Source organism: Anguilla rostrata, chromosome 4, assembly GCF_018555375.3.
Source record: "Anguilla rostrata isolate EN2019 chromosome 4, ASM1855537v3, whole genome shotgun sequence".
Classification (NCBI taxonomy): Eukaryota; Metazoa; Chordata; class Actinopteri; order Anguilliformes; family Anguillidae; genus Anguilla; species Anguilla rostrata.
In genome coordinates, this window is record NC_057936.1 from 54,356,569 (window position 1) to 54,428,657 (window position 72,089).

Below are 72,089 nucleotides of genomic sequence, written 5' to 3' on the forward strand. Positions count from 1 at the left end.
TTAAGATTTGAATATACCACTTGGTACACGTAAGCAGCATGTAAGCAGTAGGTGCGATTGATACCATGCTACCATAGATCAGAAGACATGGGAACAGTTATGAGGGTGTTTGGAAATTTGAGATGGATCCTCCCGCAGGACCATTCATCTGGTTCAAAGACTGTTCTATTCATGTGACAGGGTGCTTTCAATAAAGGTGTGTTGGCATCCTCATGGATTCAGATTGAAATAGTTTAATTAAAACATGAGGGCAGAGAGAAAGTGTTTTTATTTTTGATATTGTTAGTAGAGTTTTCTCTACCGACATCTTGACACTGCTTCACCTCATTAGAAATTCCCCTTGATCCTAGGTTAAAATGAAGCTTGTGTATTAACTATTTAATAAAATGAGATTTAATGCTTTTGAATCTTATGAAAGCAATATACAAATAATGCTCATAGATTTTGTTTTATTTTTCCGAGTGCAAAAACTGTCAGCGAGAGCATTGGACTATGCCCGGAGGGATGACAGAGACGGTGACGCTCATTGCAGCACAAAGAGCTGTGAAATTAGACTGGAGCAGAGTCCCACTTCACTTTATTGCTATGCAATGGAAATGAAAGCTCCTAACATAGCCTCTGTGCTGAGCAATCAAAGTAGGAATTTGCGAAAGGTAAAGTCCAGGTGATTAAATAAAGCTCAGATCATTATTGTGTGTGTGTGTGTGTGTGCGTGCGTGTGTGTGCGCAAGCTGAGTGTGTGTGTGTGTGCGAGCATGCATGTGTGAGAGTGTATGTGTGCATGTGCATATGTGTGTGTGTGCAATCACGCTCTAAGGCTTGCACGAACATTCATAGTCAAATAGCAGGTGCTAATGTCCACTCAGTGGGCCTTATTCACAAAACTGTTCTTAAATTATTCTTACTTTTGTTCTTAAAAATGTTCCTACGAAAAACCAATGTGGGATTCATGACACATGTGCAGACCTTTGTTTTCGTGCATATCCCAGGTGCAGGAGATGATGCATGCTAGCTGTTTGTAAATTTTATGCTCAATCCTGTTCATGTGAATAGCATATTTATTTTTTCATGAACAATGTTTTATTGTTTCTAATATATACTAACCCCCTCCCGATTCCCGGAACTGGAAGAGATGGTTTACAAAAGTCAGCTGTCCATTGCTTACAACCTGACAACTTCATCTGCAGCTATATTCCAGGCTGTGATTGTGTTACATTGAGCTCTATGGATTGTCGCCATAGATTTCTCAAGCAGAACAATATCATAGAAATAACCCAGCCATAGAGCATTGTAAGAGTTCTGAGGCTCCATCCAGCCCTTCAGTATAGTCTTAGCTGCAGTGAGACTACCAAGCAAGACTTTTCTGGATTTTCTGGTTAAGTGCAGTTCAGAGTCATCTGCCAAAAGCATTACCTCGGGAGAGAGTGGGACATCAACCCCCAGCATTTTACTTAGAGTGGAAACAACATATTTCTAAAACAATTTTAGGACATTCCCAAAATAGATGTAGGTAGGTCCCAATCTCCCCAAGAATGCAGGTAGGGTCCTGAACTAGCCCCATTTGTAATCTCTTGAGTGGAGTTGCATAAACTCGATGCACCAGTTTGTAATGAATTAATCGGTGTGCTAAATTTTTTGAAGATAAAAAAATATTTTGCCAAATAGTATCCCACTGTGGGAAAGCACCCATATTCCTCAATTCTCTATCCCATATTGTGTGATTGGAAAAGCTTTTTAATTGTATTCCGGTATTTTATTGTATGCAAATGCTATAAAACCTCTATTTAGTGGGTGTTCAGGTAGAGCAGATTGCAATTTAATTTCAGTAGCATGAAGAGCTGAACGAAGCCTCGGATACATAAAGAAGGAGGACCTTGGTAACAGATTCAGCAGATTCAATGCCCTTTAGAGTATATACATTGCAAAATGACCATGTAGTGTACACGAAGGTGTGTGAGCCTGTGAGGAGCGATGTATTTCGCCATGTGAATAGCATTTATAAAAAATATGAATGCCTAAATGTTTGTGGAACATACAGTTTATGATCAAATGTGATCGCACACATGCTTTGTGAATGATTCGTAATGACTGAATTGTACTTAAGTTTGGGTGAATGAGCAATTGTACACTAAACTCACATATGGCATGCATGAGACAACAAATTAGCCTGCTAGTTATTCACCTGGAAGCTTTTCCACCCTTTTAACAACATTTATTTAAAATTTATATTGAAGGCCAAATAAGTGTTTTTAATTTAAATATTCAAATGCATAAATGTAATCAAAATGTTAATTTGACCATGAATTGCCTGCTTTGAGGTGCTTCTCTGAAGTCTGATTGCTTGAACAGTCTGCACATTTTGCCATATTTACTGAAGTAACAGGCATTAAAATTGATTCTAACAACCAAGTAAATGTCACATATTTTGGCCTGGATTAAATAAACATTTAGCCTGAACTTTGATTTACAATTGTTGTAAATGCACAAGCTCATGCTTTTTTTCCAAAATGTCTTTTCAGAAAATAAAAAAAATAAAAAAAAAACATTAAAAACACATTTGTAAGTCAAAGGACAAATGTTAACTAAGCCTCAACGACTGTGTTATTGGGATGGGGAGGGAGGTGGCTAAACTGTGTTGGTAACAGTTTTTGTTATGTGTAAACTTTTTAGAAAATGCACAGATGTACGATGCATTTTCTTTCAGATTGATAGAAAGATGAATAACATTAATAATTAATAAATGTCATGAGCAGAATAATGGTAACAAACTTCTGTCACTTAACTTTTATGCATGTGGGGTCAGCGTTGCATATCTATCACTATTCTCCATGTGCTGGAAACAGACACTTCTTTCACACTTCATAAATCTTCCATCAAATAATGGGATTTCTCAGTCGCCTTTTTAGGATTTCCATTTGCGTTAGAACGAGATAAGAAATACACAGTAATTCTAAAAGTAAAAAATCTGTTTTTGTCTTTTAAGGAAGGAATGTTGCATTTGCATTAAAGGTAGTTCAGGGACACCTATACAAGATGCTTCTCTCATATTTTACATTGTTTGTTCAATCTTTATTTTATGAAGGCATGTCCTAGCTTCATGACAGCAGAATCTTTTAACTAAAATAAATATTCATATTCCTGGGGGTATCTTGTAAATATTGAGGTTTTAGCCATAGTAATGTTTTTTTTTTAAAGAATCAATAACAGATCTTTACTTGGTTTTACTTGGTATAAATAGATATAAGGACAAAAATGGGCATAATCTTCTTTTTCTATTTTGTAATGAATGTGAAACTATTACATAAAATATAGGACAAAAGTCACAAGTAATATCAAAGCATTCCTCATACATATTCATAATGGTTTTCAAGTCCCTGAGTATGTCACTCCTAGCAGATTTCTGATCTGAGCACATCAAATTTCTTACCAAAGCTTATCTGAAACTCAGTTTGATAGGGGAGAGTAAACACCAAGAGGAGACTTCAGCTTTAATCTGTGTTTTCTTCCAATTCCCTTATGACCAAAAGTAATTTAAAACTATATATCTGTTGTTACATGTTATTTCAAAATACCTGGACAATATGCGGTGTCTTTTGCAATGAAAAGCATATCTACAATCAATTGAGCTAGGAAAAAAAGACATGTGACATACATGGAAATATTCTTCCATAAATATCTCATGTCAGAGGAGAACTTCATATTGTTTAGAAGAAAATGTTCTTGTTCTTAAAGAAGCACATCTTTCACAAGTAATATTTCTAAGTACATTTTCAATAAAATATTAGGTTTTATAGATTTGGTAGGTACCATTTTAGCAATTGAATGATGTGAAGCCTCGGCAGCTGGTTCGGGCAGACGACTCGAGAAGCGCTGTCCACTCTCATGATAGCTAGCGCCTAATGGGAGGGGTACTTATCACCAACCTTAGCTGTTCATACCATTGCTCATTCTGCATGCAACTGCTGCTGATTTGCTATCCCTGCTGCTGCTGCTGCTGCTACCCCTGCCCTGCTTACTCCTGTATTTATGCCTTTGAGAAGTTTTTCGCACTCCCACCAACACCCCAGCTTCCAATTGTGGGCTCTGCTTCTCATCCCCATGGGGGGTTTGTAGTGGTCACTCCCTATTATCATTTTGGCTGCCTTGCAAACAGGGAGTGATAAGAGACAGAGCCTTGACATTCAAATTGTGAGTTATCAGTTTATATTGATTAAAGATAGTATGCACATGAAAATACAAGGAATAAAGCAGTCAACTCAATCTGTTTGGAGAGGACATTGCTCATCACTGGGCTATTCATTTTTTTTTTTTTTTTTTTAGTAAGTAGAATATACAAAAATTAAGTAGAATTTACGTAAGCAAACACAAAGAATACATCAGTGGAGTGTCCGAATAGTTGTCAAATGAGGCAGAGTCCAAAGCTTGAAAAAGAAAATGTTGTTGAAAAGAAAATGAAAGTGCTTGCAATCTCTAACTACTGTCATACAGATCAACTGTCTACTCTAGGAAAAGTATTGAAAACACCCACTCTGCAGGAACACAGTAAAACAAGGCCGCCAAACCTCCGCATCCACATGTTAGGCACTGCTTGACCACTAATGCTCACAGTGATTCACTTTGTAGATAAACTGTGATTTTTTGCTGAATACACAGGAACAGGAACACCAACTGCCATATTTCCCCTGTGCACAGGATTCCATAGTGGTATTTATCAATCATGTTGTGTTTCTACTATATTAGTGGGTGAAAAGGCCTCATGTTTATAGCATGCTACAGTGATATAAGTTTGTAAGGTAGCGCATAGTTTCACTGCCAACCTGACTGTTATAATTAAAAAAATATTTTCATTGTATTTGGGCGCATAACAAAAAATAAACTTCAGATACATTTAACACACCCACAGTCTATGCAACTATCTCTTATTAGACTGCACTGAAGAAGCTCTCACACTATTGCTGCTGATTCAAAGTTGGTATATAAGTAAAATTCAAAAGCAGTACATCTGCAGTGTGATTCAGTACTATATCATTTCATTACTTGTCAATTGACAATGTAAACATGAAATTATGAACATAAAGTTATTTATTAAAGCGACCATGTACTGTAATACAACATAAGTGTAATGCAACACAGTTTATTTATGCTACGCACAAGGGATTCAGTGCACAATAAGCAAGATAGCGCTCTGTAAATTTTAATATTATTTAAACATATGAGATAACAACTACATAATTACCTACATAATCCTTATTGTTATCTTCCCTTTTTCTCGATCAGTAATTTCATTTAATATAATGAATATGAAATATGAATATGGAATGACATACATTATTAATTTAATAATATGAAACAAATAAAACTGAAAAACACTAGTTAAATAGATAAAATAGAATAATATAATGCAAATATTATTTTAATTTTAAAATATACATGTGTTGAATTGTGTATATATTAATTAGAATAAGTATTGGTTCATTGTTGGTTAGAATCAGCCCTGGTTCTAGACTGCTCTAATTGGTTGGGCAGTTACAGAGGTCGGGGAGGGAACTTTTGTCAAAAAAGGTCAAGCATATGTTGGGCATGTCAGATATATTCTTATTATTATTTAGTCTCAGCTTTACTGGCATTAACAGTCATATTGAGAGACTGCACCAAAAGACTCCAAATGCAAATGCCAAATTATCTTTAAAATGCAGCCTTAATGATGGTTGTGCAGCTCTTCATCATTTTGTATATTTGATGATGGCAGGCCAACAAGAAAATCAAAACATTCAACATAATTATGGTTATTCCATTCCAGTTAGAAACTGAGCAGTGAGAAATGTGGCATCAACAGGGAAATGAGCCACTAAGCAAAACAATTGTGAATTTTACATTGATTGCAATACACAAAATATATTTGCTGGCAGTTCAAGTTTAATTCTGTTTAGAATCAGTTCTGTTTACAAACAATTCTTGAAAACATATCCAATAAAAGGACATTATCACACTCTGTCATTTTAAAATGAAGCTTGCTTGTTTATAGGCTTCCCAGCCACACTAGGCCATTATCATTCAATATGCAGCTCTCATGCAACAAAGCTGAATACACCAAGACACAAGAGTTTAGCTTAGCTGCTTGTATCTAAAATACTAGCTTAGCCAACTAAATGCATTCTCATGTTTAATTTAATTTCATCAGTAATTGTTCATTGTTCCATTTGTTCAGATAAGTACTTGCTATGCCAAAGAAGAAATTTTGAGAAAAAGGGAAGGATGAAGTGAACTGAATTTGTTATGACTGAAGAAATAACTTTTTTCAAAATATTGGACTTTGTATTTCTTCAACTACTTTCTCCATTTTGCTTTTTGCTTGTTTTGCACATTTTAGTGCTTTTCTCAACCTATATATCAAAACCAATATAAATTAGAAATAAAAATTGAATTGAAAGTGAAATTGATACATTTGTTTCCTTTATTTTAAGAGTATAATTTTGCAACATAATGTTTAATAACTTTATGAAATGAAGGTAGTAAGAAAATATGACCTTTCTAGTGTTAAGTTCACTTTAGCTAACTAACTGGGGATGCTGTAACTGTGTACCTGAGGAACATTAATTAATTAAAGGTAATTTTTGGTGGGTCTTCCTTTCTTATAATTGTTCATTAATAGACTGTGTTTAAAAAATGAAATGTCACTTAGAGTCTGTTCATGGCATAGCCCATTTCTCAGCTTATTCCAACAATCCGTATGTATAGAGCACGCTGCTCTTCTTTTAGAGATGGAATTGAAATCATCATATTTTCCGGTTCATTGTGCAGATCAACTCAGAAAGCACAGAAGGTTCCTTAAAGGTTCACATCAGCCATCGAAACGGACAGAAAGTCCAGAAGAAACAGCACTCCTGAATCTCCAAGCATCATCCTTAATTAGAGAATATGTGGAGTCTGATTGGCAAAACTGTTAAAGCATATATATATATATATAATATATATATTATATATATATATATATATTAGGTTTTTATTAAGGTTTAATTGCAAGCTTCCCTCATGCCAATCACTAAGTCATTTATGGAGCATAAAGAGGAGGAACTGAATTCACTTTTCAGATGGAGAGAGAGAGAGAGTCTATGCTGCCCTCCATTACTAATGGGATAGGGCCACTTTCCATTGACGGTAGGGGTTAAGAACACTGCATCATTTATGATCAGTGCTTTTTTGTGGAAGTAAAAACAGCCTTTGGCAATGTCACAGTTTGGGAAGACAGCATTTTCTACTGCTTTGTTATTCAATGTGGCAACCAATAACCTGTTTTCAACAATAAAGATGGAAAAAGTGCTGCAACCACTTTTCCTCCAGAGTTAACTGGAAAGTAAAAACTACAGTGTAATGTCATACCTACTAGACTCATTGTTTCCCTTTTGTTCAAAATCACTTTTCCTCTGAGAACATAACACTTGTTGATTTAATTTCACCGCCCCCACCCCACCCCCTTTATGCAGTGTATAACTATTCTGGCACAGAATGGAAGTCAGATTTTAATTTGATTATTTGGTACTGTGTATGAGCTCTGTTAAATATAATGTAAGTGCTTATAAATAGTTTGATTCTAAATTATACATTTCAAAGCAAGGAGCATCCCGTCATCTGAAGCATTTCTTGTTGCCATCTAGAGGATTCAAAAGTGAAAGATTTCGCCTTCCTTTTCTCCCTCATTATGAATGGCTAATTTTGCTTATAGCTTTTCCACTGTGCCACCCAACCAGTACAAGGAGCACCAGATGCATATCTGCAATGCATTCCTCTGTGAGACGGAGACTGTTTTAGATCCTACAGGTCATACAGTCCTATAGAAGCATGGAAACATATTACTATTGGCAAAGAATAAATCTTTGTAAACAGTAAGAGTAGCAGTATCCCAAAGAACCTTGAATGAAATCCCAATCAATCTGTTTTGCACTGTGGACCCCTGGTCATTCTCAATGACACAAGTGAAGCTTGAATAAGTAACAGCTACAAGAATATATTAGAATGTTGGGAGGAAATACCTGTTTTTCATTTTAAATAGCAATTTACCAATATTTTAACTATGCACAATGTTCCAGACAGTCCATATTTGTATGCATCACCATTTAGGCAATATTTCAACCAGGATTTTTTTCCCCCTTCATTTTGATCTTTGATATATAAATAAATATACAAATGCGGATCTGTATGTACATAATGCATGAAAACAGGAGAAACCTTGAGCTGTAGCAAGACTGATGCTCCCAGCTACTATAACTGATGTGCAATGAAAGAGGCCATCTTGCCCATTTGGGATTCAAATTTTCTATGTTGCACTCCTTGTATTTTCTTCTGTTCTTTGTCTGGGAATCAAGTCTTCTGTGAGACATATCATTAAATGGAACAAAGTAAGCGCATATCTATTACTTACACATTTCTGTGAAGTTCAGTGCATGAATTCTCTCAATGTGTCTGTACACATATTCAGATTCTGTCACTGCAATATATGAACGGCATATGATTTCTATTTATTATCTGGAACAATGTTTAGATTTTCAGTGGAATTATGGCTGTCAGAGAGCATGTGTTTACATGTGTGACTAAGACATGTCTGGTTGAGCCTTCCACACAATGAAACCAAGATATTGAAAGACTGTCTGTGAATATATCCACTGTTTAAGCTGCACAATAACCATGACGTGCTAGCTGAGCTGCTGGTTTATTGTCTATTGCAGCCCATCCTTGGCTTTAGCCATTTTTGGTCAAAAGAATCTGACTGCTCACTGACTATTATAAACTGAATGCCATTTCAAGGTCCCAACATAATTGTGTCTGAAGTAAAATTCTGCTCCTAAGGCTATTATAAATTGTCTCATATTTTGACAAGTTTCACTGTTATAACCCAAGAAAAAAGCTAAATGACTACCCCTGCAGGGGTTAAAGTAATCAATTGTGCATAGTCCATCCTGCCATAATACTGCAGTGTGGGACTAAATAGATGTAGATATGTTGGAGTTACAGCAGTAAAAATGATTTGTGGCAAATGAGGATTACTTGGTGCAATTAGCAATTATGCATCTGAAATGTAGCCTTATTAATCAACAGACCCATCAGTGCAATAATTGTATTGCTTACTTGAACCAGGAATATTATATTCTGATTTTGAAAAATAATGAATTGGGAACTGTCTACATTTGGTAATCTTTCAAAATAATATTTGTTATAAACAATATTTGAAACGCAGCAATAATATGCAGGGCACATGCCTAAGAAATTCCAGTTATTGTACTGTGGGTTGGTTGAATGTGTGTAGTAGTTTCTAATTATAATTAGTGTAGCAAATGTACATGCTTAGCCTTACTAATCAGCACTGTCCACCTTGAATAAATAACAAAAACACATCAAAATGGCATTAAATAATAAACAATTAGTTTATTTAAAAGAAGTCAATTAAATTAAATGCATATTATTATAATAACGTAATGGAATATGAGAGAATGTGAATACTAACAAGAAAGAGCGCAATATTATGGTGTCATGTTGTGTGGGGCCATGGTTGAACATTGTAGGTGGCTTTGCCATACAAAGATGACATTAGGAAGTGAGGTCATAGGCAATTTGATTACCAGTTTGAGTTCTAAAAAAAAGGAAACTATTGAGAAAACAACCTCAACATAAATGAACATTCAATAAATTTCTGAGAACTGGGGCCTGGAATGTGGCTGCCAGTTATCAAAGTCAACATTTTCTTCAGCCACATGGTGAGAGAAATTCCCGTACACTTGAATTAGCAAAGTGAAGGATGTTAAGTGAAGGATGTTAACGCATGTTAAGTGAAAAAGGTTGGCCTGAAAACGTTTTGGTCTGCACTTTATATGTAGCCTGTTTGATTAGGGAATACAGCCACTCTGCTTACTAATATGGGGCAGGTGTTCTGAAAGCGAACTCCTGAGGAATTTTCTCTTTTTCTGTCCCTTATTCCTCAACATCTCTCTGGTCTATGGAGGCACTTGTCTGCTGATCCAGGTGCTAAAGCGAGAAGCAGGCCACACCTGAACCCCCTGGCCCATTGTAACATATGACTAATCAGTAAGGTGATAATTGACCAGCTTGTCAATAAGTAAAAAACGAATATATCTGGTGTGACTACTGTTAGCTGAGGATGATTACATTTATGCAACTGTTTTAGGTGGGTTACAGCTAGCAAGTATGTGTTAATGTACTACTATTAATCATAATAAGTATTTGTTTGTCTTAAATAGACATCCATCCATCCATCCATTATCTATACCTGCTTTTCCTCAGGGTCGTTGCTAGGAATTCTGGGCCCCCTGAAAGAATATTGGTCAAAGATCAATTTTACACAACTTTTTTTCTTAGACTATGCATAATCATTTTTTCTCTATTTTTGGGTTCCTCTATGTTCTTGACAGTGTCTGACGCAATACAACCAAATAGTTTTCTTTTTTTCAATTTATTTAATTATTAATGGCATAGCTCTACCCAAACAGCTTCACTTTAGTATTGCATGAGGAGGGCAAGCTGTAAGATTAGCCCCTGCTTAATGTGAACAAGACTCGTGTCAACAGGCTAACGTAGCAGTTTAGTTTTAGTAAACACTCGTAAGAATGGAAAAATGTGTCTTGCTGTTACTGGATCGTTTGGCGAATTATAACCTTACTGATCTTTTCTGTGGATGATATTTAGTGGATAATTTAGTAATGTCAGCCTTGTCAGGTGATTATTTTACACCACTGACCGCATGTAACGTTAAACATTAGTGTCATTCGGTTAACATAGTAACATTAGTAGCTGACTAAGCCCCAGGCAGCCACAGGGCGCTTGTACAGTTAAATACTCTCACCTTTCTTCAAAAAAAAATCTGTTATATTCTGGGCTCCTGATCTGCTCCTGGCCTCTCTTCCCTTCTTCTCTACTCTTTTTTGGCATCCCGATTTATGTTTCTGTTTCGGCATTGCGCTTCTCTATTAATAACCTGCTGGCTGCTGCTGCAGTTCGGGAGCAATAACGTTATGCACAAATTCTCGAAAGAGGAGCGAACCATGGACCAAACCATTTTTTTAATGAAGGGGGTTATTGTTCGGAAAACAGAAACTTCTTTCATCAATATTGCATGATTTTGTGGCTTTGTTTTAACTCTGATGCATTAGTATGAGTATTAGTTAGGTCTATGCATAATAATTTAGTCATAGAAAGGGGGGACTACATAATAGGCTACTGGGGTTTTTGTGGGCCCCCGCAAGGGCTGTGGGCCCCTAGAATTGTCATCACCTTTCACCCCTAATCGAAGGCCCTGCTTATCCTTGTCAGGGTCGTTGGGGGTGCTGGGGCTTATCCCAGCATGTATTTGGCAAGAGGCAGGATTACACCCTGGACAGGTCGCCAATCTATCGCAGGGCACACACACCATTCATGCGCACACACATTCCTATGGGCAATTTAGCCTACCAGCATGTCTTTAGAGGAAACCCATGCAGACACAGGGAGGACACGCAAACTCCACACAGAAACGCCCAGGCCGGGATTGAAACGCAGGACCTTCTTGCTGCGAGGCAATGGCAAATCCACATACAGTATCACCATGCTGCCCTGTGTGCAAGTCATGCTAGATATATTTATAATTGCTAGCTCTGCAACTGGTCCCATGAATTGAATAGGCTGTGTAAATATGGGTCTAGTGAAAGTGACCCAATTTCGATTTTGGTTTTGCCCACTTGTGGCACAGATCGAATATGTACTATGAACATGTAAACAGGACAAATTCATATATACTGTATGTGTGTGTGTGTGTGTGTGTGTGTTTGCCACAATACACTACTCAGCATTGCACATGAATTTGGATTTTAACATTATTAATTGATTGGATCGTACTTCAGATTGTTGTCCAAATATGTCATGCAGTTACCAACTTAGCATTTTGTATGCGATTCACCAATTTTGTTTTGAATTATATGCAAGCTAAGAGTTAAACGTAATATTATGAAGGAAAGAAAATGGGCTGTAGTCCATTTCTGATGTGTAATTTTATGAATGACCCCTATAGAGTGGCTGTCTCCCATTTGAGTAATGCTTGTTTAATCAATAAAGAGATTCAAGAAAAAAAATCAATTTTCAAAAAGATTTCTAGGCCCTAGAGGAAACTGGAAATTAAAAGGCTGCAGTTCAGTGCTATGGTATTTATGAAAAGCTTCTACGACATGCTTTTCAATTGTTCCAGATATTAGCACTGTTTGCAGAGAGAGGTTTTTAAGCTGTGTGAATATACTCTTTGGCTTGGTGATTATAGAATAGAAAATAGTGAGTGAGACTCAACCAATAGCCTTTCTGATGAATGACTGAATTGGCTGAACCATTTGTGAGTGCATTAGTGGCAAGCAGTACTTGGGAGACCCAAATAAATCATTTTTTGAGTTCTATTCAAAATCATTTTAAATTTCATTTATTGTATGTGTATGTGAGTGATATGAAACTTTCAGAAGGGAATTGGAAGTGGAGTCCAAATGTTAAGACTGTCCTTACAAATAAATTGAGAGGTCATATGGAGATAATTACTGAGTGGAAATGTGTTAACAGTAACATGTTGCCCTAAGAATAGGAAAATTATAAAGTTTCTGGCAATTTCTCTTCATGTCTTGTTTATGGTGTTGGGAAACAGACAGTTTTGTGTATTCTGCGTTTGGGAAGTTTCCACTGGGCCCCAGGGGGGAAGGGGGTGAGCCCCCCTGTTGTATTCAATTTCAATGTGAATGGTACCTGTTTGAATAGGTAGGATGGATTTGAATTTGAATGGTCCAATCGGAAGGAAGCACAGCCTCTATCACCAATCAGAGGCAGTGCTCCCTTTCAACAATATAATTCCACAATATGCAAATACCAGTCTACTGTAAACTGTATAAATCTGATCACCCACCAATACTATTTTGAACTTCCTTGCTGAGTTGTTCCCGTGGCCGGCTGCGTAATAAATCTTCCTGTTTTTACTACAAACTTTTGATCTGCTTCTTCCTGGGCTAACGGTAATTTTACCTGTTTTTGGGAACATCTTGATTCCCCTACAATGGCTATGAGCAAATTCATGACATGACATGCAAGTGTTGTTGTGTTCTACTTGCATACACAGCCTTGGCTTGCTAAATCATCCAAAATAGTAATCAAGTATTCATTTGCATGCTTAATGCTTGTCCTTCAGACAGTTCCAGAGTTATGTAAAAATGTGTAAGTAGTATTCTAGCCATTTTCACAAGGGTTGATGCGCTATTTGTACACAGCAAAAATGTTTGATATTGGATCATTTATGGTAGTTTTCTTTCATAGTATGGCTCTGCAAGCACACATGCCAATTATGATCTGGCTATCTTGCATAATCAACTCTATCACCACAACAGACTGAGTTACTGTGGTATACTATACTGTGAGAAAAGGTATGCACAGCTCACGGTCATTATAAAAAACCAACAAAGTCTATTATCTGAGAAAGCAAGAGACTACTGCTGCGTCAAGGTTAGGACAAATGGTAGCTGCATATAATTATTTTGCCATCATCATCAATCTGGAAAATATGTCATTATTTTTATGAAGTATTTTCTGCTCAGAAGGTTTTGTATTTGGTGCATTATTTAATACCTTCAGCAGACAACCAAATACCCATTTAGTTTCTGAATTAATATTGTTTTTAACTCACACTTTTACAATGGAAGTACTGAGTTAAGTTTTTAACACCACATGAATATTTCAAGCTATAAACATTTATATACAATTGCCTGCATTATATAGTTAAATACAAAATGGGAAATACAGTGCTGAGAGGGGCGATTCAATCCATCACGTATGCTGTTAAAACCTTAAAAGCATAGTGCACTTCTGTTGTTTACAAGTTGTATTTGAATTTTTTTATCCTCTGTTTTGTACTTGTACAAATTTAAAATGGACAGGCCGTAATAAGTGATAACAAGCATCTCTGTGTCCTCAAGTGCATGACCTGGCAAGCTGTTTCAGATAGTGACAGCATTCCACTTCAAAACATATTTAAGCTATTTTTTTGTAAGAAAAAAAAAAAAAAAAACCTTCACTTCAAGGGTAAGACTATGGCCAACTTCTCTGTGGGCCAAAAGAGTCATGGGCCACACTTGGCACAAGCAGGGTGTGGGTTTGATTCCACTCCATGGGGTGCATCACTGCACTGATAAGGACTGCCTTAGCTGCCCACAGGCCACAAGCTTTGTTTTATGAAGCTAAATCATTGGCCCCTGCATGGCTGCTGTAAGATCGGCATCTATGACATATCACAATCTTTTACAGGAAAACATTCACTGAAAAATGGATGCAATAACTGAACTTCATTCTCTGTTATGAAAAATAAATATGATGTAAAATAAACAATAATTGTCAGTCTTTGGCTTTCATTGTGCGACTCACTGTTCAGAGTTAGCCTGTCTCTGGCACCAGGCACTTTACCTTATCTGACCTTCTCTTCCCCTGCAAGCCTTTAAGAACTGTTGTCTTTCAACTTAGCTAATAAATCTGATGCTGCCTCCCTGTGAGAAGCATGTACAGGGTTCAAACAGCAACCTATTAAACAGCCTTCATTAGGCTGTGTATGGAATTAATTTTGTGCCGTAAGTATTCATGTTCCTACACCAGTATCCGTACTTGTAAAAATAAAATAAAAATATAGGGCTTGCAAAATTAGTTTGTACTTTAATGGAACTTTTGTGCTTGTATCATCCAATCGCACTCAATACATGGGCAACAACAGGTGGGAGCAATGGACTTCCAGCCTATTATTGCTGCCCTGCAGAATAAATAGAAACAGGCAACGCTCCACAATGTGGAGATGGGAAGATAGAACAATCACAGACAGGGCCAAATATGAAGACCACAGTACAAACACTGTGGGGATCCCTGATGAGGGATAGCATCCCCTCAACAATAAGGAAAAGAAAGATAACAAACAATGCGATGAATAAATAGCAAATTACAATGGCGAAATCTATGCACTATACAATAATTCACACAAAACACTGAATAGTCCTACTGAAGCACCAATGAGTGTAAGGGTAATGACAATAACATGATATCTGGCCTTGATTACGTAGATGCATAATCATTCATTTCTGTTTAATTCAGTAATGCTTTATTGGCATGACCACTGTTAAACAATATGTCTCTGTCTGACACTTCGACATATAACTCATCCGCTCCACATTCCAGGAAAAAATATGCAGTCACGGCTTCTGGCTCTACTGCAGTCACATGTTCTGCTTTCACATCCGTGTAACAGGAGTTCTGTGATGCAAATATTTAATTTGTGTTAAAATGAAAACTTTGCTGTCACAAGAGTGGTTTTATTAATTCTAAATATTAGGCTATTTAGTAGGCCATTGGTAAGCCAGAAATTATTGCAGAGGGGTCAAATGTTGTACAGGTGCCACCAGTGGCCAATTCTTTCTTTTCATATGTATTCATTGTATGCCACCTATTTCCACTTTTGTTTTATGAGGACAATAATGTAAAATCACTCATAAAATGTGAAAAACCATTCTGTAGTTCTTATCCAATAAAGCATATGCTCGTGTACTGCATAGCAAAACTAACCATGGGGGCGTGGCCCCATAGGTAGGTCTACTGCTCAACAGTTACTTGAAAAAAAAAAAAAAAAACATATATTTAATCTCTATTCTTGAATCACAAAATAGTTTCCAGCTTGAACTCGCTGTGATGTTCAAGAAAGTAGCAATAGAATTATCTTCGGTATTTGAGGTATTCATCTTTGGCAAAACTTTGTCTGGCACCGAAGGTAATGAAAAACAATAAATAAAGGGAGTACAAGCTGTAATATTAATCTTTGGCATGGCATTTTAGCAGTTTTAAATACCGTTCATGGAACTGTTGTTAAAGGCAACTTGAAATTCATTCTCTGTAAGGTGTCTGAAATACAAGAGACAATAGAAAACAAGAAACAGTAGACATTGATATCATCAGTGAAGGAAATAAGGTCGTATTTTCGGGTTTATTAACATTAGCTGTTATTATTATCATTATTATTTTTTGTTTATAATTTAATAATGATAATACATATTAGTAGTAGTTATTATTATTATTATTATTATTAATATTAATATTGTTATTTTTATTGTTATTATTATTATTATTATTATTATTAATACATACATACATACATACATACATACATACATACGTACAGACGACCTCGAAGCCATTATTGCAAAATAATCATATATATGGTGCATGCCAAATCGCTGAGCGGGACACGCTTTGTTGAAGTTAATTCAAAATAGTCTACTATGTTCCTTAATAAAAATGATAATAATAATACATACATACATACATACATACGTACAGACGAGCTCGAAGCCATTATTGCAAAATAATCATATATATGGTGCATGCCAAATCGCTGAGCGGGACACGCTCTGTAGAAGTTAATTCAAAATAGTCTACTATGTTCCTTGAATCGGTTTGAGTCCTCAGCCTGATCCCAGAGCACGCAGTATGGAGCTGCATACTGACGTTTCATCAACAGTCACGTACTGAAAAGGAACAGAGCCTATTATTACATACTTCACAACACCTTGGGTAGGCAGGACCGTTGGAAGCATCTCGCGCTCTACGCTCGTAGCTCCTCACAGAACTTTGAAAGCCAGATTCTAGTTGCAGCATGTTACACATTCGGCATTCTGTGCCAATAAAACATAACCGCGTAGCATCTATCTAATTTTCGGAACTGTTTCGGAAAACATTTCTAGTCCGCTGATGCAATATTTGCCCCATTGGAATGATGTGGACCTTTCACGACTGTGTTGGATTTGTTTTCGTTTCCAGTTTCTGTATCCAAATTGGATTCTCATTTGAAGGTAATCACAGCTATGTCGTAATGAAATGTTATGTTCTGCACCGCGTGTGTATGCATGTGAAGCGTTTTACGAAGATACACGGGCAGTGGAATTTGATTATATAAACATTTTTAATATAGGTAACCAAGGCTAAATTGTCACGGGAGGAGAAATTGTGACAGTTGAAGCAGATGACAGGTGCAATTAATTAAGTAGCTTGCTACAACTGTTGAGTGAGGGAAGAATACCTCTGATGCAGCTGCGGTGTGTGACATTTGATGTTGTTCTTGTCCATTGGCTGTATGCTCTTCTCATGTTCCATAATTGTATTAGAAAAACAACTTTGTCACAACACCATTGGTATTTTGCGTTTAAAGTAGCTGTTTTCAATATGCAGTTGCGTTGTGGTTGCAGGACTGCACATATATGTCAGATTATGCTAAAGAACCCTGACATTTCTTTAATGAAACGCGCGTTTGTTTGCTTTGCGCTAGGAGAAAATGAAGACATTGCGTATTCTGTAGTTGTCATTTTTTAGGTTTCCCCCCCATGTAAATAAATTCATGTTTCGAATGTAAAACTTACGAAAATAATACTGTGCGTTGGAATAGACGATTGTTATAAATTGTCTCAGTCAGCCGGAGCGTTACCATTTGACTTTTTGCACAAGACTCTCACCCGTCTTGTACGTTACCTGTAGGCTACCATCAATGGTCTTTAAATAATAGCACGCGTGGAATTATCGAAAGCGATATAGACATCTTTATTTCTCATACTCAGCCATACGAACAGTCGATATCAGGGAGGCTAGATAAAAAAAATACAATACTCTGCTTGCACTTTTTAGCCAGCGATTACGTCTCAGAATGGGGGAAACTTCAAAACCAAGTCGTAAATTACAGACTGAAAATATGGTGTGAGAGAGAGAGAGAGAGAGAGAGAGAGAGAGAGAGAGAGAGAGAGAGAGAGAGAGAGAGAGAGAGAGAGAGAGAGAGAGAGAGAGAGAGAGAGATGTTTAATAATAATTGAAACTGTGTGTTGCTTTCTTTCAGTTGTTATTTTGTCTGGTTTACAGGAAAGTTCACCGATCTACCCTCAAATATAACGGCAAAGGAAGGTCAAAATATTGAAATGGCATGTGCCTTTCAAAGTGGAACATCTTCTGTTTATTTGGAGATTCAGTGGTGGTTCATAAGAGCACCAGAAGAACAAAACACTAGCGAAGAAGACACTGGCACACAGGTACAGAAATGTTTTCGTTCAGTAATAACACAGCACGCCAAAACGGCATTCTCAACCTTCGCCCATACTGCTCCATACCTTTCACTTAGAATGGCTGTATCACTGCTTAACGCCTAGCTGTGCAATGCATATGTAAACATGCAAAACACACTGTATAAGCCTTTTAAAGATGGCAATGCCTTAAAACCAATCACCTTAGTTAAAGTTTAGTTTTGTGGAATCATAGTCAATATGCATACATATTATTTTTCAATTGAATTCTTGAATTATTTGATGCTTTTTAATGGAGGAAATGAAATGAGGGAAGTCTTTCATTGAGAAGACATTTTGTTGTCACTGTCTTTGGAAATTTCATTTAATTTGATTAATTCAAAGTATGGAATAATGTATGATCCCACCAAATCTAGAATCATTTTTCATATTGCATGATGTGGTTGTCCTAGGGAAAAATAATTCTGGAATTCTGGAACACCTTTGGGTGCTCTTTATGTATTACAGATGTCCCAGTCATTCGAAAGGTGAAGCAGTGATCCAGTGCTTTGGTTAATAGCGATAACAAGCTTTTATCATTTCTGCATGTTTTTATCATCTTCAGATTACATATTTTAATTTAAGGATGAATTGTGCATTGTGTCATTTCTAGTAAATAATCATATGTATGCTGATAGTTAAGGTGTTTGGCACAGAACTACAACGATGCACTTTTTTCACAACCAATTACATTTCTTTGACATTCAAAAATATCCTAAATATACCTGAACAGAAGGGAATGGTGAAATGAAGAAACTGCAACTTTTTATTTATCACATTATTGCACTTTGCAAAGCAATACCATCTTTTCTTTTTACCCTAATTTAAAGTGGTGAATTTTCCCAATGGCTCCATACCTATTAAAGCTTCAGGCAGTGCTCTGCAGGTGAATAATCCTGTGATGAGTTACATGTTTTTGGCATCTACCCTGACTGTACTCTATATTCAATGGGAATGCTCAAGTGGGGTTGGACAAGCCGTCATTGCTGTTATCAAACAGAAGGATGCTTCCTTTGATACATGTTTTTTTTTTGTTCCTTCCCCTCAGTAATATCACATTAGGAAAATGCCTTGCCTTGGAAATTTATATGGCTCTTAAACAGCTTTAGCTGTGTTGCATTTTTTTTGACTCATCTTGTCTGTTTCCAAAACTTTGATCCTACGGTGTTTCATATTTGTGGCCATAGCCTTTGTGCTTCAAGTGGTTTTGTCATTATTTGTACAAATAATATCTAGTGCGAATGAGAAGCGAGTGCATTTACAGGCATCAAAGTACATGGCAGATTAAAGAGGTGGGGAATTAATAGGATTAATAATACAATACAATGCAAAACTGGTGAGCACAGGGTCTTCAGAACAATAATAGCCTGAAAAGCACTGTCAGAACTAAGAACTGTGTCGAAGAACTACGAGTTGTTGACATCTCACTGTATGGTTACTTGTCCAGGGGATTACGACATCGCTTGCGAACATGACAAGGCTACGCTTATCTGAAAGGGCTTGATATTCACTCCACAATTATTTTATTGTACATCACGAGCGTAAATGTGCAGAAGTAGCTCTAGCATTGAGCAGTCTTGAGTCCTGATGGAAAATCCAATTTAGATTGAATGTGTGTGGAAAAACACAGATGTTCATGATAATCAAGTATAAGTAGAAGCCCTCTGAGGTTCTTGTAATTTGCTGGCATGTGTAGCTGTAATTATGTCAGATTATATTTGGTTTCTCCTCCCATGGTATATGACCCTTTAAGTTTTCTTCTCCATACAAGGCCCTGCTGTTAGATGTATGTTGTTACAACATTATATGATTGGTCACATATAGTGCAGTCCGTAAGTATTTGGACAGTGACACAATTTCTGTTATTTTGGCTCTGTACTCCAGCACATTGGATTTGAAACGAAACAATGAAAATGAGGTTAAAGTGCAGACTGTCAGCTCTAATTTGAGTGTATTTACATCCATAGTAGGTGGTCGGTGTAAGAAATACAGCATACTTCATACTTTGTCTCCCCCATTTTAGGGGACCAAAAGTAATTATACAAATTAACATAATCTTAAATAAAGTCATTATATTTAGGACTTGATTGCAGATCCTCTGCGTTTGATCTGAAGTTTGTGACCAATAGACATTACCAGACACTGGGTATCTTTCTGGTGATGCTCTGCCAGGCCTGTACTGCAGCCATCTTCAGTTCCTATTTATGTGGCTTTCAGTCTTGTCTTCAGCTAGTGAAATGCATTTTCAGTTGGGTGTAGATCAGGTTATTTACTTAGCCTGTCAAGATCATTCTGCTTTTTAGTCCTGAAAAACTCCTTTGTTGCTTTAACAGTATGTTTTGGATCATGGTCTTGCTGTAAGATGAAGTTCCATCTAATGAGTTTTAAGACATTTAGATGGATCTGCGAAGTAAGACCTTTCTGTGCATCTCTGAATTCATACTGCTGCTGTTGTCAGCAGTCACACCATCAATAAAGACAAGTAAGCCAGTTCCAGTGGCAGCCATACTTGCCCAATCCATAACAACCTCAACCAAACCTAACAGATGAGGTGGAATGCTTTGGATCATAAGCTGTTACTTTTTTTCTCCACACTTTCCACAAAAAACACTTGTTGGAACAGATTATTGTTTTTATATGTGCCAAGTGGAAATATGTAGAGAACATTGTGTATTGTGATATTTGGTTGTTTAGCGAACTCTACCTTGGCCATTCTGTTCTAGAGGCTTACCTGTGGTTTGCGTTGTGCAGTGAATCTGTATGATAGTTGAAAAGGGGATTTCTGAAGAATTTTAAGTATTCTTTGGTCATCCAGTGCAGTGGTCTTGTGTTGTCTACTAGGTTGTTTGCTATCGCTGAGTTCACCAATGTTTGCTATATGTCTGATAATGGCCTGCTTTACTGGCACTGACACTTGTTTGTTCCTCATATTGAGAGACAACAGCAGCATATTCCAAATGAAAATAACACAAATTGAATCACTTTTGGTTTAGCTCTTTTTTGTGTCTTTTTTTATAAACTAATGGTGCACCCAAACACAGCTGGCTACCTGTGAAACACCTGAAACACAAGAAATAGCTGAGCAGCCTATTGTCAAATTACTTTTGGTCTCCTAAAATTGGGGACTGTGTATGAAAAGGGCTGTAATACCTACATGGACCACCTGATATGGATGTACATTCCGTCGAATCACACTTACCATCTTTCAGTTTACTGCTGTCAACTAATAGCTTCTCCCACATTTAAACCATACTAGGAAATTAGTTTCTCCCATTTTCTCATGTGTCACACTCACATCAAACACAATTAAAATCCTGTAATGTAAGACTGTTGATATAGAGGTGGTGTGATGCTACAAATAGGTACATGTCGCCAACCATTAAACCTTTTTTAGGAGCACACTGCTGACCCTGGAAGGTATGCAGCAGCAGAAGTAGCTTTGACCCACTTGGCTATTTTCACCAAAATTCTTCAAGCTATTTGTTTAAGTAATTCTGCACTATGTGCAAACACTGACAATTAGGTCCATATGGCAGTGATCTTGTATTCAACATTTTTTTAATTACTACAAGTCAACCATAATTTATGTAGTCACATATATAGATTTAGTGAATATAATCTATTTTATGTTACACTTACAATGAATTTCACAAGGTGCCCTGTATACAATGTGCAAATGTTTACAAAATATACAAATAAATATTCTGCTAGGGCTGCACAGTAAGTACCAGCATCCTGGGTTCCTCACTAGTCATTGCCATTCAAGGACGTGATTTATCTTGGAACCACATTTGTCAAATAGCACAATACACAGTGTTCTCTACATATATTCACTTGGCACATATGTAAACAATAATCTGTTTCAACAAGTGTACGTTAAATACGTATATGGGTCACTCCATGTTTAATCAAGAGAATTTTGGTTGTACCCTCTCAGATATCCATGAAAGCTGAAACATACATTTATTATGCTTTGGAATAAATGAGGCACTGCATGCATGTTTGAAATACATTCTTATACTTGGTTAATTAAAACTGAAATCTGTTGCTGTTACTGCACAGAGGCAAGCTGCCTTTAAATGTACGATATCACAGGATCACCACACTTATTAATGTTGTTCTATTTGGGGGTCTACCAGGAAGCACTGTGTAGGCGTGTCAGCTTCAGGATTGATGAGGAACAAACAGCTAACTTTAAATAAAATAATGAACAATGTCTCAAAACATTTAAGTGAGCCAAATGGCAATGTATTGATAGTCAGAGATATGAGAGTAAGTGCTGTGGATGGAAAAAGTGCAGCAGATGCATCAGATAATGGCTGCCATCACTGCAAGAACTGGTGCAGCAGCCTTTCTCTTAGTACTATAAAGTAATACAAGCAGCCATGTTGCCTAATTGATGACAGGTGGCCCTGCACATAGGCAATAAGGAGAATAACAATCGATCAGTTATTAGCACGCTTCAGAATGTTCATGCTCAAATAAGTAAAAGGAAGTCACAACGTCAGCTCCAAATACTAGTTAATACAAAATGAATCCCCGAGATAACAGGACCTTGACACTTATAAAAAAAAATAAAACCAACCTTGAGATAATTATAAAAAAATAATAAACACAACTCTAAAACCACTGTTCGCTTTTCTGAATGTATTATTGTACTCAAACATGAAAGTGGGATAAGTTGTAGTTTAAGAACTGGCTTCAAAAGCAAAGCTGTTTATCATGATATTGAACAGATGTGCAAATCTCAGTGCTGAACCTCCCATAGTTTCCAAAATGTGTCATTGCATAAAGGGAAACAGGAATCACCATTAAAGGCAACACAGTAATTGAAATATGATTGCCTATGAACTACAACATCTTCCTGGAACTCTACAGACTCTGTTTCATTAGAAGCGACATAGAGTATGTTTGTAGTTTAAAGATACAATGCTTGTTTGATAGGAAAATTGTTTCCCTTAATATAATGTCAACAAATACTGTATATAATTGCTAATACTTGAATATGGATATCTAGCAGACAATCTATCGGAAGCACTGAGAAGCCATTCTCTCTACCTTTAAATTCCGCTTTCACTGCCATAGGGTGAGGTACAATAAATGGCCAGGCCCTGTCCCAGATATTATAAGTAGGGCTCCAATATAAGAATGATGGATCTGAGTCAACTGAATAAATATTATGCCCAGGAGTCGATGAAGCCTCACCGTATTTAATTTCTGACAGAATAGCATCCGTAAATTCTGAAATACGTGAACGAGAAATATTTGCAGTGCTCAAGGTTATCCTCATCAGGCATGAACAGCTTCAGCTTAATTGCTGCAACAGTTGTCCTTATTAAGAGAGCAATTTTCTGTGTTGCGTTATGAAGATGATGATTTTTCCTTCCACGCTTAGTCTAAGGAGAGAATTCAATTCTGTTTCAGGCAGTATTCCTTTTCTATAAACTAATCCTAACAGAGCTGTTTGCTATCACGTCAATTGTAGAGTAAACCTTTCGCTGTTAATTCTGTTTGGTGTGGGATTTCAGGTCGCTAAATAAAGCAGCGAATATCTTTTGGTGAAACAATGATAATTCATTAAAACTGGAAAAATAATAATTGTAATAGCATTGTGAACATGAAATAAAACCCCAAATTGAATTATCATGAATATAATCTGAAGTGCACTTACAGTGTTTCTGTTTTCAATACGGAATTGCTATTTAGTGGATGAATGGAATATATGGAAATATTGTTCTTTCATAGAATGAAACCAGATTTCCAGAATTTCTTGAGTTGGGGTGTAGTACATAGTTGGAATATGCAACATTGCTTTTTCAATTTTAACCAATTTAGGCCCCTATTTTAATTTCACGTAAAGCAAAAATTCTAAAGCATAACTGTCTAAAACAGTGTATCCAACTATGCATACTGCATTACTGAGGTATCATAAAAAGGAAAAGGCTATTCGAGGCTATTCTTATTATATTGGAAAAGTGTATATTGCATGTGACATACCGGTAATTCTATGTAGAAAGCAGTTTTTTTCTTGTGTAGAACCTTTTGTTCTTCCCTGTTCATGAAACTGAAAGGAGAAGTGGTCTGTAAAATGATATTAATAGAAATTACTGCAATGTGACATCAGTGGATGCTATCTTCCCCCTCTTTCCCTTTGGCCATTTTTCAAACATTAATTGTGACCTGACATTTTACATGGTTAATTGCAAACCACAGTGCTGCATTCTGAGTGTGGTTTACAGCACTGTGACATTATTTTCATCCATGTGGCACATTCAGATGACCAGATACGCTTGTTGAATGATGTTTGTGCACTCTGGATAGTGTCCAAGATATTTGTTTACACTGTTGATTAGAGGCGGTCACTCTGTTATCCCTGTTTTATCGTTAATCCCTGTTAAATTGTAACAGTTTGCTGATGTGATTTAAAGAGATAGTTTCATTGGACTTTGGAAATCAATGATTAAAAAGTACATACAGAAGCTAAACTATGCTGTACAACCTCAAGGTAATAGTGTTTACTGGAGAACTGAGCGATGCACTTCCCTATGCACTCTTGCATCAGTGTAACATCCCCTCTTTCAATGGCACCAAAAACAAGTTCATGAAAATATGTACACAAGTTCTAAAATAGAATGAATGAATTCAGTGGTGTTTGTTTCAGTGAAAATAAGAAATCCATACACACCTGTCTCCTTCACCTCAGCCTTCTGACTGTTATTGCTGTATGGGCCTCATTCACCCGACTGCCAATGGTAACATTTAGGGTCAATAGGGATGCACAGCCTTGATAACTACTATTGATCTTTGTCTCATTAAAGAGGATATATTTATAATCAACGTAGTGTTTCAGAGATCACAATTTCAAAGTGTTGGTGTTTGCGTACTGGATGTTTGAGACCTTTTTCTTTGCCATGTGACTCTAAAGAATAATGTAGATTGTTTGGCACTTAGGACATACTATACATATCTGGACATACAACAGGAACTAGTTCATTTAATTGGTAATAAGGCACCCAACTCAACAGATTCATCACATTTCACTGTTTTTTTTTGCTGTATGACTGATAAACCAGATAATATAGTAATTGTACATTGTACTAATCACAATTTCCTATTAGGCATGCATAAGCCATGTTGCATGGGCTTAGTGGACACCATAACATGGAATAGATGTCATGGACTTGTCAGTGAATGGAATATAAATTGAATCCCACAGTGGTCATGTGATCTGCGTAGTTGTGTATGTGTGAGCATGGGTGTAAAGCAGAACCATTGGTATGTGTCACCATACAGTCAATATGAGCCTATTTTTATGGCCTGTGGTCATTTTTTCACCAAAAGAATTTCATCATGTCCAAGAAACAGCTGAGCAGCCAATGGTCCTATCACTTTTGCTCCACTAAAATGGGGGCAGGCAATGAATACATTTACATTTAAATGCCTACATGTTTCACTCAATATGTATATAAATACCCACAACGTGGGGTATAAAACTGACAGTCTGCATTTTAACCTCATACTCATGGTTTCATTTCAAATCCAATGTGCTGGGATACAGAGCCAAAACAACAACAACTGGGTCACAGTCCAAATACTTACAGACTGCACTGTACATACAAAAGTGAGTTATTTGTGATTGATTTCCAATCATACAATATTGTGTTTGTAGGAACAAATCCAGATTGAATACAGGGAACATTTGTACTGTATCTTAACAAAATCTAAATGTCGTCTCATGGTCTGGTATTGAATCCAGGCGGCACCAGGTTTGACTGTGGCCACTGCCCCCACAGGGTAATACATAATTGGGGTATGTTGCCCAGGAATGGAGGTAGAGATTCAGCTGGTTGTTTTGACCATATCATTGCTGTCAGACATCCACATAAAGTGTCTACCTCCAACACGTACATGTGCTAGCTCAACATTTGGACTGCAGGGTGAAAAAAAGCTGAGGGTTGACATTGTGTGTTCTGGAGAGAATGTTGGCTGTCAGCACTCCCCAATATGGGCTGCAGCTATATGAGCATGGTGAATATGGTCGGGCATTCCAAACAGGAAAAAAGAGAGGGGGGAAGGGCATGAAACCAATTGTAATATAAAACATCCCCATAACTATAGATTAATATTTCCATTTGAGAGTCATTTTAAATTATTATGTGACTGCATGCCAAAGTAACTGACAGAAAATTATGCTAATAAAACAAATACATATTTGAATGATTGGTACTGAGAGCAAATGTACCTTTTGTGATTCTGTTGTTCTACTGAGCTGCTTTTCAATGTTAGTGAAGACATTCTTTTTTAATATTTATCCTTTATTGAATTTGCTAATTATAATATTCACTGTAGTGTTAGTCTTAGTGATTTGGAATTAGCTACTTATATTTAGTAGTTATTATTGTGCATAGCACTACAAATGGATATGCATTTCTTGAATTTCCCCTTATAGAATTCTCTCTCCACTTGCTGTCTTTTGGCTCCCATTCAAACCCTACACAGCCATCAGCCAGGGCATCTGGCATCTCCTCCCCATATGCATATACTTCTAGGTCACATCACCTGTCTGGTCTGCCCCTCCCCCCAAAATCCCTGCCCATCTTCCAACACAAACTGAAGACTCACCTCTTCAGATTGCTCCATGGCTCTCCTGATGTCCTTTAGATATCCTTTATTTTTCTCTTTCTTTCCTTGGGTTTCCTTTTGGATAATGTTACAGGGATATCTGTATATGGGTCATCTCTTTAATCGTACCTTCTTGTTACAATATAAATTGTTTGTTAAATTAAAATTACGCTTGGTAAGTACAAATGCACCTCTGTGCCTACATTTTTGTATTCCTGAGACGAACACTGATGTTCTCCACTACTGTTCGTCACTCTGCGTAAGAGCGTCTGCAAAATGATTTTAATGTAATGCAATTAATTAAATTCCTAATGATTATGATTTAAATGACTTGGATTAAAATTTGGTTAGGTTTACTCGTTTTGTAACAGACACCTTTGTATGAGTACGAGTATTAATATTTTTCAGGTGTGAAACGTATGAATTATTCAAAATCGTCTCATAGCAAAACAACTTATTATCTACTATAAGCAGATGATTGATTTAGTGATGATCAGAACAGTGACATACATCAAAACATCATTTTTTTCCCAGAAAATCATTTCTCCCATGGGCAACTAATTGGGGGAGCAGCTGGTGCACAACAGTTGGTGGTGCCAAGTGTTGCAAATACACTATATCTATGGAATGGCTCCATTACCAAAATGACATTTTTCCAGTTCATGTGGAATAAACTTAAGGATTTTCAGAGACTGCCGAACGTCAGCTGATGTTTTTTTTTTTTGTTTTTTTGTTGTTTTTTTAACTGAAACAGTTAAAGTATTGAAACTAGTGAAAAATTACTTGCCTAATTCCATTAATGGAAATGAAGATCAAAGCACCCTAGCAGTCAAATCCAGTTCCAAAAGGAATGAAATGGGACCCAGAACACGTTAGAGTTAGAGTGAAGCACCTGGTACTGCATTATGGCTTTGGCTGCAGTGATTGACTCTCCAGTGTCCTACGTGGATAAGAGGAGGAACATAACCATAAAGAGCACAGGGGAAGCCCCAGCGACGCCAGCAGCCATGTCTGATTCAATTAACTGGATCAAAACAGAAACAGCCCGCTTTGAAGATGGTGGGCAGTGGGACTCTACTCACAATTAGAGAGTCATTATAATTTCATCTGCTCCTACTACTAGTGAGGACATTGGAGGAATAGATTTTTTTTGTTATCCTCCAGGCTATGTATGTGTGTGTACTCCCAAAAATGGAAGAGTTTAAAGTAATTTATTTAACAGTTCTTGAAAGGTACTCCACCTAGAGTTGTGAAATAATATACATTACAGTGATGTTTCAGAGAACTGGTTCATGTTACCTTTTTATTGTTATGCATTTTTGTGATCTTGTTGTGATAGAAATAAACACTTTAGTGAGGTACTGCATAAAGGTTAATGCTGTTCCCAGCAGTAACAGCATTTCTGTGTTTTGGTTTTTCTGAAATGCTGATTTACTGCTTGCCGGATTGTGGTTTGCGATGATGACAGCTACCACAAAGTGGAAACTCCTGCTGTGACCCCTGTGGTTAGAAAAAGGAAAGCGGTGTTTCATCATTGGGCACTCGATTTTCCACACTGATATCATTGGAAACAGCTTACCCAAGTCTGAGCTCAGCTGGAAAACTTGGAATGGGATGGTTTGCATGTCCAGTATATGTGGGGCTGTTGTGCACAGGTTGAATGGTGGTAAACTCAGATGATACCATTTTCACTTTTTTGTTCTGAGCTGTGCTGTTTATGATTGTTTACATGAGGATAAATTAAATTAAGCTTGACCTGATCCTTATTTGGAATTTTAACATTTTGAAATGCATGTTTGCAGAAAGGTGACTTATGTGTATTTTTCTTTATGTTGTTTTTCAGTGAGCTTATTAATATTTTTTTTGTGGTTTGTGTATGTCTCACCACAGTGGGCAATTTAGACGTCATTGTACCCGGCCGTGAATCTCAGATTTGTTTGTCATGATCGCTGTTAGTGCATTTCTGCTGTTGGAAATGACATGGTAGCTCTTCATTCATTGTAGGATAGTAGCCATGCACTACACACTATAAATATGGCATACATGTGTATAGGCATACATGTACAATGTCAGTGGGTGCTCAGTCGTATAAGTAAAAATGTACAACCCCATGTTATCACACTTGAAGAAAATTGATGGTTTCTCTTCCGTTCCTAGGCATTTCTTGCCCAAAATACAGTTTTCTCTTGATTTGCTTCACTTTAACTCACATTATAACAAGTAATTAGAATCAGAACATTGGGAAGAGTTAGCAGTTTGGTTTAATCTGAAGTGGTTGCTGGGTGACAGTGCATGAGTGAGCACCACAGTCTCGGATCGACCAACCCATGTCAGTGCTGACAGGGGTGGAGCAAAATTGCATTTTTGTCGCTCAGGGTTCTGTGAGGGATACAGTCAGTAGAGATATAGCATTGCTCATTGCTCCAGTGACTCCTGCTGGCTGTCCAGGTGCCCATGGCTAGCTCTCGGTGTACACATATGATTGGCTCTTCTCCACCCATGACACATTACAATAGCAATGCCAAGGCAACAATACAGTACATTAGGTTGAATTTCCTCGGGTGTAATATTCCATATGGCAGTTCATTTTGCATTATTGTATTTACTGTGGAGCATATGCATTGGGAATAATATTTTGATGCAAAACCCCGTTAAACATGTCTGACCATTGCAACTGTGTAGTTTTATTTGTGCTGTTCCATTGATCCATATTTAACAATTGTTATTACTATTTTGTAATTAATTAAATGTCAAAACATTCCAGATTGTTTTACAATGTAAGTACATTTTGCACTCTCAAAGGATAGTCGATCTGTGAGAGCTTGGGTAATCATCCTTCTCAACTGTCTATAATCTACTGAATTGAAGATCTGAGACTGCTGAAATTCTGTTTAATTGCTCCATTGATCCATGTCCTCTCAATCAACATTTGTACTTAACTTACATAAATCGAAGTGTCAGCTTTTTTCTTCATAAAGACCGTTATCGCTAATCTTGCCAAACTATGTTTATGAAGAAACTACCTTTGTTTTGCATGTCAAATTTGAATCCAGTCCATGGTCTTGGTACAAGTCATGGTACAAGTTTACAAAATATTTTCCATCCTTGATGTAGTATGGTTAACCTGAGACAGTTCATCCTTCTAGGATACTAACTTTTGAGTATTCATACAGCTTTGGAAAAGGAATGAGAGAAGCACTACAGTGCTCCCATGCGAATGGTGCTCATTCTTGAAGGAATGTCAGCTGAAAAGTACATGTCATTCAGGCTGTCTGAGATTTCTCCTTGTTCATGCAACCTCATTCAGGTGTGGATTTCAAACTAGCTACCTTCTCAATGTACAATTGTTTTCTCTTGTACATTCCACACGTTTCTTATTTCTGATATGTTTTAGCTCCAAGGCATGTTTATTGTGTCAGGTACCTGCTTTACCTGTCCATAAGGCTCAACATCTGTTCAGTGTACATAATGACAAAACCAAATGTCTAGCGATTTCAAGGACTCATTCCCGATCCTTGGATGAATTGAAAATCATCACTGTGGATGGCAAGTGTGTCGTGCTATAAATACCTTGGAATCTGGCTTTATGATAAGCTTAGTTTTAAATTGCATATCGATAAATTAAGAAATTGAGAACCAAGTTGGAGTTCTATTTTAGGTATAAATCTTGTTTTAGTTACAAAGTTAAGAGGAGACTCATCACAGCTACTTTTTTTACCTGTTTTAGATTATGGAGATGTACTTTATATGCATGCTTCCTCTTCTGCATTACATGCCTTGGATATGATATACCATAATGCTTTACGTTTCATTACAGGTGCAAAATTTGACAAGTGACAAGTAATTAAATATATGGTAATATACACTGAAGTAAATGTTGTTGAATGCATATGTTTCTATGATGTATTCAGAATGGACAGATAAATGAATGCTATTTTGTATATTTCAGACAGTTTAGCACATTGTGAAATAAGCTCTGCCAGGCATAACAAAATATTTGTAGGGAATAGTGCATGATTTGTAGCATTCCTTGTGTTCTACAGACACAAAAAAAAAAAACATACATTACATTGCCTGTTAGATTTTATTATTCATAGACTTCCATTTACATGTGGTTCTTAAGCCACATTGTATTTTATAAAGTAAGACAAGCAGACAGAAATGTGAATGTTGTCACAACAGGCTCTGCTTAATGGTGTATCCTGTAGCGTGGAAAAAATGTATGTATTGCAAAACCGTTGGATCCTTTAAAACGGCCTACAAGCAGATACATTCACCTTCATTAGATAGAAGATGTCATTTGAAGCTGCCTGTCAATGATGGAAACCAATTACTGTGAACAGATATCTAGTTTAGTCTGGATGTATCAATCACCCAGAAGTCTGTTGGTTCTTCAACCACTCCATTCTGTCTCCTTCCTTTGATGGCTCTCTGACTCGTATTTAATTGATTATCATCTATGTATTAGTAAGGCACAATAAAGAAGGAGAAAAAAACCTGCACAAGGCACAGCCATGTATAGCATAAACATTTCTTCTTTTTTTGACACAGGCCTACCTGTATAGGGCTGTGTAGTTCAGGGAAAGAGCTCACTGTGGGACAGGGTGCTGTCCTATTCCAAGCTCCCAGCTAATTCCAATGTACTGTAACTTGGGCCCTGTTCAGACCTGGCATTAAAATGTGTCTTGGGCGATCCGATCACAAGTGGACAGCTCTAACCGCAGGTGTGAATGCACCAAAGACGCATTGAGATCCGATCACTCAGACAGACCACATTCGAAGGTGGTCTGGGTCGCATATGGCCACATTCTTTTAGCAGTGTGTACACGGATGCATCCTGGGCCACATTGAAGGACCGCCTAGTCAACTGACGTCCTCTGTGTAAGCGGAAGTACGTACTCATTCACGTGCCAACGGCGTCATATTAAAGTGCGAAACAACAAGAAGAAGCCACAACAACAGGCTAAATTAATTCTCGTGGATGGAGTGCACACGAAACACGCTGTCTGATTTCCATCTGGGCCGAAGAGTCAGTACAACGGAAACTGGATGATTCATATCGCAACCGGGCGATTTGCAAACGGAAATGATGTACGTGTTTATTTGCATATTGAGTGGGGAAGTAAGATCCGATCACAAGTGGTCAGTCGAGACGCAAGTGGAGACGCATTCTGATGCCAGGTGTGAACTGGCATCCATATTGATTAAATCTAGACACAATCTGGATATATCTGGATACAAAGCATAGGTATGAACAGGGCCTTGGAGTCACTTATGAGCATGGTGGTGTTTCTTTTTTTTTTTTGTTGTTTATTTGTTTGTTTTTGTAGGAGTAAACTTTCTCACTATGAAACATCTTGTGTCCCTTGACATACAAATATGAAATACTATTGCATGCCATTGAACTTATTTCTTGTTGAAAAAATAGAAAGTTATTATCTCAATTAGTTTTCAAGTAACACAAGCCTTATAACTGCACAGCATCTGATTGAAATAACTTGCTTACCTGCACCTGTAAAAATCCTCATAATGCTACTTGCATGTTAATAAATGCAGATAAAATGATCTGTGGGAAGAAAGCAAGCTATTTCTCAGATTGTATGCTAGTGGGAGCATATGGGAGTACAGTCATGTATTCAAGGCAATGCAGCAGAGGAAGAGCCAGCAATCAGACTAAATCAGTGGATTTAGTTGTGCAGATATGCAGATCCAAGCCTAGTCTATGTTTGTAAAACTGACAGAAAGACATATTTTGTGACATTATGAACATCCTTATCTTATTTAAGGTGCATCATGGCCTTCAGCAAAATGTGATGTATTGTTATCTTAAAGATGCAGCACTTGTCAACCTTTCATACTAAATACAATTATTTAAGAACTAACATATCATGGAATTATAGATATACTACCAACACTGAGGTATGATTTTCTTCTTTGTGAATAAATAACACATACAGTACCACCTTGCATTTCAACATTTTAATGCTGCATATTCTTGTACGGTTTGATGCATTCCTGGTTATGTTTGGTGCAGTAGTATTCCTGTATGTATCATATTGCAATATCATACCATTAGCATTAATTGCTGATTTTATTGTGTCTCCTCCACGTATATGAATCCAGGTATAAATTCAGCAGAAAGACAAAAGTCTAGATGAAGTGGATACAGTCTCTTCACAATTGTATTGTGTAGGCACAGTGCCATGATTAAGTATTTGAAAGTATTTGCCCCCTTCATGATGTCCTCTGTTATTCCATATTTGTCACACTGAATGGCCTCAGAACATTACACATAAGTAATATTTGACAAAGGAAACATATTTTTGCTAATTATTATTATTTATTTAATGAAAAAAGTTATCAAACACCCATGTGAATAAAATAATCGCCCCCGTAGTTATTAAATCAAACAATGTAATTGATAATTAGATTCAGCTGATTGAACACAGCCAGGCTTGAAATGTAACCAGCCCTGTTGAATTTAAGCCTCATTCATATTCAACCTCACCAACAGAGTGAAGTAGTCTCCACAGAGTTTCTACAAGCCCACTATACCACAATCAGTGGGAATTCCAAAAAAAAATAAAAATACCCTGGAAAAGGTTACAAAGCCATTTCTGAGGTTCTGGGACTTCACCAAACCACAGTGAGAGCCATTATGTCCAAATGGAGAACACTTGGAACAGTGGTGAATCTTCACAGGATTGGCCAGCCTGCCAAAATCTTGCCAAGGGCACAACAACAACTCATCCAGAAAGTCAAAAGATCCCAGATGAGATCCCAAATGAGTATTCATTACTCCACAATAAGCAAGAGACTGGGCAAAAATGGGATTCATGGGAGAGTAGCCAGGTGGAAACCACTGCCAACCAAGAGAAACATCAATTCTCATCTCGCATTTGCAATAAGAACAAACAGGATGATCCCCAAGCCTTTTGGGATCATGTTCTAAGGGCAGATGGGTCAGATTTTTGCACGACACAGGTCCCATCATGTCTGGCATAAAGAAAATACAGCATTTCACACTAAGAACATCACAGCAACAGCCAAACATGATGATGTTAATGTGCTTTCTGTACCAGAAAATTTGTGAAGAGAATGACTGCTCATTTGTCCGTGAGCTGAAGGCGAAGCACAAAAACCTACCGATTTGTCTGCAGTAAAGAATAGTGGGCTAAAATTCCTCCTCAGCGATCTGAAAGACTGAAAGACTGACAAATGTTAGGAAGAGTTTGGTTGCAGTTATTGCTACGAGGTGGTGCAACCAGGGGGCAGTTACTTTTTCTACATGGGTGATATGGGTATTAACTCAAACTTTATTTTTTATTTTTATGTGTTTCTGTTTACTCTGGTTCCCTTTGGCTAATATTCCATTTTGTCTAAAAATCAGAAACCATTCAATGTGACAAATATGCTATAATAGAGGAAATCCTTTTTCACAGAACTGTATGTGTGTGAACTCTCATCTACATGAGTCTCCACTGGGAGACTTTTAAATGTAAATTCTCTTTATAACACCCAGTGAAGCACAGCATCTTAGCAATGCACCATATACTTTTACAATGCATGTTAAGTTCAAAGTAGTATAATCTTCCCGAAGCAAATATTACAGAAGCTTTAGTTTGAATACCATGACATAATAATTCAGTTGAATCATTTAATATGCATTGCACATACAGTACAGCACTACTTTCATATAAAATAAGGAATCATGTCAGTTTGTAGGTTCTGTCCATGTATAAAATATGTATTAGTGCTTTAGTACTTTGCAAACATTTAGTGTGCAATGCTCAGGATTGTAGGCGTCCCCTAGTAACATCACACTGGCTCAGACTCAATCAGGAGATCATACACAAAAGACCATTTTGGCTATGTTACCTATATTCTTTTGGGTTTAGGCTGTCTCATTTTTCAATAATTCAGTCACCTTAAGACGTCTATCGGCATTTTTTTTCCTGTATAAATCCTGTGATTTTAAGAAGCAGATCTACTTGTTGGGAATCGCAGTTCATTACACATATCCGCAGGGCAACAAACAGCTTTTAAACAAAGGAAAACCAAAAAGTGTGTCACACTACTTAATGTTCATTGAGTCATATGTTATTGAATATCACCACCATCCAGAGTAGGTACAGCAGTATTTGTAAGTGGGTTACTAATTTTGGGGCTTTTCTGTGCAATGAGCGCATGTTTCACAGTCTATTCAAATTGCAATCAATGGTTTTCATGGATCATATGCTGTCCAATTTGACTTTAATGCAAATTCCACAAGCAGGAAAAATGCGTACTTTGCGTTTATTGTTCATTGTCAGGCCGGAACCCAGGACCTTCTTGCTGTGAGGCAACCCTTTGCACCACTGTGACACCCCTTCCCTTTTTTATTTTGTTTAATAATAAAATACCTTGTCATTATTTATTAGTTATAGCACAGCACATTTAAAGCAATTTAGCTACAGGTTTAATGGGAAATTAAGTACGACCCTTGATAAGCATTTAGGCAATGTTTTAATTCTGATGGAAGAAAATTCAAACAAATGCAAACAAATTTCTCCTATTTGAGATTTATTTGGATTAATTGAAAAAAAAGTAACAGCCCAACTTTCCACCTCTCCCAAAATAATGTATTGTGAAAAACATCTGGTTAGTATATCACTATCCTCATTTTCCATTGTAGACTACTGAAATTGGCAGTACGCCCTGTGCAATGGACATAGCGCTTAAAGGTAATGAAAAGAGGTAATTCTATTAATAAATCCAGCCGCACCACACCCACTGATAGTATATTCAGTATTAGCCAGCTCTGTTTCTAGGTGCGCCACATGTTTTTCGCAGTGCAGACCTCGCATCTGGTCCCGAAAATACCAACCAGCCACGCACGGTGTGCCCACCCGCCAACGCCATTGACCGCGCCCATGCGCCGTGCAACATAGAGCCCTGTTGTTCTGTCCCAGAACTAAAATGAAATGAATTGTCAGTAAGAACATGCTAATTCAGCATTATCTTAATGAGAGGATTGCTGTACCTTTTAAAGACATTCAGGGTAGGCACCATTAACTGTTAATCTTGAGCTGTTTCCTCTACATATTGTGAGAAATCCGGAATGCTGCAGTGCTGTTTATTTTGCATTGTATTAGTGAAAACTGCAATGGATATACACAGACCACCCTGATTTGGTGGTGCACTCAGCAGAACTGCGTGTGCCTGTTTAACATTGATGATTGTATTTAATTGAATCATTACACATCACTTTGTAGTCTTTCTGTCTATAGGTAGTGTCTGATAGCTGCAGCTGTCACATATGCTCTTATATGTTATATTTCAAAATGTAAAAATGCAATGTAGGTTGGGGGGGTAATTGGAGGGGGGGGGGGGCACAAGCAAAACAGTTAATAGGTAGTTACCATAAGCCATCAATCTGTCATTATTCTGGTTCATCACATTTGTTTTTACTCTGTTCCTGAACTGTACCCCAAAAAATGACCGCAAGTTGCTTACACTCACATTAACCTTTTATATAAACTACTTTGGCCATCTAATTATGGCTCCAAGTATAGATTAAAAGATCTGGTAACAAACCGCAAAATAGGAAAGGGCCCAGTAAATGGTTTTGGGACGCTGAGAGTAGCTTTCATTGTAACGGTAATGAATTTCCCCTTAACATTTAGTTGATTGCTAGCTGCAAAGCCCACCAGAATCTCATCCCTAGGAGGTCATTGATAGAATCATGCATGCCTGCACTCTTTATTCTCTTTGGAGTGCTAAGGGATCTGGGATTGTAATCAGAAGGCTACAGTTTTGTGTCTGGATGGCACTCTATTACAGTTTGTTGTTGTAACTATAGCAGGTATTTTAACTTGGAGCATGTCATATATGGACATTGTAATTATTTGATTCGGTTTAAACCAGAAAGACACCATCCCTGCCTCTGCTTGCCTGGGTAGTGCAGGTGGAGGTAGTAGCCTGATTGCCTAATTACCTGATTGCCTCCACCTGCCTGTGAGCCAACATAAGCCCAGCAGTATGAGGCAGGGGAGATCTTTCTTTCGGGTTTCTTTTGGGTGGTTTGTAGTTGGCTGTGTGTTTGTGGTTTGTGGGTTGCATAAGGTTCTTTGAGATCTTCTTTGGGGTTTCTTTTGTGTAGCTTGTGGTTTGCTTTGTGGTTTTGGTGTTTGTAAAGATCCTTTTTGTTTGGTAAACTTTGTGGGTTTTCTTTTGTTTTAGTTTGTGTTTTAGTTTATTTATTCTAATGTCTGAGCTTTTAGATCAGTTTTTGGATTTATTTTTTTTGGTACATTGGACTGGTTGTTGTGGCTTTTTCGAGCCGGCCGTAAAACAGGGATCAGCAACTCACGGTCCTCGAGGGCCGAGAACTGCTGGTTTTCCACCCTCCCTTTGCCTGGGAGTCAGGTGTGAAGACAGTCTGGCCAATCAGTAGCACTAATTACCCGGGAGAAAGTACAACCAGGGCTGGATTTAGATTCGAGGGCCAGAGTTGATCCATGCCATAAAACATTATGTATAATAGTAACTCACAAAACTAGTCTCAGGGAAAACAATACAGAATCAAATGGCTGGCTCTATTTTGATAATGCAAATACTGTTTTTATCACCGCATTATACTATACAGCAGTACAATCACACAGGGCATATCAGCATTTCATGTAGATTATATTTTACATTTAGATCACAAGGAAAGTGTATTACAGTGATATACAGATTATACAAATATTATTCTACCTGTAAGTGTGGGGAGGGCATGATTGCATTATGATCCGCCCTTCTGTATTTTCCCCTTTAACAAATCCCAGGTGGAGGTTGATATTCTGAGTGACCAGAAAGAAGCCTGTAGTCAGTGTGCTTTGGGTGTGAATTGCTCTGTTGCATTGCTGGATATTAATCCTTCCTGCTCATTCGTGTTTATTTATATCTCCCCTTAACACATGTACAAACAGGCAGAATAAACAAGTTTATAAATAAAAAGAGTTATGTATCCCAGTTCATCACATGGCTTTATACTTTAAATATTGCTAGACAAACACATATGGGATCTTTCAATTACGTTTTCAACATTTTGAAAAATGCATTAGTGGGTTCTGGTGGACGTAAAGAAGTGAAGCATTTTGTGCCAATATATTAAATTCTAAGATAAAACAATGTTGTTTGACTGTGATGTGATGTGAATCTACAAAAGAGAATAACGTTTTTATTTCAAAATATTAAGCTGTTTTAATTTCCTTAAAAGAAATTTCAATGAAGATAATGAAATAAATGTAGAGATGTCTTGTGAAAGGCAGCAAAAATATTATCCTTCATGGTACTATACTTTCTGAACTGCAAAACATTTCAGCCATTTGAAATATTGATGTTTACCCAATTTTCTTTATGGGTAATCCATAGAAGATTATTTCAAAAACAGCCATGCTTACACCAGGGCAATATTCATCATTCTTGTAAAAACACATTATTATGATATAGTAATGAATCAAAAATGTACTCTATAGTTGACACTCAAGTGAATTTTTTTTTAATTAATTTTTTTACCCACTTTAAATATATTTTCTCCTTTAAAAAACATACAGTAGCTCTCACAGTCTTAATCATCTCAGCATTAACCCAGTGAAAAGAAAGGTCAGCAAAGTGAAACTGTTGCTGTTTATTAAGCCAGATCTCAAATTATGAATGCAGTACTGATTGCATCACTGAGAGACGGGCGCTCAGTCCATCCAAACACCTCATAATTTGTACCTTATTCTACAGCAGGGTCAGGCCAAAGTACAATATTGACCCAAGGATAGGGTGCTTTCATTAGCTGAAAGAAAAGAGGATATATTGGATAATACTCAGATGATGTGTGTGAAACCAAACATCAAACCATATTGTCTTTTTGCACACAAATGCATTTGGTGGCCGTAATATGTCTGATAAAATATGTAATTCCTCATTCCTGTGGAATTAAGTTTTCTGTTACAGACCATTAGTCATAACAATAGCATCATCCTCACGATGACATAGCAACTGTGTATCACCCTGTCATATGTACCTTATAGGTTTGGAAGCCTTTGAACTTCATCCAGTCTTCAGTTATGTAGATGAATTCATCACTAAGGGGACAAGGATATTTGAAGGTTCAAGACACATCTCAATGCACAGTGCCTGCATCCAGCCTGCAGTAATTACTTAAATACTATGCCTGTAGTGTACTAGGTTTAATCCTGTAGTGTACTAGGTTTAATCCTTAATGACCATGTTCATGCTTACTCTTTGCCTTGGGTATTAGTGAGATTTTATTGCCCTTGATGTGCATGGATGTTTTGATGAAAACTAAATTGCATGGCTGCCTGCTGTGTCACAGATGTGCTGTAGTTTAAGCTAAGGTTTCTTTTTAACTGAGATTAGATTTATAAAAGTATCTTTACTTAAACATGTTTCCCCTTTTAACATGAAGTGTTAACAACTATAATCCAGATAATGTGGTGTGATTTCTCATTTGACAGATGGCCAATTTGATTGACATGTGGTCCACACTTGATTTGCTTCTGGCTGTGGATAAACTCCACATCCCAGAAAATTTGTCTGATGAGAAAGTTTCTTTTATGAAAAGGATATGATCACCATCTCCATAATGATCATGTCACATAATGATCACAATCACAGAAGTCTTTTGTAACGTGTACACCCAGGCCTTTTTTCAATGTTATCATCTACTGTAGTTGTAGTTGGCACCCATGCTTGCTCTTAAACATGTAGGCTTTTGATGCATCTATAAAACATTTATAGACACTCATGAAACTGCATTTGGTCTTTGCTGACCAGAAATATTAGCAGACCTGAAGATTTCTTACTTTCTGCCACCTCATTGTACCTCATTCACAAAACATGCGTATGATCAAATTTGATTGTCAACTGAGCTTATGAACATTAGCACAAACATTTCCTCATTCATCTCTTTTTTTTTTCTTATCTGAATTTGTTCTTCGGTGAGATCAAAATCTATATGTGTTTCAAAACATCCAGAAGATGTTTCTATTTAGAATGTGTTATTATTCATGCAAAGTCATTTTAAGTCATTACCAACCTCATGCTAACAAATGTTTATCAATACAAATCTTATATTAATATGGTACTGATTTTAACTACATGAATAACCTCTAATTTTTCCACTAGCTTTTGATTTCTATTTAAGTTTAGCTTTATTTTGTTTTTAGAGAAGGTTTGCTGGTTTTATTTATTTATTTATTTATTTATTTATTTATTTATTTATTTATTTATTTATTTATATTTCAACGTTTTTCCCTCACACACTTTTTATCAGAGTTTTATTTTACAATAACAACCTTGCTGAGAATACGTGCAATTCATTTTGTTTATTGATAGAATGATTTATGATGATTGATAATGATCTATTTATCTAAAGACCCACAAATGCATAGCGTTACCAAACCGAACACTTAGCAATTGCGCATTTGTTGCCTTTAGATTACTTGGCTAATTGTGCCTTGGGGAGCATGCATGCCTTTAGGGACTGCGCATACACATGGTGCAGACACGTTTGCAGAGAGCGATGAATGGCTGATGTTTGCACACAACCCTGAAGACGGCATGCCCGTTGTTGGATTGCTAGGGTGTTTACCCATGCAGATCACCAAGAACAGGCATTCATATTCAATTTATGAACAATTGGCATTCGTCTTCTGATACTCTTGGGATATGTTTCATGTTTGATGAATCCCATGTTGGTTTTTCATAGGAACTTTTTATTAAGAAGAATTTAAGAAACGTTTTGTGAATGAGGCCCATTGACTAAATGTTCTCATAAAAATTCTTATGCACAGTTGGTGGGGTGATTATTTACTGATGTAGGCAAACATTGATGTATCCTGAATGGTTTTATTGTCATTCAAGTGTGGTGCGCAACTTCTATTGTGTACGTAGGTATGGACAGTTAATCTATTCCTGATTATTATATGGTCTTTTTCCAGGAGGAAATTATGCAAGACAGTGACCCAGACGACGAGGGGACCAAAATAAGTGTAGGTCTCTCGTGTTTGAATGGGGTGATATTCATCAAAAGCATGCCCTAATGCATTCTGTCATTGGCATTGTTAAAATATAAAAAGCAGTCCGTCACAGAAGACCTTGTGTGCTTAATAGTCTATTGTTGTCATTGCAGACAGTCAAGGTGCAGGGAAACGACATATCCCACAAACTGCAGATATCTAAAGTCGCGAAAAGCGACGAGGGCCTATACGAGTGCAGAGTCACAGACGCCAACTACGGGGAGCTGCGGGAGTACAAAGTCCAGGCGTTCCTTCAGGTGAACGCCACCGCCCGCCCGCGCAACAAAGCCGCCAAGAAGACGACGCCTTTGCACCTGACCGACAAAAAGCCGAGGAAAAGCACCTCGGCCGTGGCGCAGGACAGTGGAAAGGGCTCCGACCAGCACTCTACCTCCAATTCCCAGACAACTCCGTCCAAAACGTCAAAACACAGCCCCGGTTCAGGTGAGAGCCGTCCTTTGCACTTGTCACGTTGCCATGTTTTTTTTTTTTTTGTGAATTTTATTGTAAGTGCTGAAAAGAAAACTGATATAATCTTACATAAAGAAATCAAAAAGTCTCTTCCATGAAGTTTTCTGGTTTACTAATTAACCCCCCTTGTGTATAATTTAAAAGTAGAGTAGGGGCAGAGAATAGAGAACATTAAAAAATTGGTGTGCAAAAATTAATACCACAGTTCGGGTGTTTTGCAAGTTATTTGGGATCACAGAAAACAGACAAGAAAATAATTACAGCCAAAGCTAATTTGAATAATTTAAGAATGAATAATACATTTTCCTGTGAATTACATAGTTATATTCAAAGCCATTCAGTATTTGCTGACTCATTTTTAAAGACTAAGAGGCAGACTCCAAGCAATCTACATAAATAATGGTGTTTTACTGCTATAGGGAAGTGTTTGATTGAATACATGTCTTGTGAATTGGGTGCAGTTTAGCTTTGAAACTGCAAACTGACAAAACCTTAGAACAAGTTGTACATCACTGTTACCAAGATATTTTCGATAGCGACTCTTTAGGTGATAAGTACGACTGCTGGGGATGCGGTTCAACAAAAGTTCACCATTATTCAAAAGATTATCGCATAACATGTGTCATATGCCCACTCCTCCTCTTCTTGTTCCTCAGCACTGCAGAGAGTAGAGATGGAATAACAGTGTTGTAACAGGGATTTACTATAACTTGTAACAATCATATGCTGTTGTATAATTGGCCTTCATCCAGTGCCTTTACTTCACAAACATATTACTAACTAAAGATCAGATTTACCATGTAGATTTCACATTCTATATCCGAAAGCTTGAAAAGGCAATAACATCAAAAGCAAGTAGTAAAAATGTAAATGTCCATAGTGTGGATTGAGATAATGGTTCAAAGCATCATAAAATCTACTTTGACACATCAATCTTATAATAAAAACTGACGGGAATAAAAGGAGTAAAAACGTGTTAGTGTAAGCACTTCATTAACAAGCTGGCCAAATCAACGTAACATGGCTGCACGATAATCAAAGTTCTTCTCACCATGACAAATTTCAAGCTAGACCTGACAAAACAGTGATGTCAGTGACCATCAAACCGAAATATCAAGCTAGAGATAATGGACTCATTACTTAATAAATATAAACATGTTATGATATCAAAAGCTTTAAAATATTGCATGGGAGTTACTTCTTAGACTTGAAATTACCAATGCATAAACTTTGACAATGACATGAACAGTTAACAGTTAACAGTTAACAGTTAAGTTAATAATATAATCCTTTGATATTATTTATATAACTCCCCTCTCCCCCCCAAAAAAGTTCCCCACATCCCCCATTTGACAGGAAGCCACATATACTGTATATCACATACAGAAAAAAGTATGGCTATATGATAAATTCAGTCAGTCTTGGTTTCTATTGTAGGAAGTGGGCTGTCTGGCTATTGGCTTACACAAATGGGCTGCAAACCAGAGCAGGACCATATTTTTTATTTACTCTGTAAGAGTTGATTTAACGCTTTTTAATGTGTACTGAATAGCCTGTCTGAATAGACAGTCTGTCTTTGACCAGCAAAATCAACGTAACATGGCTCCATCACAATCAAAGTTCTTCTCAGCATGAAGCTAAAAGCTAAACCAGGCAAAACAGTGACGTTGGTGACCATCAAATCAGAAGAGACAAGGGACTCATTACTCATTACTGCCTAGGGGTGGGGCCCTCTGGGCATTGTTGCTGCACTGACTCCACCAACCCAACAATAAAAGTATTTATATTTTAGCTAATAATAATAATAATAATAATAATAATAATAATAATAATATAATAATAATTGTAGTGCATGTATGTACTCGTTTCTCTCACTAACTTTGGATTGAACTAATTTTAGCATATGATTATTATAAATATTGCTCCTTTTCAAGTAAATAGTCATACAGTCCCTCAAAAGGCACTGAATTTTAATAATAGAAAATGGGAATTTACACAATATAGAGCATTATTCTAAAGGGTTGCATTTTTTAAAAAAAACAGTGTTATTGTTTTTAAAAAAACTGTGCATAATGATATTACTGTGATAAAACAAACTTACAAACTGATTAATAACTGAAGCTATAGACAGATATGTAATGTGTTAGATTGTCAATATCTATATATTTTGGATGTGTTCTGGAAATTTTTATTCTGGATGCTTGATTTTTATAGTTTTACAAGATATTGTAATGCTGTATTCAATGCTGTAGTACTCAGAGGTTCTATAACATAGCTCATGAATCTTAAATCCAGAAATATTAGGATGTTAATACACTCTATGCAGCAGGCCACTGTATAATCTGAAATAAGCAAATAATGAATCCTTGTATTATATCACCATTGGTTAGTTAAACAAACCTGTCAGAAGAGTACTTAAACACGGGCGAGTGCTGTGAAGCAAACGTAACTGCTGCTATTGTTGAGTCCCACAGGGGCCCGGCCAGACAAAGCCTGCTGTTGTGATTCATTTGAAATATCCTGCGGCTAATAACATCATAAAGGCTGTCAGACGCCATTTGAATAGTTCTGTTCCACTGGTGGAAAATAACTCCGCTCACAATCCGCACTGCATTACGCACGCTCCCCCTTGTATTAACAATGTAAAGTGGGCCAGGTGTGTTCCATTTTCTTTCGCGAGTGCACAGAATTTGTTAACAAGGTCTACCCGTGTTAATTTTGAAGCCACCTGTTTTCAACAAAATTACAGACTAAATATTAGTAACTTTGCGAAGTCTCACAACTGAAACCTCTGTCACATCTGTCACTTTATCGTGAAGACCAAGGAAGAAGTTGTTGGGTGGCAAACATCCTGAGAAGTTATTTGCAAAGTTTTGAACCTCCCTGTAAGCTCCATTGATTCCATTGTATAAAAAAAGTTTTTAAAAAATCATCCTGTTCTACCAACCAAATTGACCAACCAGGCAAAAAGGGCAGGTGTCAGAGAATTCAATCAGGGGCCCGCTACAACATTGACTGAGCGCAGAGCTCATTGTCTACAATGGGAGAAACTGTCCAGAGTTCAACAATCTCTTTAGAACTCAACTGGTATGCACTATTCGGGAGTGTGGCTACGGAAGGCACTTCTGTGAAAGACCAACATTAAGTCTCACCTGAAGTTTGCCAGAAGACATGTAGCAGGCCCTGACACCTTGCTGAATAAGATCTGTGGTCTGATTTCTATGTTTGGTGAAAATGAAACACTATCGAGGAAACACCTACCGTCAAGCATGGTGGTAAAAAATTAATTAAAATTAAATAGAAGAACAGCATATTTTTCGTTTTGCTTTGTATACAAGATAATAAAAGGCAACTCCCTTGCTTGCCAGGTTTCTAGGTAATCACAGTCTCTAGAAGGTGATGTGCTCACTTGAGTTTAGTTTTAACAAAACAGTGAGCAGACATTCTCTGCTGTCATGGCAGAGGCTAATTGAACCAAAGCCCTGTGTTGGTTGAAAGTGAAATACCTGTCTGGTATTAGTTTGAGCACATTATCAACAGTGTTCTGTACCTTTTGTGTAGCATTTGAAAAATGTTTCATTAGTACATCGTAACATTACATGAAGATTTAAACTTCGCCTTTTGTTGAAAAGATAAATCATACAGTATCTCCTATAAATTGAGGTTACTGTTCATTTAAATCTGTGAAACAGCTGTGATATACATCAGTTTTACAGATTAAAATGATATATACTTTAAAACTGATTTTTTAAATAGAATTAAACCAAATTTCAGTGACTAATGAGTCAATTTGCTATAGATGTTTCCAGTATTTTTCTGTTAAGGTAGAGGTGCTCAATTCTTACAGCCCCTCAATGTAAACATCCTCTCCACAAAACTAAAACTAAATAATATAAAAATGCAAGAGTCATAGCAGTTTAATTCTATTCTGACCCTTGAAAGTGTGAGATCATAAATATATGATTAGAATGTTTAGGCGTTGGAACATTCTAATACTAATGTAACCATCACCAGAACAGTGACATAGATTTTTATTTTTTATTTTTTTTTGGGGGGGGGGGGGAGGACTTTACTGAGTGAGTCCAATCCAATGAATGACTGTGGTGGAAAAACAGGGCTGTGAGCACATACATATCCATATAGGTGTATTAATAATGACAAAATGGTTTATATATTTATAGCATAGAGATATCCAGTATTGAATGGGGGCACCTTTTTGCCTTGGGCAAGGTAACAAATTTCAAAGTACAGTATACCATCGCAACGGCAATATTTCATTCTCATAAAACACATGGTGTAAAAATACCATTTGTAATTGCACTTCTTATCCTACTCCTGCCTCTGCAAGATGTCATGATCCCTTTCCAGAAGGCTTGTTTTCATACCTGGTCGCTGTGTACTTGTGCCAACCAAATGCTTCCGTTTACATTCAATTATTAACACAAAGCTGCAGATTTCGTTTCATCAATTATCCTTCAACTGAAATATAACAGGGGTCAGGTTTGCTAGAGTGATTATGTACTTGCTGTGTCAGAATATGAACAAAAGTACATCCCCGCAAAATCAATGCACACACTGGCCAGCATTAATAATTGATGCCATCAGTGCTACCTTTAAATGTGTTTTTGAAATGTGTTTTACTACAAATGAGCCTGGGCAAGTAACCTTCACATTTCTAAAGAACATTAATTATTCCAGTTCTACACACGCTCATTATTTCTTGATTTCCTTTATGAGGCTATACCAAATTTCCACCCAGATTTTGGAATGCACATTTTTATATACATTTAGTGTTCATTTTAGTACTTGCATATAATGCATTTGCTTAAATTATGTATTCTTCACAAGTTAAGGACCGAGTATCACAGTGCTACTGACTCTGGGCCTGTGCTAGCCTGGGTCTGGAGTCACCCTCAAAGATAATTATTCCTCATGATGGTTATTCTCCATCCTGATTCCCTCATCTAAGGTGATGGCAGCCCCTCTGTGGTGTTCCTGCTCGCTTGATCAGCCAAGGCCAAATTAAACCTGACAGGGAGGAACGCCAGGTCACACGCATCCATTTTTTTAGATATTGAGCTTGGCCGAACGAAACTGTCCCCAGACGATTCTCCTCTGAGAACATTGCTGTGCTTATTCTGATGGAAAATCTAGTAAATGTCACTGTGATTTAGTGAATTTTTCATTTTCCATTCCCTGAATGTTACTTTCTATTGTAGCGATACATTCCTGCAGGCCTTTTTTTCACGCTTTCTGTCTCCACAGACACAAAAACAAGTTCATTAGAGAATCTGATTTCTTCATGATGTTTTGGACCTTGTAGCTCATTTAATTTAAGTGTTCAAAGGGACTTTTGAAAAGATGTATGATATCCATACCCTAGTATTCTGCAGTGTTACATAGAGCTAATTAAAAGTAGACAGCACTGATCAATGATTCAAACCCTGCTTTTCTTCAAGGCATGCATCGAATCTGCCTTGGTAACTGTCCTCATGATAGTCTTTAATCATTTTCTGACTGAAGTTTCTGAAGGAATTTATTTCTTTAACATCTAATTTCCAAGAGAACAGATACATTCTTATTGATTAAAAAATGTATCAATAATAATAATAATAATAATAAATTATTTATTTATTTATGAATTAATTAATTAACACTAAACACTGCACTGGGGGGGGGGGGGGTATTATAGCCTTATGATCAGTTGTATTACAGATCATAAGGCTATAATAACACAATTTATCTTAGTAAGACACATTCCAATCTTAAGAAATGCATGAAACTTTAATAATCCACTTAGTTGCAACTGAAATATTTTTGAATTGTTCTTCCAGACTTTATATAGAAAATTCAGACAAAAAAAAATCAGTTTGATGAATTAAATGGAAATTGTCCATGAATGAAAATATAAATAGCTCCCTTTGGAGGGTGTGTAGTGAGGAGTAGATATTGCTAATGCATCCTGAATAATCCAGGGGAACATTTTACTAGGCAGACTGCTAGAATATACACAATGCATATTATTTGAGTTGAATAAGGATGTATAACCAGCTGTTGAAATTTGCAAGATGAGTGAATTTCTTCTAACTTCTTCCACAGGTACGAGGATAGCTACAAGCCATGGACTTGCTGCCCTTCTTCTTGTATGTGGCTTTGTGAGGGGTGCTGTACTATAGTTTCAAGTGCTGACTTTTTCCAATACCACTTTCTCTTCTTAAAGCCGAGAGAAAATTGCCTGCTATTTCCACAGAACGGACGGCACAGCTGGGCCTACCTTCCGACCACCACTGCTCCCAATGCATTCTAATTACCTACACCAGAAGTACCCTTTTCAAAGGGCAAATCAGAAGGATGAACTGTTAATTTACCACTCCCAACAACCAAAATAAAATATAATTTCCAGTGTCCACAAATTACTTACAATCTTTCACGTTTTAAGATGTCCTATTTATTTATTTATTTATTTATTTATTTAATTTGCAGTGCATATGCTTTACTGTGCCATCTCGCAGAGGTTTCAGTGTCTCTATATTGTGTTTAACTATGACTTAGATCATATTGAGCTCTGTATTGCCAAATATACTCATGATGAATTGCTATCCACATTTTTTTTTCTCTTCAAAATAGCAAAAAAAAATTGAGTATGTATTGTGGTTCAAAAACTGTTCAATTGCTGATTACGTTTTGCTTAAATGTGAGTTGTATATGTATTCTGCAATTACAGTAAATAGTCAATGTTCTTTCCAATGTATTCTGTGTTAATTGCTTTGCCGTACATACATCGTTTGGGTTAATACTTGACTAAACAAATGTGGACCTGTTTCTTAAGAACAATTGTTGTTCTTTATTAATTAATATTAAGATTATCAGAAGATCAGAAGGTCGGGTTTGGTGATCAGATCAGGTTTGGTGACCAGAACAGATTCATGTTATGCAGTCAATTATTATTATTATTTTTTTGTTTTATGCTGATGATAGTTGTCATTTTTGACAACAGATTATATAAAAATGATATTCAGTTATAGTGACCCATTCCAGAGAATGAGGTAATGTGAATAGCCACAGAGAACATGCAACATTGTCACTGCAGGTTGATTTTATGATTTAATCCTGCATTCGGTGAACATGTGCCATGATATTTGTCTCACAATTAAATGTCTCTCAGTTACCTTCCTCTGAACCCTTGCATTTATTTATAAGTAAAAGCTAAGGAGTGATGTTGAATCCAGGGAATATTATGGCATGAAAAGGATGAACATACAAATGGGATATCTGTCATTTGGTTTCAAAGGACATTACAGAACCATCATATTCAATAATATCACCGTTATTTTATTTGCAATTACATAATAGATGTTAGGAGAATGCATATTAAACAAATGGGCCTTAGTACTGGGATGCTACATTGTTTAGGATATAACATAGCATGACAGGCTTTTGTGGAAGTTGTCTGCTGGGTCATGGACAAGAGACCAGCAAGTAATGAGATCAATTAGATTGCTATGGGAAATGAATTTTGTATTTACTCCAAACATTGAAACCATCATTTAGGAGAAAAATATGAATGTAATTTTCATTATTTTTCTTGACATTTTTTCACTCTCAGTATATCTCAGTTATGGAACAGTTGGTTTTCCAAAATAATTTCAAAAAATGGTTGGTTTTCCAACTGCTTCTCATCTAAAGATGGCCTTAGAAATGATCATAGATTAACAAATGCATCTGACCTCTCTGACCTGTATCTTTAGGGGAAACCCATTAATGAGACCCATTAAAGATTTTCCAATCAACAGATTTAGAATATCACCAAAGTATGTACATAATGTTGATAATATCAACAATGAAAAAATGAAAATGTTAAAATAGAGAAATGTAGGGTTTTGTTTTTTGTCAGAAGACCGTCTGTTAAATTAAGTTGTCGGTGCACTGAGGTGGTGGGCAGGGCCAGTAAGCCATGGATATGTATAGGACTAATTTCATGGCTTAGATAGACTGAAACGGATAACTGGGGTGGTGAACTTCTGTGAATATGACAACACGAGAAAACATCAAAACAAAATACAAATGGCTAAGGTAATTCGTGCTGACTAGAGAAGTAAGCTTTGGGGAGAAGGGAAACTGAAGAAAAAGAATAAAAAGGCAACACTAAATGAAACAATTAAATAAAAGATCAGTGCTATGTATATGTTTGCATTATTATTATTATTATTATTATTATTAATTTTTCATTATTTTATTTTTTTAAGTCTTCCAGATCATGGTTGGGGTTTTAAATGCAGACGTTCTTTTATAGACAGTGATCACACATGGGCCATGATGAAAATGATTTGCATACAAATACAGTAGGACACATGAGAGTTTAATTTGTCAAACTCATAGCAGTATGTGTTTTATATCCTTTATTTCTAGGCACAACCTTTACAGACGCATGAATGTGGCCCAGAATCATGATTTGCTTAAACTAATGATATTCTTGTTTAGAATGCTTGTGTCTGCCTTGGGTTATAAAACTAGCACACTCACATTAAAACACATTATTGAAGCTCATTAAATAGCCTATTAGACTACTTGGAATCAAGGTTGATATAACATCAGTGCTTTCATTTATAAATAGGCTATCTTGCAATCTACTTTTTTTTTCCTGAAAAAAAATATATATCAAAAATGTTGTTCTAAGCGTATCAATGCTTATAATGTGTATTATTAATTTTCTTTTCTTTACTAAGCTTTGGTAAATGCATTTTGAAAATAAACAAACAAAAAAAGTAATGAAGTAGTGAATTAAGCACCATAAAACAGTTTGTGACAGTGTGAGGAGCAGTGTGTGTGGAACAGTGTTTGAGTGATGGACTGTGGACTGGATAAATTTGGGTTTGAATTCTAGACAGGGCACAGATTTGTAGGCTTGAGCAAAAATATACTTCATCTCAGCTGTTGCTTACATTTGTAAGTTTAAAATGTAGATACCGTGAATACTAACCTGAGTGTCACAGTTTAACATTGGGTTTAATCCTGGAAACGTTCTAGTGGTAGGTGCCTTTTATGTAAAAACATCATTTTATACCAGAAAATGTTGTCATTTTAAAGCATTCATAATTGTTTATAAATAATTGTAAGATATTGCTTTTGTTTGTTTAAAGTTATATTGACTATCTTTATTATTATTTTTCCTGACATGATTTCAAACCTCATTTAACGGTTCCATATGGGCAGATTTATTGAAGCTTTGTTAAACCAAAGACAGCTGGGCATAAAAAGTAATTTGAATGTCTTTACAAAGAAATTTATTTTTACTTGTTAACTTGTTATTTAAAATAGTTGTACATTATATTCTCTCTCTCTTATTACAGCATAACATGATTTCACTTAAACAGCTTAACAAGTTAAAAGTACATCCTATTCACATTCATGTTTGTGTGTAAGTTAATCTAATGTTAACATTCCTCTGAAAATTAAAAAATACATAGATCTCAGAAAGAAAAATATGACTGTATACATCTGACTGTTACTCCACAGACACATTTATAGACAGTGACATAAATGAACAGGTGAAAGCTACAATGTATGCTTGTATAATTAACACAGGAATGACATTGAAAAACACTAGCGCTCCAGCTGTCACACAAAGATCGTACTTCACGGTTGTACCCCAGGTGGAAATTAGAGCTTTTCATGTAGTTTGAAGCATTTTAGCTGGAATATAAGGAGGATTCATACTCTTTAGTGAGGTTGCAATTGGGACCCCGTGCATGTCAGTTCAAGTGATGTCATCTTGTGGCAATGGTGTGTCATGAATGATCACTAAGCAGCCCCCTGTAGACCAGGGCAAATTTGTGCCACTGCTATTAGTGTGTTTTTAAGAGAGCTTCTGAGCAGCACCATGTAACTGCTAACCACATCCCATTTCAGATCACCAATGTTGAACCTGTGGTAGGCTCAAAGAGCCAAACCTTTGCCAGTAATTGAATATTTGCTAAATATGAGCCCCATTAGTAAGACACAGCTGGCCATTTCAAAGCCTACACATTTAGCTAAATTACAATTTCTGTATGATACAGCAACTGCATTTACCTCATGTGTACAGATCTACAGCTATTGGATAAAAACAAAATCTCACAGTGATTCCTAAGAGAACAACTTAACCTAAGGTAATAAAAATAAATAATTAAACAATCTCCAAACAGGTTTTATAAACCAAAATAGAATGCTTCTTCTTTGAAGAGAAGATTTAATTAAATGTCTGTTAGAACATATTTGACAGAATAATTTCTGTCAGATCGAAAGTGTGCTCAAAATGACATTATTCCAGTCATGCTTTAATAGGCATTACATCTCTGCATGCTTTTTTATTGATTTACTCTGTGGTCTAGCTCAATACAAGCCTGTGTATATAGCACTGTAAATATGTAATGGATGTGAACTGCATGTAATTGTTTACGCAAAAAACGTAAAGGGAGAAGTGTGCGTTTCTGTAGTGATGTTGTAAAGTAATAAAGTCCTGTCATGTGCTGATGAACTCAGGAACACAGGATCCAAGCTTCAAAATCCGAGCACGTTCCACAGTCAGGTTCAGCATCTATTAAGGACCAGCTCTTTTATGGCTGCTCCCCTGTATCTGTTCCAACTCCATCATGAAGAATAGATGGCAAGAACACTAGACCATTATTTCATCAACTGTCAGAGGAAGAGCTTTCACACTGAGTGTGATTGGTCTCATGATGTGACCACATCATTTGCCAAGGTGATAACCAAAGAGTGCTTAAGAAATAGTTTGGAGCTACACTAATATCAGAAGATTCTCTTTTCTGTTCATCAGAGAATATTCATGAAACTCGAACACTAAATTACTGATGAATGCCTTAAGACACTGAAAAAAGAGGTTTCAGAAATGCATGTGCAAGACATAACGTTGATTCATTCAAAGGTGAACCAACTTCCATCGTATACCTATGATGTTTTGTGCAAATCCTATGACTGTTCTTTGTTTGGCACCATTTTGGTTCTAACAAGCACAATTTTGTTTCTTTTCTGAATACTATGTAAAGATAATATTAAGAACATGTTTTTTTTATTATTCTTTCTGGAATATTCTACATGCTGCTAAATGTTATCAGTCATAAATGTCAATAGGTTACTGTAATTGTGTGACTGTCACCAAAAATCTCTCACAACAAAATTACCACTCTTATCATCTTTAACTTACTGAGAAACAATTGTTTTATAATTAATGGTCCTGGTACTGTATCTTAAAGACAAATATTGGTTAGCAGCTACATCCTAGTAATCAGTGGTACGGATTATATAATACGTCATTGTTGCCGCTTCAGTTGTTTTGTCCACACGTTTTGTGGAAAATAAATTGAATATGACCAGAAACCTTGTTCTTTCAGAACATATTTTAATGATGTGTCATAATGATAAAATGTACAGTTAAAGTTCAGTAAAGGTGATTTCTTTAAGACAAGAATAGCATGTGTGGGTTATTTCTAATAATATTAATAATAATAATTAATTTTTTTAAGTAGCCTATATAAGCAGCCATTTTATGTTTTCTAGTGAATCATTATGCTGAGAGCCTGTAAAACAATTTGTCGGCAGATATTTGATATTGTTTTTTATTACCATTTAAAAGGTAAGAAAATAAGACTAATTAGATTAGGTATACTAGCTTCTAGCTGATCTGACACTGATTTAGATGCATTCTATTTAAACTTCTTAAACAATAACGCAATCTATTTAGTACCGAAAGATTACACGTTCATTAAAATGAATGGATTGGTATACAGTGGATCTAACATGAAGTGTATCTCTTGATATGTTTAATGTATCTGTATTGATTTAACACTCAATAGGGAATCGACCACCTATTTTATGAATTCATGAATAATTGTTTTTTATGCTATTTTTGTTCACATAAAAAATATGAATATTCACAAATAAATAAATAAATAAATATAACATATTTAAAAATATTCATTTTGTTGTGAATTAGGACAAATGGTGTGTGTATAGGACTAAAGTGGCATCTTTTTATGGAGGTCAAGTCATTTGTAGGATTGAACTGCTTCACTGGGATGCAATGAAATCTGATTTATTTGACTTGTTCCATTAAATGGTTTTAAGATAAATTCAGAAGTATTCTATTGAAGTTTAGGAGCCTGTTTCTGAATTTTTATTTAAAATGTAAACTATAACCGAATGGAATTCAATATTGTTCTGAATATGCAATGACTTGCTTCATTGCTCTCTAACCTTGCCGAGGACAAAAATGTTTTTTATGTCACAGTGTTGTATTTTATTTTATAGCTCAGGTTACACAGTTGACTTATGTTAGCGCTGAGGCTGGATAAATATAAAACATGCTCACAATATAGGATGAGTGCTCAGTCATGTGATTCCTGATCTACAAAGCAGTTGAATAAATAGTGATTAAAGGCAAAGATGGCTAATCAAACATGAATTCTGACTTCTCAGTGGAGATGTTTGACATTTTCACATTCAGAAATGATAAGTGGATATCTGAAGCATCCAAGTTGTTAATAACTAAACTTTGTCTTCCTTCTGAATGTTCATGTCACATTTTCATCAAATGCAAATACCCAATTATGTATCCAAGGGACCAGAACTGTCAAGGCATTAGAGTGCATCCTGTTATAATGAAATTGTGTCAAATTGTGCGGCTTATATGCTTCCTAGTTTTGAACTCACAAAATACAATGATTAAATCTGTGTAGGAACAGAAAACCTAAAACAATCTACATTGTGAAGTGGCAGTGGTGCAGTGTGAGGGGGTGGGAGGGCTGGGGGTGGGTATGATGAACACATTAAGTCCAGTTCACAATGTAAGAAAAGGCTAGGCCAGAAAGTTATGGTAAGTCATGCCAGGAGGCCTGACGACAAGCTACACCATCATAATAATGATACAAGTGCAATATAAGTACTGGACGGATATATATGTGTAACATGAAAGGGCTAGAGGAACAAAATTGAAGGATACACGTATTAGGAGTGATCCTAGATTGAGGGTGCGCTGCAGGGTAGTGATTGTTAGACCTGGTACAGTCTGAAGAGATGCGTCTTCAGGCCACGGGGGGAAAATGGGCGGTTCGTAGATGAATGGTGAGTTCCACCGCTGGGGAGCTAGGGTGGACAATCTCAGTGGTCGGGAGGAGTGAGACCCTCTCACCTGGAGGGCAGGGAGTCCAAGTTGCCCTGCTGCAGCAGAGTGGAAGGATTCCAAGGGCCCTGACAGGAGGCTGGTGGTGGTGGGGGTCAATGTGAGATCTTTTTTGGTGCCCAAAATCCCTGGGGATGCCCCTGAACAGTGGTGCATGGATGGACCACCTTAGCCAGGAAACTTAATTGATTAGGTAAATGACCCCAAATTGATATTAAATTGATCCCACAGTGTATATTCATATATTTTATTGAAACCCCAGAGGTCCATTTTTCATGACATACTCAAGTTACTGACACTGGACTAATCCCTTCTTTGAGTGTAATGACAGATACAGTGCCATGGGTTCAAAAGAGAGTCCAAGTGAATTTTTAGGTTGCCAGTTGCTGGTGTGGAACAGCCTAATATCTGAAGCTACAAAATTTGTTTGTAACTCCCCTGTCATTAGTGTTTGAATACTTAATATTTAATGAATTCCCAAAATTATGAATTCACAACAACACAGTTATGTGTAAATATGAATAATTGAAAAAATCATCACAATTACTGTTACTATCTTCTTAAAAATAAACTTCATATACTGGGCTAACTATGTTGTCAGCCTCTGCCTACACTGCAGGAATACTAATGTGGGAGGCTAGAAACTGCCTTATCTTGTTCTCGGTCATTAGTGTTTAAGATGTTTCAGTGTTTAAGGTCACAAAAATACACTGCAGTATTCATAGCCTGCGAATACCAATGGGCTTCTTACTTGTTTTACAGTTTAACTGTGACAGTCAAGTTAGCATGGTAATCCTCCATTTACGGGTCCGATCCAAGACAACATCAAGCTCTGGTTGTCAAGGTCACGTTGTTTTCTTCATGTATCCAAGTGTGGTGCAGCCAGTATAATCTAACCAAAACACACAAACATTATGAAATGAAATCAGTAATGTAGAATTATCACACCTACATTTGCAGATAAATGGAATTATGATTTAAAACATTGTTCAAGTTATAATTAGAATTAATCAAGCAAAAACAAATGAAAACACTTTCTGTCCTACTTCCTGTCTGCACAATTGAAAGCCCTGCCATCTGGGAAATAAGGCAGTGAAGAAATGAAGATAATGGATTACTGTCCTTTCAGTGTTAAATTTAATTAAGTACTGATATCATTGTAATGGCTGAATGCTTCCAGGACAACCATGTACACATAACTTGTGAACCCACAGAAGGTCACAAAGAACATCTAGTCTAAACCTCATCTCTTTGCTACAGGGATGGAGTTGAAGGCTAGCCAGCGGTGGTCACAGCCACCCTGAAATGAGTTCATATAGAAAGTTTTTTTTCTATCCTCGATGGAACTTCAAACTAACCATACCGCCATGCCACCTGCTCCTGCAAATTGGCTGAAGCTAAGCAAGTACAGTCTTGGTTAGTACTTGGATGGGAGGCCACCTGGAGAAACCAAGTTGCTGCTGGAAACGGTGTTGGTGGGCCAGTATGAGGTGTTCATCTGAGTGGAATAATCCTCAGTGCAGTGATGGGGACACTGCTGTAGGAGACAATGTTGTTTGGACGAGATATTAAACCTAAGTCCTGACTTACTGTGGACATTAAAGTCCCCATGATACTCATTGCAATGAGTAGGGGGTTCACCTGTTGTCCTGGCTAAATTTCCAACCTGGACCTCTCAACCTGCCATCTGATCATCCCTTGATTTAATTGGCAAAAAAGGGTTCTCTCCCTCTCCACCTCAGCTGATGTATGGTGAGTGTTCTGGTGCAAAATGGCTGACATGTATCACTCAGATGGGTGCTACACATTGGTGGCGGTCGAGGTGAGTTCCCCCTCATCACTGTAAAGTGCTTTGAGTGTGAGGAAAGTGCTATATAAATGCAATTATTTATTTATTTTCTAAATGACAGACACACTGATTTGACTTCACTTATTGAGAATGGATATTGAAAAATGTGATAAACTAAGCATATACTATCTTTCATACTGTAAGATAACCATAGCCTGAATTCAATAAAGATATTTCCAAATTTAGAAAATATTTGACAACAGTTATGCTAATCATTATTCACCCCACAATAAGTACTGGTACCACCCCTGCTTTGCTTGTAGCATATCCGAATAAATTGTATTTTGTATCATGATTTCACACACATAACAGGTAGACCTGAAGAACTGTTCTACCAAATTGGTCAGCACCCATAGGATATGAAGGAGTAAATGAGTTGCGCTCAGCAGGTGGAACCCTCATGAGAGTGTAGAGATGTAGACCCTCAGGGGTGCGATGGAACTGCAGAAAAATGTTCAATCAGAGATGTTTTTGGATCAGATCCCACCTTGAGTTGAAATGCTTAATAAATGAAAGAAGTAAACACAGAGACTTGAGTGTGGTAAGAAAGGAGTCTCACGAGCACTGGAACAGTGGCTGATCTGCCAAAAAAACATGCCGCTGCCAAAACTGCTCGGGATGCCGCCCGTGTTTGTGCGAACACGATCACTGCACTAAACACTAAACAGCAAAGGCAAGTGCAAAAATGGAAGCGTATTTCAGAAATAACATGTTCAAGATCAAGATCCATAATACACCACTGGTGCATCAACAGACAGCATATTTGTATACTGTAAGCTGGAGAAAAGAAGAAAAAACTGTAACTGTGCACAAAAGATCAATTTCTCCAATGGTGCACATGAAACACTGAATTTAAATTCCTTCTGCATCATCCTGTTGGGCATGCCTGAGCTAAAATGGCTAGGCACAGTAATACATGTAAAAACGTACTCTGCTCTGAGGGCCCTGACGAGCTGCAGAAAACGCATTACGCTCCTCCTTAGTGAAACGATTGCTTTAGCTGTCCCCCCTCCCAGCTCGAGTCATCTGTTATAATTTTGTCCTCCAGATCCATCAGAATGTGATGGAAAACTCTTAACACCAGGAGTGATATCTTAGAAGGAGGGAATAAGGGGCCGCCTAAAAATGACTTGAATGTTTGTATGTGGAGGATGATTGCTGCCTGTATCATCAAAGCCATTTGTTTTTTTTTTTCTGTACTGTCATGAATATCTTATTTATTGCACATCTTGTGATATGAGGACCTTCTTTAATAAGGGCCATTGGCATATTGTTTAATGTTAATAATGTATAAATAGCCTGATACATAACAATGGAATACATAACAATATAATTATTTTGTTATGCAAACAGAACAATTTGTCTACATTTGTATCTAACTGTATCAGCAACATTGTAATTAAAATGCACTTGGAAAACTCTTTACTAAAAGCTTTTTACATATTGTGTTCTCCACTCTGGACCATCTTTAGGATATGAGGTATGAAATAAAGTGTGAAACTGATCAGCACATGAATGTTTCTAAAAAGGCACTGTCTGGGAGTTCAATAATTTCTGGTAGTGCTGGCAAATTTTACCAGGATGTTATGTGCAGGTTAATGTTTGTGGGGGGAAAAAAAACTGTTCTGCAGAATCATTGATGAGATAAAATTACTGAAGTATAAATTAACTCCTTTGACGTTCAGGTAAGTTCCAAATATATACTGAACATCTAAGTGAAAGCAGCTTGTCATTTTGTTTCCTTTCTTTTCTAGTAGTTGAATGAGCTTTGTGGCAACCAGGAATGATTTGACTGAACTTGCGCCTGAAGATAATTGAACATTGGATGTCCCTGGCTTCAGTGCTCTCATTTCTTTACTGCATTAAGAACAGAAGGCCATCTTACATTTTCACGGGCACAAATCCATTTAATGATTCATTTCTGCCCCCTTTGGTAAAACGGCATTGGCCTTATTTGCAAGGGGAGCATTTATTCACAATACAGAGAAAAAATATAAATGTGTTTGGATATTTTATCTCCCTACTGCTCCAGACTCACCCTTCAGTCTCTAGTTTATCATAGCAGGCACTGCTATCTCTTTTCATGCTATCCTTTTTTCCTCTTTTGTAATCCCTACACCCACTCATGACTTACGGCTGTTTTAATTCCCAGTCTTCCTAGCGCTGATGCAGATATGCATGCAAAATTACCCAGCACCCTATACTGTCAACCGTACTCATTACTTATGGGGGGAAAAGTTTACAAGGTTTAACAGCCTTGTTCCCAAATCACAATTAACCACTTGTTTTTATTTTTATTTCACATAAATAACCAGATCCGTCTTTTTAAGTTTCTCAACAAACATGGGATCCACTAAACAGCAATTCCCTACATTGCCTTTAAATGAGAGAAAGGGGGGGGGAAATCACATCACTTGAGGAAAAAAAATTTCCATGGTTCATTACTGTGAAGGATTTCTGAAATTCCCATTAAAGAGCCATACATCAATGCCAGCGTCAATTGATTGCTTTTAATGAGTACAAATAAATAATGCAGGGTACTTACAATAGTTTGCATGCTTGAAAAGTTCCATGTCCTTGAATCGTACAGTACAGGCAGTACATATATCCATCCAACCATTATCCCACATGTATGTCTTTAAATAGAGTAGATGTAGTCCTCCGTCTGTGCATCTACAAAACAAAACTATATATAAGTGCACGTACCCCTTTTTCAAAATGTCCTGGATTCAAAACGTTACTTTAGCTGACTGCAGTCTTTGGCAGTGCTATGAAACACAGAAAGAATGTTTGAATAGATACAGGAGATGTCTGGAAACTATTGACGAATATTGTGATAATTATTTAGAAAATACAATGCTGTTAAAGAATCCATTTTTCCTAAATACAAAATTTACAAAGCAAGTAACTCCATACAATGATAAAATGTGCTGTCCCTCTGAGAGACTTCAAAAATGGCATAACCAGCATACTTTGCCCTTAGAGGTTGATTTATCTAAATGGGGAGGAATGAAGGCTACAGTCCAATCATTTTCGGTCCTTTCAATTACCACTGATCTTTTAATTATTGATGTTTATACAGAGATTTGCTCATGTCTTTTTACTAGTTATTGACAGATACTGTACAAATATAGATAATGGCATACATTTGTCAAACATGTTCTAGTCCTATGACTGTGAACGGCTCAGAGCTATGTAGCCAAAGATCTGCATACATTTACAAGGGCTTAAAAATTTCGAAAGACTTCAAAGTAACAGCTCGTCACTTTTCTGAATATATGCACTGTCCACGAGAAGACAGGCCCCTGTGGCCTTAAAAATAACTCTTGATTCAGGCTTCAGGGATATTGTCTAATTAACATTTTAATTAACATATAATACTGTTAACCATGGGCCATTCTCTGAGCTTCATCTCAGGCAGAATAATTAAAGAGCAGTTAACTTTTTTTGACTTGGCTGAAAAAGTATAGCCCTTCTCCAAAATGGGACCAGTGCATGTATTGTGATATTTAGGACAGAAAATAATGTAGTTTTTAGAAAAGGTTGTTTTCTAAGATTATTCTAAGCAATTATCTGGCCATGGCCAGCTAGGTATTTGCCCCCTTCCTGATTCCCCCTGTCATTGTGTCATTGCATATGTATCACACTGAATGGTTTGAATGATTATAGATCTTCAGACAAAATGTAATATTGGAGAAAGGAAACCTGAGTAAACACAAAACAAACGTGTTTTTTAAACACCCATATCACTCATGTGAAAAAAGACATTGCCCCCTTAGTTACTTTGTTTAATTTTACATTTTCTCTAAAGATCTGAAACCATTCAGTGTGACAAATATGCACTAACAGAGGAAATCAGGACAAATACTTATTTGTATCACAGTAACAGTAAAGTAGACCAATCAATAGTAAATCAATTTTACCAGAAAGCATACCAATTTGAAAAAATTACAAATTACTCTGAATTTGACCGTGGGTTTCAGTTCAATGCACTATAATATTCATCATTCATTTCGGGAATGAAAGGATACAAGATTGTGCAAGTAAAAAAGTAGCTTTCACAGCATTACATTGTTGAATCAATTTTAAGCGAGGGGTACATTATGGGCAGATTGAACTGAGGCCATGGTTTCAAAATGCCCTTAAAATGCTCTTAAAATCTTGCTGCATTTCTTTGTGTTGAAAGCTAATGAGTCAGGGGGTGAAAATTCAGTATGTGAAAACACATGGTATATTCATCCCAATACATAATCCCAAAACCTCTCAATTTCTCTTTCAAGAAATCTTCCCACTCTATAAAATTCTAAAAATGTAGATGCTTCGCTGTAAATTGATGTATCTAGTTCAAATATTAATTCCAGAAGTGCAGTGCAGGGGAAATCTATACAGGAAATATCCTGTTTAAAATGAAAAATACTGATTATGAATGCAAAGTGCATTTTGCCTTTGCAAGTATTTTTGTCCGAGACCCATCAATTTTAAATTGCAAAGGAGTTTGATTAAAATTCATTATAATTTGATTTCCCCCATTTCCTACTAAAGTTCAGTCATTTGACCTGGTAGCCATAGTTGTAGCATTAGAAATAAGAACATTATCAATAGTGGTGGTAATGGAAGTGGGTGTAGTGATGGTGATGATGTTACACCAATAGCATGAATTGTGATAGTCAACAAACACTCAGAAACTAATGTCTGTAATGAAGCAATGTAGTCTTTAAGGAAGGGCAAGAGGGGCATCTCAGCATCTCCCTCCAGTCAATTCCCTCTATCCACACAGTGGCCCTTATTGTCTCTCCACTGCTCATGCATAAACTGTCTTTGGATCACAAGCTGTACCTCTACATAAATGGGAAATAGTCCGTTATTTATGGTCTGAAACACTTGCCTGTTGCACGTTTTCTCATTAAATATTAGAACTCATTAATAAATTACTATTATTTATTGTTATCTTTTTTTTTTGAAGCAGTTGAAACTGGAGATTAAAAACAATAAAAAATGTAACTGGACAATGAAATACAATGGGGCGTATTGACTGGCTGCTTTTGAAATAAAACTGCTGTATAAATTGAGCATTGAATTTGAGGCCGTGCTTCAAAATAACAGATGGTGATGCAAGGAGAAGCCTTTAGCCTGTAATGAAGTGTGATATGAAATATGAATTGATAAATAAAATAAAAAAAGTTAGTGTACAGAGCACATCTTGATGAGATTGCAGTTAATGTACTGACACAGCCCCATCTACCACATGACATGGATATCTGTCAATTCTTTTCCTTTGTTTTGCTTGAAAAAAGGCATTTCATTCCATCGGCATATGGTATTTGTGCGTGCGTGTTTGCACGTGTGTGTGCGTGTCTGTGCATGTGTCCATGTGTGTCTGTGTGTGCGTGCATGCTCGCGTGCATGCCAGTGTGTGTATGTCCAGACCATTTACAGTACAAAAGGTTACAATAAGCTATCAATGGACTTTTTTTACACAACCAGAAAGGGTATCAACGATCATCATAATCTTATATTGAGCATTTACCACATACACCCACCATGAGATTGAATTTATTGTATACTCTGTAGTAACAATTTATACTTCAAGATCATGTAAAAGTTACTTTGGATGAATAGACAGCTGTGCAAAGTGGTTAGTTGTGGAGAGGATGTTACACTCTCTTCATAGGGGAATTGGTGCAAATTGTGGAGTACTCAAAATTGATCAGAAAAGCTTCCCACACAAGATGTCCCTGCAATTTGTGGCCATATTGCAATTGTAGCTGATTGCTTTTGCTGCTCCTATGACATTACATTCTCTGTAAATCACAATGCAGCTCCTCAAGGTGTTTCTGAGGAATCCCTGGTGAAATGGACAGGATTCAAGATCAAAGGGATGTGCTGAAATATTATATTATATTCATACTGACACTTTTTCTCCACCTCCCTTGATATCTTCTCAGCCATCATTATATTGTGATAGTCCATCATAGGTGACATATTTATGCAGCTTTAACCCTTTAAGGCTTTATGAAATAATATTCTTACATGTCTATGCTTTTATTAGTTCTTGGTACATATGGCAGAAAGAACGATTCCATGAATATAAAATTTGAACGTAAATTCTTCCCTCAATAATGATGGCTGCTGCTGAACCAGGACTAATTTTGTCACATCAAATGTAATTTATTGATATACGATTCCTCATCAAATTACTGTGAATAGAAACATACAATATGCACATGTTGTCATGTAATACAAGAGGCTTCAATGAATTTGATCTATTTTGATTTGCTGTGCTAATACTACCAATGATCAATCGTTCCCTGGCAAGGATTCACACCTGCAACTTGGCATGATGTTCTCCCCGAATTCTACGCCACAGTACCATGTGCTGAAATATTGTCATGGCAGACTATAGCACATTTTGTAGGTCCCGAAGGCTCATGGATGGCTACCATGGAGGTTGTTTATCCACTGTCTCAAAGCTCCAAATGCTACACACAGATCTATGTTCTAAGAGATGTTTTTATTCTTTTCCCCACTGCTTTTACAGTTTACAGTCAGGATCAATTTAGGTCTGTGGTATTGGTATTTTGGAAGAGCCATGTTCTTAAGGATGATTTGCTCAAAAAATATACTGCTAACGTTTGAGTTTATGAGTTTTTTTTACAGATAACATTAAAGTAAAAATGACCAGTTATTATCTTTCATGGGAGAAAATATGGGATTAGTAGTTAGATAGCTAACTTGTTGGCACCACATTTCAGACAAATAAGAAAGCAATTTGTCTCATGGAAATATATAAATCTACTGCAAATGTAGGCCTAGTCTGCAGTACAAACAAATCCATTGCCCCTTCTCACACAAAGGGGCAATGAAAGATTTCTTTGGTTACTGACAGAAATGAATTATTTTCATTCCACCAAAATATGCATGACTGGATATCACATGTTTGTGAAGTACGTAGGTATGATGGCAAGGAAATGTGACGAGTAGGTCAGCAGAAACCCTGTTGATATGCACAGTCAGGTCACGGCTGTCAATGTTGGAGCTATTCTAAGTAGTCACTGTAAGCAGTTGAATGGCCCGTGTCCATACCTAGAAGCACACTTTCAAATGGAAGGATACATTGTACAGCTCCATTTTGAGGTTCCAAAAGCACCTAGATAGTGCAAACAGAGTGCCAGGACAGACTGATATTTTGGAGTGAAAATAGATTTTTGTAAATAGGTTTTTGCTTTAGAAAATGTTAAAAGGACATGTTGCAACCTGTGATGACATTGTTTGTGACTTTTCACAAGCTTGAAAAACTTTCAGAATATTGTTTAACTAGCTGAGATGTGCCGGTATCCTTTTGCTTTTAAACTCAGTTAATTATGATGCAGTTGATTCTTGAAATAATTGTTTAATATATTGCTGGAGATACACAGTCTAAATTCAGTGCTCTTCTCATCTCATAACATTGATATAACGTTAGGAACATTTATATAACAGTAGCAGTTAAGCCTCACCACTCGGTACATAGTAACATTAGATAGTAGTTATTGAACAAAAAAAATGAAGCAAAAATGAGCTTTGCTACAGTGAGCGTTTAGCGTGGGTGAAGCCAGTAGCTAACCATTTAGACAGTTAGAATATGGGTGTCTCCAATAATCATGGTGATGTAGGCACCTTCTCGAAGTTTCTAGTACAAGATCTAGTACCACGTTTAGCCTCAAAATGGTTGATTTGTTTGCGTTTTCGTTTTTGATCATGGGGGTTGCTTTTTTTTGTCTAAAGCCTGTTTGTTTCCAATGCAAGGTAATTACTTGGACTACAGTTTGGTGTGAAGTGAATATGGGTAATTCCAGCAGAGTACTCTATACTGTATGTGCTTTCTAATAACTTATGTTAAAGTGTTATGCATATTTAATGTTCATCCATCCATTATCTATACCCACTTATCCTAAGCAGGGTCACACGGGGTGCTGAAGCCTATCCCAGCGTGCATTGGGTGAGAGGCAGGACTACACCCTGGAGAGGCCGGCAATCTATCACAGGGCACACGCATATTTCATGTCCATAACCATATTATATGCAGTCACTGGAACCATACTTTAGAGTGCTGCGGATCGTGGAGAAAAGGCCATTATCCAATTCCCCCTGGTGCATGGCCTGACCTTACAACTGCACACCAGAAACTTTCTCTTCATGCAGAGTTGTTGTTAATACTATGTATAATTAATGAATGGGGGAAATATTGCTCCAACGCAGCAATTACTTCCATCAGATGTTCCTGTTTCCAGACAAACTTTTCCCAGCATGTGTTCTGTTCCACACTGCAGGCTAACATTATTAGGCTGATTCAGTAATAGCTAAGTTAAGGCCTGTGATTTGTTGTTCCTTCCCTGACATTATTTGCTATTTTATGTCATTTTATCAGTATTATTATTATTATTTTGTTTTTTGCCAAAAATGAACCCTCAGAAATAAGAAGTAAGAGTGGAATGTGTGAACATACATGTCCTGTGACCTTAGGCCAGGTTAGGCTATCCTTCCTTCTTACTGAAATACACATCTTTTAATGAGTGCTGCAGGAATTAAATGTCATGGTTTTGGCTGATGCCACCATTTCTTTTCCTTCCTGTGCCTTTTCTTCAGTTATTACGGCCATTGGTTTTTTCATGCACCTTTTCTTCAGTTATTACGGCCATTGAGTTGATTGAATTATACACGTGCAAATTTCCTTTTACAATTTGCACCTGTTGGTGTTCTATTTAAACCCTGAGCAGGCCGATAAGCTTTGCTTCAGTGTCACTTATGTTGCACGAGAGCCGGTATTCTGTCTAAAAGGTAAAAGGTAAAAGGTAAAAGGTAAAAGGTAAAAGGTAAAAGGTAAAAGGTAAAAGGTAAAAGGTAAAAGGTAAAAGGTAAAAGGTTTGAGCTGCGATATTGGATTGTTGTGGCTATAAAATTAGCACAACAGTCTTTAGCTTTTTTAGATTGTTGGCAACAAGTTAGTGCCACAATCTAAGCTCAGTATTCTTTCTTTAGGGTTTTACTTTTTCAGCCTCGGTTCGAGGTCTGTTTTCTTTGAATTGCCCCGTTTTCTGCTCCGGCAGTTTTGTTTTATTTTCATACTCCTTAAGCCTTAGTTCTTTTTTACCCAGTACGTGGGTTGTGTAGAGCTTTTCTTTGGGATACTCTCCCTAAGGAGTATTGTTTTCCTTTCCCTTGTCTCTTGAGACTTTGTGGCTATTTTACCTCTGGTTAATAGCTTAAAGAACCCCCTGTTCAGTCGCGGTTGGTCTCCCAAAACTCCAACTCCCTCACATTAAAAGCAATCGATTCATAAAAAGTTGAGGTAATACCTCTGGATAGCCTAATATAAACTATAATATAAAGCACCTTGTGTCAGCCTCAACCAGCTTTTGATTATTTTAATTTCTAAATTTTTCTTTTGAGGTAACATAACACAACATAACACCGTATCACAAGCCTGCTCTTGAGAATCCCCACACGTTCTGCCTCTACTGCGTGACCTGGCAGGCTATTCCACACATTGAATTGTGTTAAAACAATTCTTCCTTAATTACCTTTTGCTAATTTCCATTTATAGACAGGTGACAAATTAAAGGAAAAACCTAAACAAATGAGTGGAGAATCATTACAAATGCAGATGCTTACATACAGGTGTCCTGCATGATACAATTAAGCAATTAACATCCTATCATGCTCTGATGCATGTATAAAAATGCCCAGTTGACCTCTATTATGGATCAAGATGGCAAGAGGAAAAAATTTAAGTGACTTTGAAAGAGGGTTCATTATTGAGGCATGAATGGTAAGAGCTTCAGTCACAAAGACTGCTCAACTGGCTAGTGTTTCAGCAGGAACAGTGACTAAAGTGACATCTGCATTTAGATTTATGGGAAAGAAATCTGTAAATAGGGTCAGAAATTGATCATGACCATATTACTCGTGCATTAGTGCGATATGTAAGGAAAAACAAAAGGGCAACTCTTCCTCAGGTGACTGAGAATGTCAATGCAGGACGTGATCAGACTGTCAGCAAGAACATTCCGTTGACAAGTACATAGCAAGGGATATTATAGTAGGGTTGGAGTACATAAACCCCTCATTACAAAGACAAATGCACATTTGAGAGTTCAGTTGTGCAAAAACAACAGGCACTGGTCTACAGAGATGTGGGGAAAAAGTGGTATGGTCAAATGAGTCATCCTTTACTATATTCTCGACAAGTGGGTGAGTGCATGTGTGGTGGAATGTATGAACTGGATCTTGCTCTCGAGGTGCTCAACTAGCCGGCAATGGTGGCAGATGAACTCCCCCTCAAAATCACCTTCCAAAAGCAAAATCATCCTGCAACCCACAGTTTTGGACATATTTTTATCCCCTTATCACCCCTTATTATCTTTCCCTATGTCTAGCATAGTTTACTGCCAAGATGGAGACACCTAGATCTCAACTTTAAAAAAGCATGGGTGACTCTGGAGATGGAAACTGGAGATGAAAAAATAAGGCACTTTTAACTATCGAATGTTAAGCATTGAATTAATAACATGAAAAATAAATACCAGGTGCAAAATCAATCGGGTAATAATCATATAACTCAACTAGATTTTACTAAATGGCAATAACGGAAGGAATCCATGTTCTAGGTAATATTTTATTTATATCTCAGGACAAAATACAACCAAAATGTATCCGGAATCAGATTATAATAATCCACAGCTAACGATGGCACATAACAATAAAGGAAAACATCTAGCTACAATTATATTTTGCCAGCCCTCCACCTAGGCCTCTAACTCTAAAATAATTTGGTAATGTGCTGCAGCCGGTGTGATTACACTGCCTCACAGCTGTGAGTAGGGCCGGTGCCACCCCCTGAAAAGAAATGGCAGCCGCCTATGTCAATTTACAAAAAAAGCATTTTAGGACATTGGTGTTCAATGTCATCAAAGTTAGAATGTTATGTATTAACGGTCTGAAATGGCAATACAGTTATGTTTGGCAAAATGGCTCTGTTCAGGAAGCTTTCCAGGCCATCCATGCAAGCAATAATGGATAATGCAGGGAGGGCAGCAGCAACCCCCCCTCCCCCTCCACCCCCCGCCCGCCCTCAAAGAACAGTTCCTGCAGCAACAAGGACCACTATTAACCTTTTATTACATAGAATGGAAGGAGGAAACCCACACGGTCTCAGGGAGAGCATGCAAACTTCAGAAATGCAATGGTCGGATTCAGTCCCACAACCTTCCTGCTGTGAGGAATTCCATCGTGCTATCCACTGCACCACCATGCCCCCATGAAGGATAGTCACGAGGGAAGAGTCGGAGTGGTGGTGGGGTTTTTTAGGCAAGCAATCTGTAGCAGGCATCCATGCAGAAAGAAGCAGGTTTAGCCTAACAGCCAAGCATGTGTGGGGGGAGGCAGCCCCATGAGTAGTGGAAGGCCATTGAAATAGATCACCCTGTTATGTAAATGGACTGTGATAGGTGAACATCACTAATCAGCCGAGCTATAAGCTAATTCAGCCGAACCCGGGCTTGACTCTCATGGCCTGCCTGAACTATGTGAAGTTCCATAAAAGATAAAAGAAGTCAACTTTATTTTTGTGTTGGAACATTGAACATTAATTATTTTCTTGTCACTATTTTGGTACGATTTGGTGCGAGTAGGTGTTAGATTATTTATATGCTATTATTTTATTTATACCTTTAATTACATCTTACATTATTTTTATACTTCTTATGGAACATGGTTTCTCTAAACAGAAAGTTTGGTCCTAAAGAAAAGGACACGTTCTTTTTATTACATTGAATTATTGATTACTTACTTTCTGTCATTAATTTTATGGGAAATTGAATTTACCACTAGATAACACCAGATGTTTCTACAATTAGCGGCTAATTAAAAAGTATCAATAAAATCTACAAGGTGCAGATTTCATGAACTAAACTTGGTAAACATGTTGGCTGTCATTGTAGGGGTGAGTTAGTGAGTCAACTTGAAATTAAAATGCTGATGTATTCGTTCTCTTCATATTAAACTAGAATTAAACACAGGCAATCCTCAATCAGTCAAAATAACTATAATTTTAAATAAATTATCATTGCTAAATTATTCAGTGCTATAAAAAGTACTGGAAACTAGTTAAAACTATAGTTGAGCTGATCTCATTCAAAAGGAACAAACCCATCAGTTTCTGGTATCGGTACATATGTTTGCAAGAAGCCTCTGTGTAAATATTTAATCAGTTATTCCAACCAAGGTGCAATATTAAATATAAATTATATGGGAGGTCAATAATCGAAAGCATGATTCATTTCAAATTAACAAAGAAAATGTCTAGGGACATGATACAATTGGAGTTTTCATACATAGCGAAGTTTTCAGTACTGAGTCAATGCTACTGGAACTTATATGTGTCCAGTAGGCCTACTCCAATAGAGTATCAGATTAGATTTAACAAATCTTTTGCTGTGTACCACCCCATCATCACAAAAATAACTATTTGTGTTTGAGGGGTAATACTGATATGCAAACACCAGTTAATGGTGGTTTTATTAGAGGATTCGTGTGTATACCCCTGATCAACAAACCGACAACACATTTTTATTGAGGAGATGAAATGTATAAAATATGTTTCCTTTTCTGACTGTTTGTAACCATTTTCAAAAGCTCACTTTATGTCAAGTCATAAGAGTTCTTATCAGCAAATATGTTTTTGTGGTAAAATGGAAGTGATAACCAGGACCCTACACAATAAAATCATTATGAATTCAACTAACTTCATACTGTCCACACTGGTAATCAGAGTAAAACAATGTAAATCAAAAATAGTTTACATTGCATTGGTGCACGTTAGATGTGTGCCATAATACCCATTTGTTTTGCTTTTATAATCAATTTTTTAAAGAACATTTCTCAATAGATATTTGAAATACTTCACTTCACAGCAATGGTCTACTCAGTAATGGAATCAGTCCCAAATGTTTTATTCCTGCAGGAGCAGAATCTCATTTTGTATGTATAACACTGAAAAGGTCAGGCACGGACCAGATGAACACCGGCTGAACTCTCCTGAACTTCTGGGATACAGATGAGCTACGGTGGGGGTTGTTTTATGGAGAAGACGGGGATTCTTTTTTTTCCGCAAGGCCACTTGCATGCGTGAGCTCAGGGACAGAATTAAATTAAGAACATGGCTGGAGGTTGGGGGATGTAGGGGCTTAGTTATTTGAACTGACCGTCCATCGTGGTCCACCCAGAGATCACGCTGACGCTACTGACACACAGCTCATCAGAATCATGGTAAACTGGCCAGTCCAATGCGTTTTTTGTAGTAGTTAATATACTAAAGAAGGGTTTTAAGTAATTTAAAAGCTTGAAGGTCTGTTTCATATGGCACATGACAACGCTTCCTTCTTCCTAAAGACAACCACCTTATAAATCTGAGATGAAAGATGAAATAAATAAATACTTGCCTCATGACAGCAGAACAGTTTATCAGAGAGTTTGTGTGTGTGTGTATGGGCATGTATTACTATCTTTGTGAGAACCAAATGTTCCCACAAGGATAGAATGATGAGAAAAATAGCGCAAGGTGGGGACTTTTTGCTGGTCCCCACAAGTTTAAGAAGCTGTTTTAGGGTTAGGACTTAGGGTTAGGGTTAGGGTTACAATTAGGTTAAGGATAGGGTTAAGGTTAGGCATGTAGTGGTTGGGGTTAGGGTTAGGTTTAGAGGTTACAGAATGAATGTAAGTCAATAGGAAGTCCTCACAATTATAGCAATACTAACATGCGTGTGTGTGTTTGTGTGTGTGTGTGTGTGTGTGTGTGTGTCTGTGTAGGGCCGAAGGTGAAGAGGGGGTACTAATTTTAATATGATTATTTCCCAAGTCAGTGGCCTGGTAATAAGTCATCCCAAAATGTTCTGATTTAACTGATCTTTAGTTTTTCTAGCCAGTTACAATGTACTAGTACAAACATGGTATGAATACTGTGTAATTTGTGGTCTGCACAACATGCACTGCTCCATATTACTCATTACTTTTTTTGACAGTTTTTTTCGTTATTACAGCTGTAAAAAAGGATTTTTGTCACATCGCAAATGTCTGGGTGGCAGATAAAGCTAAGCAAATAGAGGGAGAGTTGATGAAAGTAAGGCATATCTGCCAGAAAGAGGTTAAGCCTTTCATAAATTGAAATCTAACTGAAAAGATAAGTCTGCTTTTTGTGTGCAGGATAATCTCCGAAGAGGGGTTTTCATCATTCTTTTAAAGGCATTTGGGCAAGGTCCTGAAAATCTTCAAAGTGAAATTACTTTAGAAACTATATATGAGTAGTTTGGACATGTAACTGTAGCCTGTAATGAAGTGGATGGCCTTTTTTTATCTCTATTTATGAGCTTCTGTGTACAGAATAATGCACATGTAAAATGAAAATACTAATAATTAAAATAATATACCTACATTATTTTGTATGTAGGTCCAGAATTACTGACACGAAGATGAAAAAGGCTGTGTAATATGAACAACTAAGGTAATGCATTGTATTACATGCACTAAAAATTGGTAAACGGTATTATTTAACATAAATAATATTATTCACAGAAAAATACAAAAGTAATAATTTTCTAAGGTATCAAAATTATTGGTACCCCTGTTCAGTACTTTGGACATCTTACCTAGGCAAGGGTAACACCACTGAATCATCTGCTATAGTGTTTAACAGTATACAGTCTTCTCATTACCTGCACTTATTATTTTATACATCCTCTCTTTTGGTTGACTTTATCAATGGTGCTAATAATTTGGGACCAGCCTGTAGCTGTTATACCATTCCAGTGTGGTTACCGCAGTATAGTAAAATTGAACAGCAATTTCAACAAAGCAACCGGACAGCACAACTTTGATTATTCTGGGGGCAGAGCAAACAAAGAATAACTTTAATCCGAATGCTATTTTCATTTATGTTGCTTGTGATTGCACTGAATAGGTGTAATGGGCGCTTGATCAGTCATTTTAGTGTGGAGTTGCATAAGAGTACTACACAGTAGTATTTTAATGGACTGAAAAATCAGCTACCAATAAGCTTGTCTTAGATCTGCGCACTGGCAATACAAGAAAGCCTGATTGCAGGGGCACTTGTGAGAAAAGTGAAGATTGCATTATTGCATATTGTGGAGATATCCACACACAGACTACAGCATCATAAATTAATGGGAAAATACATAATCAAAATATACAAGTATTTTCAAACGCAATATTGAAATAAAGCAATGATTTACACCTTAACTAATCAGATAACATTAATTACTTTAGATAGCATAAAGCACAGTGCAGAATGCTAATTCTTGTGCATTTTCAGTGCAGTTAAAAAAATATCAGAAGAGTTTAAAGAAGATTTTGATTTTGGCAGCTGCAGTAGTGGACCTTTTATTTATTTTGCTTATTGGACAGTGCATACTGAACGCTTCTTTCACAGTGCATAGATGCAGCTGTTATTAATTGCATGTATAGAAACTATTTATATCAAATCAAAACTGCTATAAAGCCATTGGGCTTCATTCTTGAAACATGCGTACAATCACATTTGATCGTAAACAACATTGATATGTAAGAACGTTTCCATGAACGTTTCGGCATTCCAAATTTTTTTCATATCTGTATTTGTTCATGGCTGTTCCCTTGTGCTAATCACATGAACAGGATAGTGCATAAGATTTACAAACAGACAGCATTGACCTCATATACCTGGGGAATGCACAAAAACAAAGGTCTGC

General features: G+C 36.9%; 1 protein-coding gene across 1 annotated transcript; it reads left to right on the top strand.

The window, feature by feature from the left end:
• Positions 1-16,532: 16,532 nt before the first annotated feature.
• LOC135253659 (V-set and transmembrane domain-containing protein 2A-like) lies at positions 16,533-48,452 on the top strand. Its single transcript, XM_064333236.1, has 5 exons — positions 16,533-16,883; positions 17,938-18,104; positions 40,736-40,786; positions 40,927-41,257; positions 47,384-48,452. Exons 1-5 carry the CDS (start codon positions 16,805-16,807, stop codon positions 47,458-47,460), a joined length of 705 nt encoding a protein of 234 aa, XP_064189306.1. The 5' UTR covers positions 16,533-16,804; the 3' UTR covers positions 47,461-48,452.
• The last annotated feature ends 23,637 nt before the right edge of the window (positions 48,453-72,089 follow it).

What these genes read in the sequence shown, in the direction of transcription:
- LOC135253659 (XM_064333236.1), top strand. Translation starts at nt 16,805, where the DNA reads ATGATGTGGACCTTTCACGACTGTGTTGGATTTGTTTTCGTTTCCAGT. An exon ending in ACGAGGGGACCAAAATAAGT is followed by an intron (nt 40,787 to 40,926) that starts GTAGGTCTCTCG and finishes TTGTCATTGCAG; the next exon opens with ACAGTCAAGGTGCAGGGAAA. An exon ending in AAAACACAGCCCCGGTTCAG is followed by an intron (nt 41,258 to 47,383) that starts GTGAGAGCCGTC and finishes CTTCTTCCACAG; the next exon opens with GTACGAGGATAGCTACAAGC.